General features: G+C 38.0%; 1 pseudogene; it reads left to right on the forward strand.

Moving 5' to 3' along the window:
* The first annotated feature begins 15,473 nt into the window (after positions 1-15,473).
* Positions 15,474-39,597, forward strand: LOC149239164 (uncharacterized; annotated as a pseudogene).
* The last annotated feature ends 32,492 nt before the right edge of the window (positions 39,598-72,089 follow it).

Raw genomic sequence — 72,089 nt, forward strand, 5'->3', positions numbered from 1 at the left:
CGTCTTTGCATGCTCTAGTGTGTTCATATTTCTTTTGGGAAGGTTCTTTTTTGAAAGCATATTCATTTGCATGCATAGGAACAACATCCATTGTGTTAGTTTTCTTTCACGAATTTGAATGCACCAAAAGTAATAGCTGAAGGGCTAGTTTCTTTTGATAAATTCTACATAATGCAACACATAAACATTTTAACTGATTTGATGCCTTCCCCTATAAGAATGTTTGGAAAGTTGTAGTCATTCACCTTGGAAAGAATGTGTGTTTTTGTGTGGTGAATAATAGTTAATGTGGTAATTATTTATCATAAAGGTGTGATAGTTATATGCTTGTAATTAATGCATCCGTAGTGTTGTGAAAGGAAGCATGTCAAGATAATTTTGTTTACATTTCATGAATGCACATGACTAGATGATGAAGCATAACTAGTCTAGGTTTATTATTGGTTTAATTAATAATTGATCTAATCATGATATCAAATGTTGCGAATATTAGTTGTTGCAGGAAAAGACTACGGCATATGAAAATATGGATTATGTTTCCCATTATGGCAGGAAATAAGCTAGTGGTTTATGAAAATTTAAGGAATGTTAGCTAGAAGATAATCCATTGATGGGAAGGACTAGACCCTAAAGGCACAATGCTAAAGTGTTTGTGGGTAAATGATATCATGATTATTCAAATAGCTTATAGCTAGTTATGCTGCATTTAAGATGATATTTATTTGTATAATTTTTTGACAATGGTCAAAGGATGGTCTCCCTTATAGCCATTGGGTGACGTGTTAGCACCCTCACATGTGTTTAAAAATAAAATTAGTTGTTTACTTGTTTTGACCCTATGAGGTTTCCAAGGTAGATGGGAGTTCAATGATGTGATTTTCTACTATTCCATTCTTATGATGTTGATTCCTTGCATGATGTAACATTTATATTACCGAGTATGTGATTAACTATATTGGTGTTGATGATGCTACACCCGCCAACCTGTCAAGGGGATCTCCCTGGTAAAAACTCCCAATTAGACCTCAGACCGTTTGGTGTAGGGGTACAATCAGTGGTTCGTAAGGTAATGCCTTGACTGTGATGATGCATAGAGGAAAGTAAGATAACTTTGTTAGTAGCAAGGGTGTGACTGATGAAATGAGTCAAGGAATGAGTATGAGAGGTTTCAATACATAAAAGGGAGAGGAAGGTGAAGATGAGTTCCAGGTTGAAAGGGATGAGTCCCGAATTGGCTAGGAAGACAAAAAAAAAAGGACATGCGCAACTTCCCACAGAGCAGTCGACATGGATGGTGACAACATTAACAACCTATGCAACACATTGATAACAAGATTAATATAATTTCATACAAATTAGTTCATATACAAGTACATAACTTAAACAACATATATCATTAAGGAAACTGAAGCAGTCCATCTACAATAACAACATATGTATGAAAATGTGTTGGGTTTTATTATATAAAGAAGTGTAACTGACAATTATACAATACACCATGTAAAACTGCTAGCCCCATCAGTGGAACATTATAACCACATTTGCATGCTCCTCCAAAGAGATATACTAGCTCCGTGCAGTGGAGAAGGCAAGGCCCGTTACAATACTGTCCAAGCGTTCTTCAAGATAGTCTTAGTAGAAGCTTGTTTGAGAAAATTCCCTTACAATGAGTTACAAGGGACTATTTATAGCAAAGGGTGTGGTGACCGTTAACATTCCCCTTTGTGACAGTTCAACTACCCTCATGACTCCTCACCTAAGTTACGATTGTTACAGCCATGTTTTGACACTCGAGTTACACTTGACATGACTCAACATTACAATGCACATGTACTCATGTGAGACAACATGGCTTGAGCAAGCCTCAAAAGAAATCACTAACACCTGGTCCGCTATGGTGAGGCCAAATCTTTGACATGTTTGTAATGATGAAGCTGGTGACTTGATGCCAAGCTTGGTCGTCTGTGATGGTGTTCATGCACCTCATGGTGACATCTTCCTGGAGCAATCTCTTGCCTATGTTGCAACCAGTGCATTGGTTCAACCTCTTCATCCATATCTTCTGCTAACATGCGCATGGTCTTCTTGGTTACGGTTGAACCAAAACACACTGATGCATAGTGTCTGTGTTGATCTTCAAGTGTGTGTTGGTGGTCATCCACATCAACTTGACGAAGTGCATGTTCACCCCCGGTTGGACTTGCTTCTTATCTTCGCCTTGGTGACTGTGTTGAATTGGTTGGATTACATGCGTGCACCCAATGACATGCATGTTGATGGATCCCTTGCATGCGATCAATAACACGTCTCATCATGTTTGCTTTGTTTCAGTTGCTGGGATGGATACTTAACTTGTATTGGCGTAGTTTCATTTGTGAGTTGATGTTGTGCGCATTGTTGCTCCTGTTCCTACTTCAACTCATTGGACTATCTGTGTAGCTTCATTCTCTTCTTGAGTTGCTTCTTCAGCACATGCAACGCCTTGTTTTTTCAATCTTCTGCCTTTGTGCGATCTACATGTTGCACTGTCACATCATGTTGTGAGTCTCCAAATTTTCTTTTATTATCAGTGAATCTGGTTGATCCTGAAACTTTTCTCTGCCTCTATGTTGTCAACAACCTTCCTCTTGCATTCATTGCATTTGCTTCATTTGTTGCATTTGGTATGCTACCTTCATCTGTTGTTCATGATGTTTCTTGATTTCCTTGTCCACAAACAACTTGATGTCTTTGTGAGTAGGTAAGCCCATGGACACTTGATGGATTGCATCCCCAAGCATGCTTTGAACAGTGTCTTCATCTCTACTCTATTGTAAACCATTATACCTACATTGTTGAGACGGATATGAACACCTGTGATACCTGGAGAAATGGAAACACTCATAGAAAGAAATTTTTCAATCAAAAACCAAAATGAACATGAGAACTAACTTGCAACATACCTAGGTGAATGATCATGAAGGTTACGCAATTTAGGCTGGGAGGTCAGGAGACCGACTACCAAGACTGAACAAGGCATAGTTTGGGTTACTGGGAGACTCAATAACTACTGGAACTGAAAAATGCACTATCCGTTTGGGTAGTTGGCTACTGGGATTACACAATGCACGATTCGAGCTGGGAAAGAATATTGGCCTAGAGATAGATTTGCACAAATTTTTTCTCCAAGTAGCCACTGACCTCCAAAAATGCACAATTCAGTCCAGGAGAGCAGCGTTGGGCTAGAATGCACAAATATGGAGTGGAAGGTGAGACTTCCTTCTCCAGATTGCCCAATGCAGCCTTAGTGAAGGTAGAGACCGAGCCAAGGTTGGCCGGACACACAAACGGGCAACTGAAAGCAAGTCAATGATATGCATTGCTACAATAAGTGATAGCAGAAGTTATAAACAGTGCATGAAAAACATGAATGAAAGATTTGACAAACATATAAACATGAATGTGGGTGAGGAAGTTCGTCGGTTGGGCGAACGTCTATGCAAAACAATTTCATGCATGCAAGAATAGTGAGATAGCAATGAAAAATGAAACATAGCTAGAACAAGTTAGTATATATGTACCGTTCAAATAAATCAAGCAAACATTACTCATACAAGCGAAAACTAAAAAAGTGATATAAATGCAACACAAAGCATGGGAAGTACGCTTACCCTAAAAAAATTGAACTGAATGTGCTGACTACTCCTAGATGTGATGTGGGATGTTAGAGCTGCAAGGTTGATTGGAGGAATGAGCTTTGTGGCATCTGATTAATGAGTTTTGATAACATCGAGGTTGTGACACGCATGCCACAACTCTAGGGGAAGCGACACTTTGTGGGAGGTTTCAGAATTACTCCTTGCATGTAACCTCCAACTGCTAAACATAGATCCCTGAAACAAGGGATGCCTTTCCATGCTACCTTGGGAGAAGCAACCTATAAATGCAAATCTGTTTTGCTCGGTCCCAAAGGGAACTGGTAAACTCAGCTGCACATGCAAGTGACTGCTCCACTGCTGGTGAAAAATGTGCATTTCTTACTGTAAGCTAAGCTGACTGCCAAAGGGGATTGCAAAATTTTTTGGTAGAGTAGCTAATTACAACCTAGATTTGTGGAAATCCCAAGCTAAACAACCTGTTAACAGAAAAACGCACAAATCCTATTGGGAGGGTTGGATGGCTGGATTGTGCAATCCTAGAGCCCAGCAGGCTGTCAGAGGGAATTACGCAATTCTTGGAGGGAAGGTTGGTTTCCCACCAAAAATGCACAAATTTCACTGGGAAGCTGCTTAGCCTACAACTGGACCAAGTCTGAGAGAGCTTCCTATGAAGGGAAAGGAGAAAACTGTGATCGATAGGCTGCCTTTGAGCAAGAAAGACACTAAAGCTTGAGGACTTGATGAAGAAAGGTAAGTGGATGTTAAGGTTGGTAGGGAGGCTCCAAAACAAGCTGAGGAAAAATTTAAGAGGGTAGTTGTAGTCACTGCAACACTTGGCGACACACTGTTATAACTGCAGCTCTCTAAGTGGAACTTGTTCATGAAAATCAAGTTTAACACCTCCGGAAGTATCGTTCAAGTCTAAGCTCATCTTAGATTCACAATAGCTTGATTGTAATATGTAGCATCTTCCAGAATCTTTGTCGATTCACACACATTCCAAGCCAAGGCAACGCAGTAGTTTCGATTGGGGTTGAGGGGTATATAAGTGCACAAGCATTATAGTTGTCAGAGTCTAAGTTTCCTCTCTGGTGTTGCTCCACTGCGAGAAGTCTTTGGCAACACCTCGGTGGCATCACATAGGAACACAAGCATGGCTCTGCTACCAGTGAGCTAAGTCAGTACCCTGGTGGGGTTACTTGCATCACTCCCTGCACTGGAAGCCTTTCTCCCCTTTTTCCTTGTTAATTTTTCATTTGAATTTCTTGAATTTTCATTTCTTTTATTTTTCTTTCACTATCCATAGCACTTATTCATTTCAGAGGTGAAAGCGTGATACCGAATTATTGAGAGAAGAGGAGGTTGTTGCAACAGAGAATTATTTTATTATATCTCTAACATGCTTGTTAAGGTTTTCCCCCTCACCTTACTCTACATGACTGAGCTGACAAGGGTTAACTCAAAAACAACCAACTAGAGTAGGTGACACTAGTTAGTGTGCAAGGGCTATGTTTTCACCAAGGTTCACTTTGAAGAATACATATTTTCCCTAGACATATCATGGAATAAGAGTAACAAGCTCATCATACAGAGGCAAGATGAGAGATTACCAACTATTCATAGCTATACAAGCCCTCTTGTAGTTTATGCATCTTGTTTCATGTGTCACATATGGTTTCATGCAAACTAACCTATGAATGAAACAAGTGAATGAGCTAGCAATCAAAAAATAAAATCAAGAGTAGAAGAAAAAATGAAATTGAAGTGAGTAAACAAATAAGTAAGAAAAGAAACAAGAAAATAAAGCATGTAAGAAAACAAACATGCATGAAAAAAACTAAAAGAAAACACTATTCCTACTCCTACACTGATGTTGCGTGGGCTTAATCGCATGAAGTGATATTTCCAATGCATCCATCGGCACATTGGTAGACCCATGTTGGTGAGGGCTTGGTCCACGAGTAACCCAGTCATGCGGATTAGCATACAATAAAGATATAACATTGAAGATAGCCACACTTCATGTTTCAAATTTCCCATGGGACATAAGTGAGTGCATGTGCATGACGGACAGTCCGTGGAATTATCATGGTGTTGTGTGACACTACGTACAACTTTGAAGCATAAGCACACTTTTGACTGTGACATGCAAGAAAACAAAAGAAACAAAGATAACTTGTGTCACGCATGAGTGCTTGCAATATAAGCTTCCTCCAATGCATGATAAATGTGATCGTGTAGTTTGAGTGGAGGAAGTGTGATCTGAGCGTTAGATTGATGTTGAGTGAATATAGATGAGTGATTAGGAGCCTTGAGTGTTTGAGGAATTTCTTGATCGGAAGCGAAACCAACCTCGGGATAGCGAGGGCCTGACATAACCATCAGCTCGGGCTAAAGTGCCTCGACGGTCTGTGGGGTTTCGACTCCGTTGATAGATGGATCTTTGTAGATTAGTGGCTTAGACGGATTAACATCGATTGAATTAACATCGTGATCAAATGATCAGGTGAAGAGATCATGACAACCAAGATCCTAAAATTTAGGATGTTGGTCGGCATCCTCATGATTTGATGAATCACACAGAGGGGTAAATGAGAAGGAAGGATGTTCACCCTCTGCATTTCCAGAAAGAATACATGAGAGATCAAGTGTATTTTTAATGAATCATTGGTCCTCTATGTTGTTTGATGATGGGCTAAAATACGGTGTGTCCTGTGAAAGATCAATAATGGGTGCATCCATAGATGAAGACATACATGCAAAATCATGGATGGAAAATTCACCAACGATGTTAGGAAGGAATGGATGGAGCCCAGAGGGAAGGGAGTCATCCTTCGGCAAGTGTTGATGCTCAAGCCCCCACTCGTACTCTTCATGAATGACAGCGCATGTTGGTTGTGCAACATGAAATCCATCAGTGGGTGGTTTGTCATTCATAGCAAGTGGAGATTTCGAAATGGAAAATCACAAGAAAACATCATCCATAGGAACAACTCGGTGTGAAAATGGAGGTCGAAAAAAGGAATGCATATGAGAACTCAAAGGATTCATAACCAAATCTGCGGGAAAATTGGTTAGAGTGCTATTGGGAGGGTGTGAAGGATGAACAGGTGGGTGAACATGATCCTCAACATCATAGGTTGATGGTGGAACTGTGAATGAGAGGGAGGCAGATAGTCAATTGAGACAGTGCCTTCTCCCACATGAGATTGCACAATTCCAACTATGAAGAATATTGAGCGAGGCTTCATCTCAAGCTTCCTCTTGGGATGGGAAGATTTCTTAAGGAAATACTCCAGGCAGTCCTAGAGACAAGTGAACATGATCCTCAACATCACAAGGCGATGGTGGAACTGTGAATGAGAGGGAGGTAGATAGTCCATTGAGATAGTGCCTTCTCCCACATGAGATTGCTCAATTCCAACTATGAAGGATGTTCACCCTCTGCATTTCCAGAAAGAATACATGAGAGATCAAGTGTATTTTTAATGAATCATTGGTCCTCTATGTTGTTTGATGATGGGCTAAAATACGGTGTGTCCTGTGAAAGATCAATAATGGGTGCATCCATAGATGAAGACATACATGCAAAATCATGGATGGAAAATTCACCAACGATGTTAGGAAGGAATGGATGGAGCCCAGAGGGAAGGGAGTCATCCTTCGGCAAGTGTTGATGCTCAAGCCCCCACTCGTACTCTTCATGAATGACAGCGCATGTTGGTTGTGAAACATGAAATCCATCAGTGGGTGGTTTGTCATTCATAGCAAGTGGAGATTTTGAAATGGAAAATCACAAGAAAACATCATCCATAGGAACAACTCGGTGTGAAAATGGAGGTCGAAAAAAGGAATGCATATGAGAACTCAAAGGATTCATAACCAAATCTACGGGAAAATTGGTTAGAGTGCTATTGGGAGGGTGTGAAGGATGAACAGGTGGGTGAACATGATCCTCAACATCATAGGGTGATGGTGGAACTGTGAATGAGAGGGAGGCAGATAGTCAATTGAGACAGTGCCTTCTCCCACATGAGATTGCACAATTCCAACTATGAAGAATATTGAGCGAGGCTTCATCTCAAGCTTCCTCTTGGGATGGGAAGATTTCTTAAGGAAATACTCTAGGCAGTCCTAGAGACAAGTGAACATGATCCTCAACATCACAAGGCGATGGTGGAACTGTGAATGAGAGGGAGGTAGATAGTCCATTGAGATAGTGCCTTCTCCCACATGAGATTGCTCAATTCCAACTATGAAGAATATTGAGCGAGGCTTGATCTCAAGCTTTCTCCTGGGATGGGAAGATTTCTTAAGGCAATACTCAAGTCGGTCCCAGAGACAAGTAAACTTCAGTTGGCTCCTAGGAGCTTGAAACTGTAAGTCCCGGAAGTGCTGCCAAAAATCAATAATGGATTCATGCGGAGCCCTACATTGTTGTAACAATTTCTAGTCAAGATCGTCTGGATCAAAATGATAGAATGTGTCTCCAAAATATCATGGAAATGCTCAAATGAGTGCACGGTGTCAGCCAGTAGGCTGAGCACCCAACGAAATGGAGATTCGCAAAGTGTGAATGCAAGCAATAGACCAACCTATTCGCTAGTAAACTCATCTTCCTCATAAATCATCGAAATAAATTTATGTAAGTGCTCACGCCAGGCCACTTTGCCTTCACCATCATATGTGTTAGTGTACAAGATATTGAAAAGCTTCCCCAAGATGGGGACATCTTCAAGATTCTAAAAACACCTCGAGGGAAGAAGAATGCAACACTCCATGAAAGATATGCAAAGGTTCAAAACTAGATGAGAGGACACTGCTCGCCATCAAGCCCTCCTTCTAGCACCAGAAATGTGGACAGTGATGGACCCACCAACATATCAAGGGTATCTCCCTCCTAAGAAGTCCCAATTAGACCTCATAAAGTTTGGTGTAGGATTCCGAGCAGTGGGTTGTAAGGTAATTCCTTGACCATGATGTTGCACAGAGGCAAGTAAGATAACTCTGTTACTAGCAAGGGTGTGAGTGATGTAGTGAGTCAAGGAATGAGTATGAGAGGTTCCAACACTTCAAAGGGAGAGGAAGGTGAATGTGAGTTCAAGTTTGAAAGGGATCAGTCCCAACTCCGCTAGGAACACACAACACAAAGGACATGCATAGCTTCCGGCACAACAGTCGACATGGATGCAACAATTACAACATACAAGGTAAGATAACACGAACAACACTCACGGATCAGTCCGAGACGAGTGCGACAGTTGATGTAACAAGGTTCAAAGGAAGGTCTATCTGGTGTTTAGCAGAGCAGTCGACACAGACAGTGACAATATTAACAACATATGCAACACATTAACAATAAGATTCATATAATTGCATGCAAATAGTTTCATATACAAGTACTTATGTTAAACAACATATATCATTAAGGAAACTAGAGTAGTCCAACTACAATAAGAACATATGCATGAAAATGTCTTCGCTTTTATTATATAAAGAAGTGTAAGTCCCAATCATAGAATACACCATGTAAACCTACTAGCCCCATTAGTGGAACATTACAGCCACATCCGCCTACTCCTCTAAAGAGATATACTAGCTCCGTGCAGTGGAGGAGCCAAGGCACGTTACAATACTATCCAAGCCTTCTTCAACATAGTATCAGTAGAAGCTTGGTTGACCAAAAGCCCTTGCAATGAGTTATGAGGTACAATTTATAGCAAAGGGTGGGGTGAACCTTAACATTCCCCTTTGTCATCATGTCCTTAAGCTTCAGTGTCTTTCTTGCTCAAAGGGATCCTATCTTTCTTTCCCAAAGAAAGAATTGCAATGCACATTGAAAAGGTCAAGGAAATCCTTTATAATCATACACATGAAATATGTAGTGGACATCAGATCTTATAGGATTACAAACTAGTATTGTTTATTGATTGAAAGTTTCACTAACTGAAATATTTTATAACATTTTTAATAAAGAAAAGAGTTAAGTTACCTGGAACAAAAAATAGACAAAACATTTTGGTTAATTCAAATGGTTGTTTGATTTGAGTTGATGTAGCAAGACATACATGAAGGATGTTAATTAGATTCCTGCAATGACACAGGAAACTAGAAAATTTTATAGTTGGGTGTTGCATCCATAGCTATGTAGGGAAATATCTTAACCCAAATCTTGCTAGTTGATGTATTTTCTTTAAAACTATTGAGAAAATTCCATAAACTATTGAACGAAAGTATGGGTAGGATAAAAAAAGTGTAAATCATAAAATAGTTGATGGATGCATGTTCACTAAACCAATATTAGTAAATTAGATGCTAAGTGCATACAATAATGAATATGCATGCATAAGACTCTGAGTCTATTTTGTCAACCTGATCTAGTTATGTAGAAAAAGGGTGTATGGTATAAGGTAATGAATTCCAGTAATGTTTGGGGAAATTCTATTTTCATGGCTTCTATAGAGTAGATTTTAGTAAAAGAATAAGTATTGTATGCATTAAAAAGTTAAAGAAGTTGTGTTACTTTCTTAATAAATAACATAGGCTTACATGCATTCACATTAGGTATTATATTACCTTTCTTTTGAAAAAATTATGTAGTTGCATGCATGAGTAGTATTTATTTCTTAGACTTCTTTTGGGAAATATTCTTTTGCAAAAACATATGAATTTGTGTGCAGAGGAATCCTTGCCTAAAATATTAGGTAGCCATGTTCATTCTAAGTCATTTTGTGCAATGATTGCATGGAATTTTGTACGCAAATATATTATTGAATGCTTAGTATTGAATTAGTTTCTTGGAAAGGAATAGGTGCACATAAATAATAATTATCGCAATGGTTCTTGAAGAAAATAATATGTATTTCATTTAATATAATAGCTTCTATTTCTTAGATTTCTTAAATAGAAATATGAGTTAACCTTCATGAAATAAAAGTTACTTGGAAAAGAAAAATATGCACTTGCATGAACTTAAAGGACAACCATCATATTGGAGTAATTGGAAATTAAAATTGCATTGGCATGCACAAAACAATAGCCATCGTATTAATTTTATCTTAAAAATATGTTGTGTTTGTTTTTCTATCATTTTGAAAAAGAAAAAAATGTGTTTGAAAGATTGAATACTATACACTTGATCCCCTTAAAAATAAATGTGTTTTTTGCATGGAAGGTTTAGTTATCTTCATTTGGAAAGAAATATGTGCTTTCATGCAAGAAAAATAGTTATCACATTAATCTATTTTGGAAGTAACAAGTAGTTCCATGTTAGCTTTATCTTCGAATAGAACATGTATTTTCATGGCTATTGTGAATAACTCTCCTTTGCCAAAATGTGTTGTTGGAAAGAAATTGCATTTTCATGCATAGAACATTTCGCATTGTGTAAGCTTCCTTTGACATATTTCCATGCACCAAAAGTAATATTTGAGGGGCCTACTTTTTGTTGATAAATTTAATGTAATTGCACACATAAATATCAAAACTATTATGCTAGGAAAATATATAATTACATGCACTAACTATGGTACTAGTTTCCCATTAAAAGGTGTATTCTTTTACATTCCCTAGGATAATAGGCATTGGGCTAGTTGTCTTGAAATATTGTTATGCAATTTGCATGCACATGAATAATATCTTTTATGTTAGCTTTAATTTGGAAATATTACGCATTTTCATGCAAGATTATATTAACTTTTTTTTGATGAAAGATTATGTATCCATAGGAAATTGTGAAAGGTTTATGTACCCGCATCAAAAACCATAGGTAATGTGTTATTTTTATTTAAATGAATAAATATATTTGTAATGGTTTTATTTGGAAAAGAATGCAGACTCGTGTTTGAGGTGAATAATAATTAGAGCGGAATTTATCTATAGACATGCTTGATAGTTATATGATTACAGACATGCATGTGAAATGACATTAAAGAAGACATGGCATGGTATTTTGTTTATGGTTTATGTATGAACATAAATATATGTTGAAGCATCAATGATAAATATTAATTATTTGTTGATTAATACTTTAACTAATCATCATATCAAAGTTTGTTGATGACAACAATGCCAGGGAAGGTTGGTGACATATGAAAAGGAAAGATTATGTTTATCATTTTGATTAATAAAAGATTCATGTAGATTGAGGAATGGCAGCTGCATGATGATCCATTCATGGGAGCATTCAGGCTTCAAAGACATAATGTGTAAGCCTTTGTGGATAATATATATCATAATCATTGTAATAACCTATAGCTACTTATGTTGCATTTAAGATGATATTTATTTGTAGTATTTTATGACAATGGCCAAGGGATAGTCTCCCTTCTAACCACTAAGTGAGGGGTAAGCACCATCACAAGCATTCAATAATAAAATTAAATGTTTGATGGCTTTCATCCTACATAGTTTCTAGGGTATATCAGTGCTAAATGATGTGATTGGATTTTGTGCCACTCTTATGATGTTAAATCCTTACATGAAATGAAGCTCACATTATCACAAATGTGATTAACTAATTAAGTTAATATAATCATGGAATCGATGCAAGGCTACAACAAGAAGTTTTTGTTAATGTGTTATTGGTGGATGCTACACTATGTAATTTATTATTCCAAGTTTGAAAAAGTTACCCCATGTAATAATGAAGATTTACCTAATGGTCAATGAAGGTATATGTAATAGTAATTTCGAAAGTTACTTGTTGGTAGTTCAGTGAAAATTTTCGGTCCTTGATAGATGCTTCCTTGGCATTCTGAGCTCTACAACATGGTTGCCGCCTAGATGCCACCCCTGCTAGGGTTTATGAACTTCTCATCCATTCTTCTCCTCTGCGGCCTTGGTTACTCAGTCCATCGATGCCGTTGATCACGTAACAATGGCCCTGCCATTAGGAGGGGTGGGCTCTGTCCCCCCTCCCTCATCAGATCCCGCCTCTGACAAGCCAACAAATGTAGAAATTCTAGTCTATCAAGGTCCTGACCAAATGGATAGATCTCACACAGATCCAGTCAAAGACAACATTGGAGATGCTGCTGTAAGTCAGGAAGCAACCAAAGATAAAGGAACAAACCAGTACAACTCGATGTCACGGCCAAAAGCGTTCTCTGCTACATGCATTCCCAAATCTGCAGAGCGAATAAAAATAGATCTTCCTAGTGCTTGAATCATTTCCCAAATCCAATACATGAGTGATCATGCACTCATAGGCAAGTTCCTTAGTTTCTGGCCAACTAAAAACGCCCTGTATCGATGGATAGCCTCCAAATGGAAGCCTAAGGGTCAAGTCTCGCTGCAGCTGGGTCCCAAAGTTTTTTTCACTACTATCTTCTACTGCCTGGAAGACAAAACTTACATCTTCGAAGGAGGTCCGTATTTCTTCAACTCTGCAGGCCTATATATTCAATATTGGAAAGCACGGTTCGAGCTAGACAAAGAGGATTTCACTTGGGCTCTGGTATGGATACGATTGTATTCTCTACCTGTGGAATATTGGAACGAGGAGACTCTATAGGAAATTGGCAACAGACTAGGAGTCTTCATCAAAGTTGTTGAGGAAACCAAATACCGAGGATACACCTCCTATGCCAGGATCTGTGTCCACATGCATCTGAACAAAGAACTCACAGAGTCGGTAAGTTTATTTCATGACGATTATGAATGGGTTCAAACTTTAGACTATGAGCATATTCCCTTTCGTTGCAGAAAGTGCCATGAGCACGGCCATCATTTCAGGGGCTGCCCTTTGAATCCTCAACCGAAAAATTCTGCTTCTGAGACAAATAATGACGCTGAAGGATTCACGAATGTTCCTAGACATAGGAAGAAGACGAGGAAACCTCCAATTGCTCCAGCAAATCCTAAGAAACCTAAAACTCGGAACAACTTTGGAATTTTGTCCTCCTCAATATTGGAGGATCACACTCTCAATCCTCTTTCAGATCCTTCCACTTCCACTCAGGTGCCTCCCCCATATCCCTCATCTCTGCCCTCCAAGCCGGCTCCAATCCTTACCCCCGCCTCAGCCTCCATTGAAAAAAATCAAGCTCTAGATATTGCCATCCAATCTTCCACTACGGAGATTGATGCTTCTCTCGCCCACATTATCATTCAAAGAACACATGAGGAGGACCATGACATACCAACTCACATAGAGAGGAACCAGAAAGTGAAGATCTAGGAGGTTTGGATCTACTCAAACTGGAAGCAGCGTGTCAACAAAAAGATTTTGGTGATATCCCTCCAAGGGAGATCGACAAACTTGAAGGAGTTCTAATCAAAGCACAACAAAACAAATATCTAGGCATTCAGGTAGGTAGTCCTTGGGATGGTAAAAAAATTCTGAAAGACTCGAAAAAACGAGGGCGCAAAACAGATTTCCAAAGGACTATCATTATTGGAGAAATGCTGGTGGATTCTAGAAGTTTACCCAAGCTGACCAAGTTCTTTAAGGCTCTACCGCACGGTTCCTTATGAAGCTAATCTCATGGAATATGCGAGGGCTTAACAGCCCTGCAAAACATCGAATGTTAAAAAATATGATTCAGCAAGAAAGGGCTACATTAGTCTTTCTACAAGAAAGAAAAAGCAATAGCACTATATTGGAGAAAATTTAATAAAAAGTATGGACAGGTTGCCGCTCAGTCTCCGTGGATGCATCAGGCGCCTCTGGAGGGCTGGCAATTTTATGGAACCCTCAAACTCTCACCCTTCAATATTTCCATGCCTCTCACTTCTTCATTCAAAACCACATTCCACCTTATCAGTATCAATATACATGGTCTTTTCACTAACGTGTATTTCCCTCAAGATCATCAAAAAAAGATGGATTTGTTGAACACTCTCACAACACTTAACTCAGCCAGAAACCACCCCCTCTGGATACGTGGTGGTGACTTCAATACTATTACAGCGCTGGATGAAAAATTTGGAGGCCGAGCAAGATTGGAAGGGGACAACACGGGCTTTAAAGAATTCATATCAAGTAATCATCTCATGGATCTTCAATCCTCGAATGGTATGTTTACATGGACCAACAAACGCAGAGGATCTCAACACATAGCTTCCAGACTTGATCGTTTCCTCTTGTCAGATAACGCCATTCATCTGGGTGGAGATTTCCATGCATCCATTTTTCCTCTAGCCGGCTCAGATCACTAGCCCATAATGCTTCAGTTGTCACGACCAGAGTCAAAGAACAACAGACCTTTCCGCTTCGAATCCTTCTGGTTCTCTCACCCTAACTTCAGAGAAGTGGTCATAGCAACCTGTAATTCCTTCATCCCCCCTACAGGAGCCAAGCTGTTTCAATTTCAACAAAAACTAAAACATCTTAAACAAGTGCTAAAAACCTGGAATCGCACACACTCTGGCAACATATTCTATCAAAGGAAAGAGCTGGAGCAGCAAATCAACTTTCTGCAGTAAAGTATCATATCGGAGCGCAGAACAAAGGACAATTCACTTCAAGAGTAGGCCCTCCTAAACCTGATTGAAACGCACAGGCAGCAAGAAGAGACTCTTTGGCGACAAAAATCCAGAATCAGATGGCTTAAGGATGGGGAGAAAAATACTAAGTTCTTTCATAGATCAACCATTCAAAGGAGAATGCACAACAACATTGCCTTCATCAACAATCAACAAGGTGAGCGCCTGGAAGTGCATGAAGACATAGTATAGAAATTCCAAGAGTACTTTCAGGAGACACTAAGAGAACCGCTAGGTAGCAAAAATCAAGCCATACAAACTATAGTGCAGCACATTCCCAAAATCATTAATGAGAACCACAATAATAGGCTTCTCTAGCCTATATCCATGCAGGAAGTGGAGGACGCAATGGCTCAACTCAAAGATGGCAAGGCACCTGGTTCTGACGGATTCACAGCCAACTTCTTTCATTCTTTTTGGGAGCATATCAAAAACGAGGTATGGGCGCTCATGGATGAATCACAATCGATGCACTGGGTTCTCCCTTCCCTAAATACGACCTTCATAGTGCTCATTCCTAAGGTGGAAGATTCCAAGACTCCTGATAAATATAGGCCAATTGCATTATGCAATGTCATCTATAAGCTTATATCTAAAGTAGTGGCGAACAGACTAAAATGTCTTCTCCCGCTCCTTATCTCGCCAGAGGAGACAGGATATGTAGAAGGGTGCTAGATCTTGGATGGTATCATACTCTCCCACGAAGTGATCCACTCCCTCAAAATTTTCAAAAAACCAGGTATGATCCTCAAACTAGATCTCTCCAAAGCTTTCTAAAAACTCAGCTAGACCTACATTAAACACATCTTACTAGCATTTGACTTCAATGCCACCTGGACTCGATGGATCATGAATCTCATCTCCTCCCCCTACTTTTCCATTCTTCTGAATGGATCCCCTCCCCTCGTTTTCATCCTTCTCGGGGTATTCGTCAAGGAGATCCTCTCTCCCCATTCATTTTTGTTCTTATGGCTGAAGGATTAAGCTGTCTTCTTCACTCTACTTCTAACTCTCACTCTTTGAAAGGAATTTCATTGCATGGCCAATCTCCCATAACACACCAACAATTCGTTGACGACAACATGCTTTTTGGCCATCTGTCAGTACAAGGAGCCTCTCCTTTCAAACTCCCGCTCAATATTTTCTTAGAAGCCTCTAGTACCTCCATCAATGCCTCCAAATCCCAACTATTTTTCTTCCATACTACCATCCAAACTCAAAGAAATATAGCCCGGATTTTGGGCTTTACAATAGCTAAGCTTCCTTCGAAACATCTAGGGGCTCCCATGTTTGACTCTGCCATCAAACATGCCACTTGGAGGACCCTCCTTGATAAATTAGAAACTAGGCTTTCCTCCTGGACCTATAATTCTCTCAACATTGCAAGCAGAATCATCCTCATCAAATCAGTTCTCCAATCCATGCCTCTGTACCTGTTTTCAATCTTGGCTACCCCAAAATGGGTTCTCAATAATATCCGTAATTTTCAAAGAAATTTCTGGTGGGGCTCCTCAAGCCTTAACAGAAAATGGGCCCTGGTTAAGTGGTTGGAGGTCTATTTCCTGAAATCAGCCTGGGGATTAGGCTTGAGGTATCCCCTCCACAGCAACACCATCAGGGGGGCATGAATATGGTGGAATTAGCTTTCCAAACCGATTACTCCCTGGGGTCTTTTATGGCAGGCCAAATATGCCCCAAGAAGTTCTGTAGAGGAGCTAATTCGATTTAGCTCAACTACTCATGGATCGCTAATATGGAATGCTTCCAAAATTCATAGCACTTTCATTCAAGCGCATATTTTTTGGGAAATCCATTCAGGCAAAACTGCAAGATTTTGGGAAGATTTGTGGCAACAACTTCCCAAACTTGCTTCTCTTTTTCACAAACCAAAGTGGCAAACAATTATGCAACAAAATGAGCAAATCCATGTAAATCAATTCTGGCAACAACATTCTTCCCAAGGTTTTCAACTTTGTAGCCTGGCGAATACTCGGAAAGCCAACTGGTAGGAGGAAACCTATGATGAGATTGACACTGAGCTCAAACTCAGAAAAATCAAACTATCAGATCAGAAAGATCGATTGAGATGGGGATACACTACCAAGGGCCTATTCACCACCAAGGAGGCTTATCAAATCCTTTATCACCCTTTGTAGATTATAAAAGATCCTCTTTGGGACCAAATCTGGAAACCAACCATTTGGCCTAAAGTCTCCACCTTCCTTTGGCTACTAAGTAAAAAACGGATCCTCACATGGGATAATTTGCAAAAGCGTGGACTTTTAGGGCCTTCCAGATGCCCCAATTGCAATCTTCATTCAGAAAACATTATACATCTCTTGGATACTTTTCCATTAGCAGCTCAAATGTGGGAAAGAGCAGCTCAGTGCAATAGAAGATCAGGTATAAAGGACGGAGATATAGCAAATACCATCAGAAATTGGCCTCATAACCCCTTTCAAAGTCCTCTTCTAAATGATCTCTGGCACCTCCTTCTAGGTTTCATCTACAGGATCATCTGGAAGGAACGAAACTACAGGATCTTCAAAAATAATAAGTCACCTCTTGATACCCTCTGGCTTCTCCTCAAGCAGAATCTACAAGAGACTTTGGCTCTCAAAAGCTGGCAAGATTCAAATTTGCCAGTCCAACCCCAGGAGTGTCTCATTCTCGCTAATTGGAACCTTGATCTCACCTTGGTAGATCATATCTTCCAGCACCTCAATTCACTCAGAGTCTGCTCACTCTTGGACACCTCCTTCCATCCATCCCTACAAGCTGAATTTTAATTGTGAGGCCAAAGGCAATCCTGGGCCGGCTGGCTATAGGGGAATCTTTAGAAACACGAAAGGCTCAATTTTATACATCTATCATGGATCATTAGACAGAGACACCAACAACACTATTGAGCTGGAAAGCTTATGGAGAGGTTTACATATAGCTGAAACTGAACATTTGCTCCTCTAGAGGTTGAAGGCGATTTACAAATCCTAATAGAGGTTGCAAACAGGATAAAATCAGGATCCCTAGCTGTGAAAATTGCTTCAAGTTGGAGGCTTCTATGCAGATTGGAACAAATTTAAGACTGGCTCAAAATTCCTCGCAGCATATCCTTCAAGCACATCAGGTGCACAACTAACAAGGCAGCAGATAGACTGGCCAACCAAGGGGCCGCTCAACAGCTCCCATTTTTCTTTGGTTTGTTGAACAATTCCAATGACTCACAACTCAAGCATGACTGTACTCTCCTGGTGCAACAAGATCTATCCCACCCGGATGCGGGTGTATAAGGTGGAATGCAGCTCAACGGCGGCGAGGAAGGACGGTGCGTGGCTCTTCATTTACGCCAACCGACCTTGCCTGAGCATTGTTTTAATGATGCAGGACCTCAAATTAAATGATCCATTAACGCATCTTCCCTCGATCCCTCAACCCATCAGTTTATCTATAATGGCGCTCGGTTGGATCTCCATTCTAGCTCCTCCCCTGTGCTTAAGTGGTTCTAGCGAGATTCATGCTTCTGGCACTTGTAACAGGGTATTAATCTGTCATGCTTGGGTTCCTTATGCTGCCCTTCATCATAGCTTCCATCCTCCTGTGATTCAATCCAGCTCCATCTCCGGTTATTCCCTCTCTGTCTCCTCTACCATTGTCTGTTCCGTCCCTCCTGCGTTCCTCATCATGCCTAGAGTTCGCCCTAGGATGTGCAGCAGGAGAGGCAGCTCTCATGGGCAAGTCTCTCGCCAGCCATCATCCACGACTTAAAAGAGATTGATAGAACCCCTTTAGATGTTAAGAATGAATAATGAGTCATTGTAAAATTTGATTGTAATGGCTAATTGATAATTGAGTCATGTTATTATTGAATTTAATATGGTTGGTAGCATCCATTAGTTAGTATTGCATGACAAACTATTAAAATCTATAAGCGTGAAACATTTTTTATTAAATCTTATTGAAACTTGTAAACAAGTTATTGTGGTAGTTTACTTCATATTGATGGTTTGTTGATAACATTACACTATGGAAATTAGGAATGGTTATATTCTTAACCTAATACTTATTGACACTAACACACTAATGATAAATTATTTTCTCTGAATGAAAATAGTTCTATAAAATATCTTATACAAATGTAAGAAAAATACAATGATTACAAAAGTGAATCTAGTTTAACCCTACATACCTATGACTGCAAGTTCTTGAAGGTGTTAAAGAACTTGAATTATGACACAACAATGTCATTAAAGTGGTTGATTTGACATTTTCATAAACTTAATGATAGTAGTAATGAGATGATCTTTATTACCAACTCTATTAATTGACGATTCAATGCTTATGTTAGCTAGTATGCACAAATGGTCACTAATTAGATGCATATGCATAAATTAAATGACATGTTGCATGAGTTAGAAACTATGCGAATGTTAATGATTATTGTATTGTTTGCTTAACTGTTATGTTGGAAAAAAAGACTTATGGAAACTTGTTTTAACATGTAGAGGATGTATCCCTACTTGTTATATTACTTTTTCATAGAAGGATGTTACAAAATGTTGTTGTAGAGTGTTTTTTATGGTGTTGTGGAGTGTTTTTTACATGTTGAAATATTGACAAAAATGGATACATGTGAAAGTGAAATGCATTATGAGTATAATTGAATCTTTTTTTGTGTGTAATAGTATTTTTGTAGAAGGTATGGTTTTATTAAAAATTGTTGTGACTAATATTAATGATGTGATTAGGAAGGGGTGGCTTAATGGCGGAATAATAACTCTTAAAAGGAAATTTGTTGCAATGTGAATTGAAACTGCATATGTGAAGGTATAATGTTTAATGTTATTATATGTAAGATTGGTATTGTTTTATTAAAACTACATGTTCATAACTATGTGAGAATTGGAATGTATACCACCTTGTATGGTGTGTGATGAATTCCAGTTAATTTACTTTTACAGATTATGAGACCCGTGTTGAGAGTAAAGTATGAATGCATGATGTAGGTAAATCTTTCTTTTGCTTTGATGATAATGTACTCATTGTCAGTTATATATATTACAATGGAAAAAGGGGATAGAGGTAATTTTCACATGCAAGACATTTATGGACAGTTGTGAATAGCCAAGGAGACCTAAAGAGTGAGTTGTTGAGATTTAAATTCCTCAGCAACCAGAGAAAAATGGTTGGAGATGAATTTCATGAGTCTGGATTTGGTTGGAATTATCGTGGGAGAGAAATATGGTAATTTAAAAACAATAACTGTGGGAGATAAAAATTGGTGAAACCCTTAAATAAAAGACTCACAATGTTGAGGGAATAAGCAAGACACAGCCAAGAGGAACCCTGTATTAGACCAACTGTGGTCGCTGTCAGAGAACTATATTGGGTGTGAATATCACTCCATCTGGTTGTGGAAACTAATTCCAAATGTTTGGGAGGAATATTATTTTTCCATTGTGGTTGTCATAGCAGAAGAAATTAGCTAATGAGTTATGTGTTGTGTTAAAATGAATTTTTCTATATGACTGTATAAGAATATTATTTATGTCTTGATAGGAAAGTAGCCTAGTTCTTAGAAGGGAATTACTAGAAGTGAAAGTTCCTTTACTATATTACCCATATTACTAGTAGAGACTCTTATAGTATGCAGTTGATACAATTATTGATGATTTTGATGATTAGAGATCTATGTGCTCTCTGCGTACTTGTAAAATAAATGTGTGGATGTATTTATCGAGGTCTAATACAATGTGAATTTGGTGCAATTATTTATCATTTTGAAGATTAGAGAGCTAGGTTCTCTCTAATTACTTATGTAAGTATTGAAATAAAATATCACATGATATTGCATGAATGATCGATAGTTAAAAGTATTTTATTTGATTGAAAGTGTTGTGAACAAGAGCAATGTAATTGTGATTAATGTGATCATGTTGGATTTGCTAATTACACATTGTAGGGTGCTTGCGAGGAAGGCTATGAAAACTCCCCTAGGTGATTTTCTTTGGGTTGTCAAACCACTCTCAGAGTGTTTTCCACAACTGAGAAACCAACTATTGTTAAATTTTTATGCCTAAGGTGACCATGATTTTAAAATTAATTTCCAAGTAATGGTAAGCTGATATAGAGTTTCTATTTTGTTTATATGAATTGAATAATTGCTAAGTGATGGAGATAGAACTTGCATATTTTTGCACTTGTAAATGCTGATGACTATTCGAAAAAGTCGTTTTCCTCCTATGACTATTTCCTAGAAACACAATTCCTTATTTTGAAGGGAAGGAGTCCCTTTTTTGTTGTTTTGAGATGCATGTCTAGAGTAAAAATTATGAACACCAAGGATGGTGTTCCCTTTAAGGAGGGAGTATGTAATATCATTGTTATAAAACTTTTGTAAAACTCATTTATTAAAAGTAAAAATACTATCATAATAATATGTTTTTCGTGCGATAATAAAACCCATTCTAAATTATTTGATGACTAATTCAAGAGAGAGTATGAAATAATTATTATTAAAACATTTTTTGTCTCGTTTCTTATGGGGTTTTTGAGAAAGGAATAAAACTCCATTATGAGATATCATCCTTTTTCTATAGGATGTTTTTGGCTCTCAGTTGTCAGTATCATTCCACCTCTCGGCTCTATGCATATTATGGGCATTGTTCCTCATTATTCTCTTCTTTAAAGAAGATGCAATCAAACCATGAAACTTTCTCCAAACACAGTGGCATAGCTATACGAATCTCTCTCGCTCTCTATGTGCTTGGAATGAGTTAGGAAAATCTCAATCTTATTTCAGTTACATGAATCACTAGTGCACAACAGCTATTGAGTGTTTTATTTTTGAAACAGATTTCAGCCATGTCTGGTACGTAAACATTAGATGACTTTTTTGGGATAAGATTTTATAAAATTTTGGTAAGTAATGTCTCTTTCACATCCATTGAAATGATTCCATCAATTTTCGGTCCTTAGAGACTAGATAATGAAATTCTTATGCACAAAGACTAGTTATTGCTTCTCTAAAATATTTCGTGAATTTATGATTAGTAAAGACTGAATAATGCCTTTGCGAAAATACTTTCTTGAGTTCTTCGGGGGCATATGCATGTAGGTGAACTAAATTTACCTTATTGAAATTTTTTATAAATCCTCATGGCATCTATTTACATATCTTGAAATATTTTCCACGAACCCTCTAAACAAGTTGTGGTAGTTTCCTTTTTAGTCCTTGCCATTTACAAGATGGCATGGACTATAGTAATCGGAATCCATTGATGTAACATTAATTCTTGTTAGTCTTTACTCTATTTTTACTTCATTCCACACTATGTGATTTGAAAACTATATTCTTCTTTTCTTGTGGTCTTATTTGGCCTCTTCCTGAGGCAAGAGGCTATAAGCATATAGTACCTTCGCTTGATGTCATTCATATTTCAGAACTATTAGGAATTGGTTTAAACTAATGCTAGCATTAGTCTAGCAGTATGAAATGCTAGCAGAGTTTGGAAGTGTCAAAAAATTGAACTAATTTATAGGTGCCTAAAGTTGCCACTCGTGCATGTTGCTTAGGTGTTTGTTGTTCTGTGTCCCATTACCTTGTGTTGTCAAACTGTGCGGTTGCGTGTCATATGATAGTCCTTCATAGATAAGGAAGGAGGAGCAGGTCCTTAAAGACTTCAAACGCAACACTAAACGACTAACTATCAACGCACCTGGCAGTAGAAGCTTTGGAAGTGAACAACCAATCTTTGAATGAGACCCTGGTCCTCCGACACTTAAGCTCAAGCTGCAAAAGCTAATGGAGAATTGTATGCTAATAAGTGACCAATAGGTACAACTTTGATTAGTGTAAGAATTATTGTGATTTCCTTGTTATTTTTAAACTACCCTATCTCACCTTAGGAAGGTCAGCCCTAGCTAAATTTGTTCTAGTGCTCAAAGGACTATAAATACCCTTCATCGAGGCACACTTTGATCACAATATGGGTGTGCTCTAAAATTTCACTATGCTCTATAATTCAGCCTGCAAGAGTATTATGCTTCAGGTTTGTTGGTGTGGTCGCAACTCATGTCTATCCCATATGATGCCTATGTAATTAGGCTGTTTTTTATTCCTTTAGAAAGTCTAAGGGTTGATTGGATTTCACTTCCTTGTTATTTTTAGAGTCAGGAAGTGAAATACTGCCTCTTTAGTTGTAGTGGCCACATTCCTCTTTGCCACACAAGGGCTAGTTGGCTCTCCGGTTAGGTTTGTGGCTTTGTGAGTGTATCTAAATTGAATCCCTGCCCTTGAGTACTCGTTTATCAGAAGAGAACTAAGAAAATTTATGCTATAAAATTTTGTACAGAGCTAGACAACAAGGAATACATAAAGACTGCTTGAATGATTTTCAAAGTAAGTTGGCCAGTCCACATATGCCAAAAAAAAGTTTTATAGATCTCCACAATTATAGTATTTCAAAATTCCTTGCAGGTATAGAGTCTTAGGAAAACACCTATAATTCATATTAATTTACAAAACATAAAGGTTAACGAGAAACACGATTGTTGGCTTCTTCTTGCCCATTGTTGGAAGGATAAGAGTCTTGGTTGTCTAGGTCAATATCTTTAATTAATTGGTAGACAATATCTTCCTCTTTGAAGTATTGTTGCAGTGAATTCACTGACATCCTATGGTTGGAAGCAACAGAGTGAGATCCTTTGTTGAGATTGCTAACCATATTTATTAACCTAGATTATTTTGCCTAAAACATCAATTTGTTGCTTCTGTTGGACTAGAGTGTTCATAATCATTGCATTCTGAGAAGTGCAGTAGTGCTCATTTTCATGGACTAGTCACTGAGAACAGTAAGGTTTTGTTGCTTAGGGTGGATTCTTCATGTGTTTCAAGAGTTCTACGAAATTATTCAGCTTCATGGTAATCCATGGATAATTCACATAGAGAATGATACATTTAAAATCTTAATCAAATTCTTCAGATTGATTGACAGAATAAGATTACTACTCCTGACCTGTTGAACCTTTCTAGTGAAGTAGTCAAACTTTCAGTTCTGTTCCTGGATGCTCTGTAAATCTTAATAGAAAGCCGTCTACACATTTTTCAGCTAATCTTGGATATCTATGGCTTGCTAAATAAAGTCCTGGACTGATTCAACCAAATTTTTCTAGAGGTCCCCCTTGTCCTTAGAATCAATAATGGGATAATGAGTCCAAAACATTTTCTCCTAACAAACATCATATTTCCAGATCATGTTGATTTAACATTTTTCTCTACAAGATCTTCTGTTGAGCATAACATAACAAAGTAGGAGACCATTATAGTCAATGCCTATGGGAAACTCTAATCCGCTCCAATCCCATATGGGCAAAATCCTGGGGCATCATCATAAGTCTGCCAATAGTAAGTAAGTGCCCAGGAGGTCATAGCTAGCTGGTCATCCAACAATAGTCGCCAGTGTATCAAAACAAGAGATCAACATGGCCTCAGGTTCTTTGGTCGGGGCAGGAACAAAGCAGGAATGAGGTGGTGATCCTACGAGAAAAAGGAGAAAACAGGCCCTCACAACTTTCATTCCCCTACTGGGAAGGGTAAAAGAGTTAGACCCCTACCTTTCATTATAATTACCATTAGTAGTAATGGCCATTAAGATCCATAGATAGTTATTTACATTCATAGGATAGGATCCGCAAGGAGATCCCTTGGATAGGTAGTGCCTAGGTTACCTCGTTACTGCCTAAGATTAGTTTCAAAACCTAATTCTTTAGGTTAGCTAGGTTAGCTTCTAATGAAAGGATCAGTAGTACAAGTAGGAGTGAGGTAATACCTTTTGTTACCCTACCAGAAGTTGGAAATTAGTATTCTTAATGACTAGATTTATTGACCATCCCTAATAAAGAGCTTAGTAAGGAAAGGAGGAGCAGTTGACCAGGAAGGGCAGTAGTGACCCTTTCAATCAATCTTAGCAGGCATGCAAGGTCAGTCCTTACACAATAATAGGACTAAAAAAACCAACACTTAGATGAATAAGTTGATTCATAAGTAGATTATAATCAATCTCATTCAATGGATTGATGGGGACTTATCCTCTCAGCCACTGATGTGGGACAACCATTGATGTGGTCCTTCTCATCATCTATTGGGAACTATGCTTAACCTCAGGCTATTCTCAACTTGGCTATAACTAAGGTGCTTTAAATAACAGTGCTCTTGTCATCAGATTCCCCTTTGAAAAAAGTAAGTTCTTCTCTATTGTTTTCATCGTCATCATCCATAAATATTTAGAGAAGGCCCTTCCACTCATTGGGATAGCATACTTGATTTGTTGTGTCAAGGAGTGGTTGCTCCTCTTCTTCATTAGCAGGCTCATCATCAATAGTAAATTATGTGGCATTATCTTCTTCTTTGCAGCCATTAGGGACTTCACACTCGTAACCAATATCCCAATCTACAACCCATAAATCCTCCATAGCTTCATCATTTTCTTGGCAATCTACAACCCATGAGTCCCATTAGTAAATCCACATTAGCAAGAAGGGAACTAATAGAAATTTTCATTGAGATATTGAGGATAACATAACAAAGGATTAGATAGATGGATGCACATACATTGAGCTCAGGATACCACGAGAAGCATTTGGTTGCCAAGCTTGAGTACTTGTTTATAAGAAGAGAACTAAGAAAATTTATGCTATAAAAGTTTTTGCAGAGCTAGATAGCAGGGAATACATCAAGACTACTTGCATGATTTTCAAAGTAGGTTGGTCAGTCCAAATATGCCAAAACAAAGTTTTATAGATGCCCACAGCTATAGTATTTCAAAATTCCTTGCAGGTATAAAGTCTTAGGTTGCCCATGAATATGGTACTTCCAAAGACGTTGTAAGTTCAAATTGCTTGAAACTCATATGCGATTCGAGGTAGGAATGAAGAAAGCCATCATTCTATATTGATAATTATGCTAGTTAATTAATTATTGTCGTTTTTAGTTTCTTGAACTTCTAGTATGCCATTGAGATCTAAAAGAAGATGATATATGTCCTGTCAGTTCAACTAAAATCACTTGTATGCTAGAAAACTAATTTCGTATACTCAATTTTTTTTACATTTCGAAATTTCTTTTCATGAGCATATGGGGTACAAAGGAGTTTGATTTCTAGGCTATCAACACTGGCTGCACAAAGTGAATTGTTTGACCATTCTTGGTCATTTTGACAAGCATTGAAATCCAGCATGTTGATTTATGCATATGGAACTGTAAATATTGGTGAACTGTCCATATTCTGCACTACATGTGCAAGTGAAATGAATTATGGCCTATGAATGGTATGTCCTTATGTCTGAACCATTTTATCACTCAAATTCCTTTCGCTGTTATCCTCATCTCCCAAAGGAGTAGTGATGCAATATGTCACATGAAGGCTATTAATAAATGCCTCATCATCAAAGTTTAGAGACAAATCAAGTTCCTTCTTTAAACCTAGTGCTTCTTCTTTAATGAGGATAGGATCAAAATTGTCCTCTGCCCCAAACATGATGATATCTCCTCTACTATAAACATCTTGTATGGCACTATCATCATTGGTGAACCATGTTATATCTTCCAACCCTGAATGTAGTTCTTTGCCACAATATTGCTCCAATTGAATAGAAAAATTGGCACTTCTAACACTGTTGGTCATCAGATTCATGGCTGATGGTTTCCTTTTTTCATATTGTGTCGAATTCCCTTTCAGGCATGTTGCAGAATCATTACTAGGTTCCTCCTTGGTAAACATAGGTTTATAGACTAAAGCTTTGATACCACCATCATATTTTACAAAGAAACATAATCCTCCCATTGGGTCTGAAATTCCATTGTCTTTAATCGGCTTAGATGGGCCCTTTGCTATATCATATTTATGGCTATCTTGGTCAAACTTACAGAAGAAACCCTTATCAGAAAACTTACAGGGCTGATGAGGGTACTCATCATCTGTCCCTTGCTTCTCATGGCAATTACTGCAACTTAAGGTGCTTTGAATAACAGTGCTCTTGTTATCAACTTCCCATTTGGCAGAAGTAAGTTCTTCTCTATTGTTTTCATCATAATCATCTATAGTTATTTAGAGAAGGCCCTTCCACTCATTGGTCTAGAATGCTTGATTTGTTGTGTCAAGGAGTTGTTTCCCCTCTTCTTCATTAGCAGGCTCATCATCAACAATAAATTATGTGGTATTATCTTCCTCTTTGCGGCCTTTAGGGACTTCACACTCGTAACCAATATCCCAATCTACAACCCCTAAATCCTCCATAGCTTCATCATTTGGTTGGAAATCTACAACCCATGAGTGTAATTAGTAAATCCACATTAGCAAGAAGGGAAATAATATAAATTTTCATTGAGATCTTAAGGATAACATAAAAAAGGATTCGATAGATGGTTGAACGTACATTGAGCTCATGATACCATGAGAAGCATTTGGTTGCTGGGCTTAACTACTCCTTTATCAGAAGATAACAAAGAAAATTTATGCTATAAATGTTTGTACAGAGCTAGACAACAAGGAATACATAAAGACTCCTTGCACTTCAAGGTAAGTTGGTCAGTCCAAATATGACAAAACAAAGTTTTATAGATTCCCACAGTTATAGTATTTCAAAATTCCTTGTATGTATAAAGTCTAAAGTTTCCCATGAATATGGTACTTCAAAATACATGTTAAGTTCAAATTGGTCGAAACTCATATGCCATTTGAGGTAGGAATGAAGAAAGGCACCATTCTGTATTCATAATTCTACTAGTTAATGAATTATTGTTGTGTTTAGTTTCTTGAACTGTTAGTATTCCACTGAGCTCTCAAAGAAGATTATCTATGTCCTGGCAGATCAACTCAAATCACCTGTATGCTAGGAAACTAATTTCATATCCTCAAATTTTGTTAGATTTCCAATTTTTTTCTCATGAGCATTTAGGGTACAAAGGAGTTGGATTTCTAGGGTATCAACATTGGCTACACGGAGTGAATGCTTGAAGCATTCCTGGTCATTTTCAGAAGCATTGAAATCCAACATGCTCCTTTATGCATATGGAACTGTAAATATTGATGAACTATCCATATTTTGCACTGCATGTGTAAGTGAAATGAATTATGGCATGTGAATGGTATCCCTGTAAATCTAAACCATTTTATCATTCAAATTCCTTGCCCTTTTATCTCATCTCCCAAAGGAGAAGCAATACAATATGTCACATGAAGGCTATCAATAAATGCCTCAACATCAAATTTTAGAGAGAACTCAAGGTCCTTGTTTAAACCGAGTTCTTCCTCTTTAATGAGGATACGATCAAAACTGTCCTCTACCCCAAACATGATGATATCTCCTATACTATAAACATCTTGTATAGAACTGTCATCATTGGTGAACCATGTTATATATTCCAACCTTGAATGTTGTTATTTGTCATAGTATTGCTCCAATTTAATAGAAAAATTAGCATTGCTAACACTGTTGGTCATCTGATCTATGGCTGATGTTTTCCCTTTTGCATATTGTGTCCAATTCCCTTTCAACCATGTACTTTCTTCTTTTAATTCATTTATTTTTTTACAGTAGAGTTGGACAAATGCAACCTTTAGTATTTTATCTTGTGATCATATATTTCTTGTCATGGGTGTCCACTTTGTGGTCCTTTACAGGTCACAATCATGACCCTCTAATTGTAGAAAATATCGTGTGAGTTGCAATCATATAGGTTGGGCTTTGTGGCTTAAAAAATTTCAAACAAATTACTTATTATACTGATCAAATCATAAATCAAAGTGCTAGCTCTTACAACCCATTGAAGAACTTATCCTTCTTTCTACATAGGTAACCGACGAGGCTAAAAATTACTCACAGTGCACTCTAGAATTTGATCACTTATCCTCCTTTCTACAAAGGTAACATGTTTCGAAATCACGGGTTGGTGTTGTTAACAAAAATTCTCTCTCTCCGAAAGATTCTCATTTATCCCAGCAAAAATTATCTGTGGTCTCAACTTCAGTGAATGGCTCTTCAACAACAACATCAGAAAATATTGTATCAACCTTGGGCTCATGTCCATCAACAACAACTCTATAAGGACAACTAAAACAAAATCATTACAATATAAAGTAACATCAATTATGACAACTGCAACAATGTCAACTAGAGAAATAATTACACCTTGCCCTGATTCCAAATGTTCCACTAACCATCTCTTACATTTTTAGAAGGGAATTTTGAAACACATACATGGCATCAACATAATATACATTTATAGTACATTCACATGACCTTTTGTTTCTTATTTCAAGGTCTCTTGGACTTCGTTAGACTATTCAGCTTCCACACCAACCCTTAGAGGATTAGGTGTCCAACATTCTCCCCCTTAATCCAAAGGGGTATGTATGAGTCCAAGAAGAGAGTTATAATACAAAATGTGCATGGCAGCACTAGGCTGAATGTGATCTCTGAAATGTTGGTATAAGGTGGGTGGTTTAAGGATTACCACTGACACTAGAACACTTAGTGTAGTTCCTAGAACTCTTCCAAGGCTGGCGTGAACCTCAGTTCTTCTGCTAGTGGAAGTGCTCCTGTTGTTTTGAAGAGGGAAACCTTCAACCAATAAAGGAAGGTCTCAACCTTTGATGGTTTAAGGATGACCAACAACTCTGGAATGTTCAATGTAATTCTTGGAACTCTTCCAAAACTAGCAAGAAGCTGAAGTCTTTTCATAGAGGAAGTGTCCCCAATTCCTTGAAGGGGTGACACTCACTAACAACATGTTCACGGGAATCTTTTTCTTTGGCTACAACTTTGAATCTGGTATGGCAGGTTGTGGCTCAAGCTCACTTGATGTGGCTTTGAAGCTTGTAGATAACCATCATTCCCCCCTGTCAAATACAAGGTGAGATAATGGAGAAAATTCAACTGCAAGATTGTTCAATACTTTAGCACAAGTTCTGACATATGACTGGAATATATTCTTGGCTGGTGATGCCCATTGCCAAGCAGCAATCCACCCAAGATGAATCTTTGTTCTTGTAGGAGCTTTGTTTTTGAGGCATTTGTTTGAAGAATGATTGGTTTTATGATAGTGCTTACATGGATTAAGATCAAAAAAATGATATTTCATATGGCCAACTTGGTCACAGTGTTGGCATTTCATAGTCTGTTGTTGTTGTTGTGGAAGAGGAGCAAAACCTAGAACAACCAAAGGTGAATTGTTGTGAAGGAATCCAACACTCTAAAACTGAATGGGCTTTGAGTAGTCTGTAAAATTAAAGGACACATGTCATATCCTAGACCATTTTTGTGCTTGTTATGGACAAGATTTTCCTAATGTTTCATGATGGGCTTGGGAAGAGCAAGATGAACTTCTGCTTGTGCATGCAGTTCTATTGCTTAATTGGGAAATGGATCTGAATCAACTATAACATTATTGATTGGCTACTTAAGCGTGTTTGTTTCAGTGTTCTGAACAGAGGAAAGTTCATAATGATGACTCTACTGCTATAATTCTACTCGCTGAAGCTGAGATTCAAGCTCCAAAAAGTCTATGTTTTCTTGTGTATTCTGTAGACATGTTTTAATATCACAAAGAGTGTTCTTTCCGATTTTAAATGTGGCTTTGACAGTAGATTGTATCAGAGTTTTGAGAAACTCTAATACACCACCAATTACAGGCATAACAAGTGCACCACTATTAAAATCAAAGTGTAATCGTTCTAATGGCAGGAAATTATTGAACTCTCCTGCAAAAAATATCGCTTTTAATTTTCAACTTTCTACCTTCATGATTAGATAAAAAACTAACTAAAAAACTTCAATACCAACTTCAATATACTATGTCGATACTTCAATTTGAGCATATAAGCCAATGGTAGTGAAATCTAAGGGACTGCAAAGGTTGCTCAAACTAATTAGTGAAAATTTTGAATTTCTTTAGAGAAGGTCCTAAACAAGAAGATTTCAATGACTTTGCTTCTAACAATCCAACTACAACTAGAATTGCAGAAAATATTCAGAATTACTCATCAAAACAAAGATCCCTACAAATCACGTATTTGATCTCTAAATTTCGAGGAAAAGCTTAAATGCCGAGAATTATGAACTTCCGATAGCTCTAAAGCTTTACAAACACAAATTTCACTCAAAATAAACAACTGAGACTCAATTTCTTGTAAAGAATCCACTCAGCAAACAAGATTTTCATCGGATCTCTTCCTTCCACCATGATTAGTTGCAATATATTTCCTCAAGAAGAATAATTGCGTGCTTTCTACTTCCTCTTGTTCTGGAAAGCCTGAGAATCAAAGTACACCATAATAACCCTACAACATAAAATTTTGTTGACAAATGAAAACCTCAGGAATTTGGTTTCTTCAAATTCCAACGTGTTTTGTAGGTTCACATTTTTAGTCCCGATTTTACGTAAATGGAAAGGACACAACCTCTATCCATAAATCAGAGGTGGGTAGTCACAAACTTTGAGGTGGTTCAAACATCATTCTATCCTGATGACTACCACCCTTCATGTAAAATAAAATATACACGGGCAATAATAATACACGCAGGTTACTAGAGCAACCTATATAAGGTTATCCTCCTCAACCTCAACTTTCAAAGTGTTCTCAAAATTCAATGCGGTTCTTTGAAGATCCGAATCAAGGTCACAGGCTCTAGAAAATTGTCCTCAGTAAAAAAATTATGTCACCAAATTCGAACCACAAAGCACTTTAACTCAAATGAATAAATTGAGATATGTCTTTTGTGGTTTTTAAATTATACTCTCAACTAAAGCCCTTTCACTAAGCTCCTTTGATGAAGGAGCATCTAGACTTAGCTAGAAATGTGATGGTGTGGTCACATGTTGTGGCTAATGAAAGTTTGGAGGAAGACTTGGCTGTTTAGTTATATTAATCTCAAATTATGTAAGTGGTTAATTTGTTGCCTAATTCTGAACAGAATTGGGAATAAAATGGCAAGTGATCCTCCCTGCGTGGAGATCAAGCCAATTAGCTATGGTGATCAGTTAGTGTAGGATTTGATTTCTTAGAATATAGTGAATTCCTTCATTTGTGGAAGGAAACTGTTAGATGAAACATATATGTAATTTCCTTTCTTTTCTGGAAGGGGGAGTCGAGAGAGAAGGGAAAGAGAGAGAGGATTCACGAGGAAATTGTAAGCCTATGGGAAGGTTAGGAATAGAGGCCATTAATTTGTAGAATCAGTCCAAAGAGGAAAGATTTAGGAGAGTAGAATAGTGTGTGGATTGTAATTGAAATAGAGGTCTTTTAATTCGTGTAATCGTTAAAGTCAAGACTCTGTGATCATTTTATATTGAATGAATGAAATTAATTTGTTATGATTGATTATTGGGTCTACGAAACACTTGTATGCTTTCAGATTCTTTGCATTCAGGTCGGGTGATTATTCCTTAGTTTTGCTGTGTTTAAACACCTAAACATATGTTTGATAGAAGCCGGGGCCTTTCTTTTAAGGATCATTGTTTCAGGCATGTCGCCGATTCTTTTTACATAGTTTTGGTCTCGCAAGAGAAAAACCAATTGTACACTAAAAATGAGCGCAAAACATAGTCGGATTTGGAATCCGGACTTGAACCATTCATAGATGAGGAACTATACTTTATGGGGTTTGAAAGACTGATTGGGTCGTCGCTTCAGAGTGGACAGAGGATAGCTCTGAGGAATGCGACTATGCGATATGCGATTAAATCGTAGTCGTTAGATCATGATCAACCGTGGCCATTGGATTGTGGAAGTTGTTTCAAAAAAGTGCATGGTATTTTGGGTGGTGGAAGGACTATGAGTGGTATTGAATGGTGAGCGCCAGATTCCATTCACCCTTCGACACATAGCACGAGGGGAATAGGGAAACAACTTTATCAGGTGTTTAATCTCCGTATAAATTATCTGCCAGAAATAGGATGTCGGTCGTCGGATCCACTGTGCACATATCAATGGTGGAGAATGGGCGACAGTTTAAATATTCGGGTCTATGCTGACCATTAGATCGGAGATGTATTGAACGGTCGATATCAACTAATCAGGGATCGGTGATCAGAGCACGCAATAGGAAGGTGATAATATAAAGGATGGACCCACCGATATATATAGAAGCGACCGTATAAATATTTGGGTTCCGGATATAGGTGTGGAGCGTGGTTTTCCCGTGTATTTCCCGCATTCCTGTGTATTCATATATTTCTGATAAAAAGTGTTGATCAGGGTTTTAAGGCTAAAAGTGGAATAAGACACTTCCAATAGTGTTGTGGAGTCCCGATAGTTTAAGTGGTTATGATATTAAGGGAAAATCACCTAATTACGCTTCTGATATGCATATGTGGGTATGAAACTTTGAAGATTTATCGGGGTGAATTGATCCCGATAAGGTGTGAGGGTGTAGTACCCTTATGGTTGCATCATTTTTGGCATCAGAGTAAGAAAGGGAAAGAAATTTCCAGCGAGAAGGATGTCTTGCTTATGAGGATTTATGAAAGTTGTTGTAGCTGAATGAATGACAATGTTGGGCATAGGACTACAGCAGTATGACTATCGAAGAACTTTTGGAAGTTCTTAGAGATTGTAGCAGAACTTCATTCTAGCTAAGGCTTGGAATAGACAGGGACAGAGGAGTCCTTAAGAGAAGTGAATGGAGCAACCAGAGGGAGAGAGCAAGATTGCTTAGTGAAAATTCTAAGGAAAGAGGACTTGGAGACCAGGCAGAGGAGAAGCTTGGTGAAAAAATCAACTTAGAAGGAAGTTGATTGGTTGCGGGTGTAGAGCTCACATAGAAGAGAAGATGGCTATGGAAAGTCATATGGAAGATTCAGAAGTAGGCTACAAGATCGAGGAGAAGGGTGCCCAAACAATACATAGGGAATGGATGAGTCAAGCAGAGTTTGACAAGGAAATAGCTTACATAAGATAAGAACTCGATGTGTTAGTAATGCTGCTAGCGGAGAACCAAAGGTAGGGTTGGGTCTTGAAGAGGAAGCCAATGAAGTGGCTTAAGATGCAGAGGAAGTTGCAATAAGAACAAGTAAAGTGGTTGATGAAGAACCTCAGAGAAGCAGAATCATAAATTGAAGTTTCCATTTGTAGACCACAACGAGGTGAAATGTTGGGTGAAGAGGATAATGGGATATCAGCTGAAGATCTCATGGACTATTGGCATAGTTTAGAAAAATAAGAAGATATAATGACTAGAGAAGTAGATGAGGCAATGAAGCCTTGTGACTTTTATTCTCATAGTTTGTATATGTTTGTAAGATATGCAGAGGATGATGGACAGTCTAGTAAAACTGTCACAAGTAGGAATGAAGCTCTTGAGGTGAAGTATAATGGAGAATTCCTTTTAGTGGAAGAAGATGTTGATTTATTGAAGTAGAAAGAGTTCATAGATGAAATTCTGTTTGGTGTGAAATAGTCAGAGAGGTTGATATAGACCAGAAGTCTAGTGAAAATGCCATAGTAGTATTCCAGGAAGGTAAGCAAATGAATTTGTCTAATGAAATTGATGAAGGAACTTTGAAATATGACAATACAGAAAATATGATAACTTAGAAGGATTGCTAGGAAAAGAATGAAGTTGTGACGAACTACTGGAGAGCTTCATATGGAAATAGAATTCTTGGAAAGACTGATCAAGGAACCTGAAGGAGAAATGAAGCTTTTAGAACCTAATAAAGAAAAGGAAATGGTTACTATGAATCATAAGGATGAAATGTATCTAACATTTATAGAGTTAAGTGAATGTTTAGACTCCTTAGTTAATGATGTGACTGTAGGTATGGGGGACATCGTTAATAAATATGGTGTTGAAATCAGAGAAATTGAGCAGAGATTATTTCAAGGTGAGATGATAGACCAAAAACAATAAGGAAGTTATGTCCTAAGAGACATGAAGGAGACAGAAGTATTAATTCAGCAAGATGAAGATGGAAGGAACCAAGAATTTAAAAGAGATGATCAGCAACATGAGAATGAATTTGAGGAAGGGATTAGATTGCAGAAGTATAGCAACTAGCAACAAAATGAAGAACAAGAGATTAGTCTGGTAGTGCAAAGAAAGACAAGTGAAGATCGAAGATACAGATGGAGAATGAAGAAAATGGTCAAGTGGAAGCTATTGCAACAGAGGTGGAAGGGCAAGCTGATGAACGAGTTCAGGAAAGTTGAACAAATTCATATTGATTTGTTATAGAAGGAGAGGCTCAAAGGAATGGAGTCACAACAATAAGGATCTGTTTAAATCCAAAAATCCTATGATAGAAGATTGGTGCTTGAAGCATAGAAAGAGGATGGAAGGTATTGTGTTTTTAAAATTGATGGTTGTTGTATATTTGCAGGTCATGTAAACTTGAGGGAAGACAAGTAGTTATTGGAAACTGTTATATTAACAGGTGAAGAGATGACTACTGATAGTCATATGAGGAATAAAGAGAAAAGTTATAGTGAAGTGAAGGAAGATGTTTAGTCGGATGACATCCAAAGGATAAGTCAAAAGGAGGATGGAAAAGGAATTATTTAGATCAAAGGAACGTCTGGAACGAAAGAGATCCATTCAAATGAATATGGAACACAGAGTTTTCTTAGGAAAATTGATGATGCTAATACAAAACAAATGGATAATTTTATGAAGATCTTGGTGTCTCATAGTTTTCAAACTGATATTTTGTGTGTAAATGTAGGATAGACTGAAGTAAGGCAATTGTTTAAGGTTGTCATAAGGGAAAGGAAAAGAAAAGATATGATTTTTAGAAGTTAGAAGAAGGAAATTCCCATATTCTTGTGATGCAGGGGAAAGAGCAGTTGTTAAACGTAGTTGTAGTGAATTATGCAGATATTAAACAATTATTGAAGATTATTGAGCTTCAAGAAAGCTAGAGTAAAGAAGGGCTAAAGGCAGATGTTGCAGACAATGAAGTTAGTAAATATTATGCAGAGCTTTTGGGAGAAATTCCGAATGACATGGCAGATTTGTGGCATGAGTAAAGTCGTTTAGATAAAAGGCAAGGAAACCAAAGGATAAGTGATCAAATTGTACAACCAGAAATGAATGAGAATGAAGTTGTCATGAATTAAAAATATGGGAAAGAAGATGTCAGAAATGTTGGCATAATGAGGAAACAGAGTAAAGCCTTTGTGTTTAATGAATTGATTCATTTTGGTGAAGATTTATATGGAGGAACAAGGCAATGTTAAGTGACTTTGAAATAAGGAATTGATTTTGAAGGTCAGATCGAAGTAAGGAAGGATGAGATCAAAATGTCTTAGAAAGGTGGAATGATGTTGAAACTACAATGTGGAACTGTTGAAATAGAGATGAGTTCCAAGGATGATAATAACGAGATTACTATTGTGCTACAAGGAGTTATTGATGAAGAAGAGGCTGAAGATGACATTTCATAAGCAGACAAGTATGATGCCATAATCCTTAAGGGTGCAGAAATTGAGTTACTAGAAGAAGAGGTATTCCAAGTATCTAAGCAAGCAGGAAGAATTCTTAGTTTTCAAGGAATTTGTGGAGTTGCAGGTATACTAAGAATTGAAGTAAGAAGACGTGAAGCCATGAATGAGAAACTAGAAGAATGAACTGGAATTATTGTAGGGGATCAATGAAGAAGGTATTTGTACATTTCAAAAATGTATATGGAAAAATATTGGCACAGGGATTATGATGTTGTTATGCAAGAACACATCCAGTTGCAGGAGAATAGTATTCATCATCTAAGAAGTGAAGTGGACAAAGAAATTGATGAGTTGTGGAGTAGAACAACATTCTAATAAACTAAACAGAGGACAAGAGAAGGAAGGGAGATTGGCTCGAAAGATTGATACAGGTGAAGGAAATGGTAAATTGCAAATTAAAGCGTGGAAGTCTGCCATAAATTGTGATGATAAGAAAAAAGCAGTAAGATATATGGAAAAGACAACATTAGACAATGAGAGCATAGCTAATGGGGCACTACAACATAAAGGATGGAGACATGGGGAACAACAAACAACAACAATAACCAAGGATAGACTACCAAAAAAAGTATGGGATCTAGGAGGGCGCAGATCAGAAGCACATGATCAAGAGATCATGATTATTTTAACCTTGGGAGTTTGATGTGGGAGCATCTAGACCTAGCCAGCAATGTGATGGTTTGGTCACATGTTGTGGCTAATGAAAGGTTGGAGGAAGACTTGGTTGTTTAATTGTATTAATTTCAAATTATGTAAGTGGTTAATTTGTTGCCTAATTATGAACAGAATTGGGAATAAAATGGCAAGTGATCCTCCTTTCGTGGAGATCAAGCCAATCATATATGGTGATCAGTTAGAGTAGGATTTGATTTCTTGAAATATAGTGAATTCCTTCATTTGTGGAAGGAAATTGTTAGATGGAGCATATACATAATTTCCTTTCTTTTCTGGAAGGGGGAGTTGAGAGAGAAGAGATAGAGAGAGAGAGGATTCACAAGGAAATTGTAAGCCTACGGGCAGGTAAGGAACATAGGCCAATAATTTCTAGAACCAGACCAAAAAGTAAATATTCAGGAGAGTATAGTAGCGTGTGGATTGTAATTGAAACAGAGATATTTTAATTCGTGTGATCGGCCAAGGCGAGACTCTGTGATCATTTTATATTGAATGAATGAAATTGTTGTGTTTATGATTGATTATCAGGTCTACAGAAACCCTTGTATGCTTTTAGATTCTTTGCATTTAGGCCGGGTGACTATTCCTTAGTTTTGTTGTGTTTAAATGCCTAAATGTATGTTTGATAGAAGTCAGGGCCTTTATTTTAAATATCATTGTTTGAGGCGTGTCGCAAGTCTTTTTACATAGTTTTCGTCTTGCAAGAGAAAAACCCATTTTACACTAAAAATGAGCGCAAAATATAGTCGGATTTGGAATCTGGACATGAACCATTTATAGATGAGGAACTATACTTTATCGGGTCAGAAAGACTGATGAGGTCATTGCTTTAGGGAGGACAGATCCTGGCTCAAAGGAATGCGACTATGCGATATGCGATTAAATTGTAGCCATTAGATCGCGATCAACCATGGCCATTGGATTGCGGAAGCAGTTTCAAAACAGTGCATGGTATTTCGGGTGGCAAAAGGACTGCAAGTGGTATTGAATGGTGATCACTCGATCCCATTCACCCTTCAACACGTAGCACGAGGGTAACAGGGAAACTGCTTTAGCTGGCAGTTAATCCCCGTGTAAATTTTCCACCTGAAATAAGATGTGGGCCGTTAGATCCGCTACGCACATATTGACGAAGGAGAATGGGAAACAACTTAAATATTCGGGTTTGTGGTGACTGTTGGATCGGAGATGTATTGAATGATCGAGATCAGCCAATCGGGGATCAGTGATCAGAGCATGCAATAGGAAGGTGACAGTATAAAGGACATACCAGCTGATACATATAGAAGCAGGAGTATAAATATTTAAGTTTTTGATATAGGTGTGGAGCGGGGTTTTCCCATGTATTTCCCATATTCCTCTGTATTCATATATTTTTGATAAAAAGTGTTGATCATGGTTTTAAGGATAAAAGTGGAATCAGACACTTTCGATAGTGTTGTGGAGTCCCGATAGTTCATGTCGTTTCGATTTTAAGGGGAAATGACCTAATTATGCTTCTGGTATGCATATGTGCGTATGAAGCTTTGAAGGTTTATCAGGGTGAATTGATCTCGATAAGGTGTGTGGGTGTAGAAGCCTTATGGTTGCATCATCCTTGATCCTACCAATACATTGTCGCCCAATTCTCTTGACCTCGAGCTGGAATGATTTCAAGCCGCTACAGAGTATCAATTTTTCTTGTTTAGCTTCGTAGCTCGCTTAAGGCTCTCACTACTTGTCAGTCATCGAATATCCTAACATTCCATAGTAATAAGAACAAACTGGACATGCCTTATACTAGCGCAAGGCCTAAACCTGTTGTCATCAAACAATAGAAGTCCGGAGGCAGCCCCTCTATTTTTCCTTCCACATCTTCGAGCAACAATAATTTGCAAAAGAATGTTGTTGATGAAGGTGGAGAGTGTACTACTGAACAAGAGAAGCAATGATCAAGCAGGTCTTTGCAACGGGGCTTTCAAGAAACCTAGAATAGAAGCTTCTGCAAGCGCTCTGATGAAGGTGTGCAAAGAGAAGCTAGGCGAATGCATTAAGGCATTGAAACATCTCATCTCTCCGTTTGGAAATATCTATACGGCATTTGTTCCTCTTAAAGCTATTGAGCTCACATTAAATTGATACAATACCAGGTTCATTTATTGAGCTCACCTTACCTAAAAGCTATTCTCACCAGACAAAAGAATAGGTGAGGAGACCAGGTGAAATATGACCTTTGCAGCAGAGGCTTATGCCTAGTTCTTATGTTGTGTACTCTCGATATAGTCAACAATAATGCTTTTGGACAAAGATTAAAATAGGTATCGCTCTCACTCCACATCAATGTTCTTGAATTTCACAGACTTGACCTCAATAGACAGGATGTTGCTCCTTCAACACATAAGACGTATAGAATAACTACATTTTATGTACAGAGAATACATAGCTACCTCAACGCATAGCTCTAGCCATAAGCTTAACAATACAATTCAAATTCCAACCAACAATCACAACATTCATTGAATTTTAAGACAGAGCTTTAATCGTATTTTAGCACGAAAAACAAATATACGCCATCCATATCCAACGCACAGACTACGGCATTCAATGCGCATAGTAGGTCACAATCTTCCGAAAGGTGACAGAGAGACGTTATGTCAGATTTGACCGGCTCGTCAGAAAAAAAAATATAAAAAATAAAAAATAAAAAATAAAAAATAAAACATTCTTGAATTTACCAAATTCCTCCAACATATTTTTGGCAATGGGGTACCAAAGTTTTTAGGCAGATTTCAGAGCATCAGAGTAGGTGCATAGTGAGGAGGAGGGTTTTTCATGGCAGGCTAAAAATGGCAGCAAAATAATAGATGGAAAAGCTGAAATGCGCACAACTGCCACAAAACTAGTGGCTCACACAAGCAGGTTAGGAATGTACCCCCTCTCATACCATGTAAAACACATACATGGCAACAACAGAATATGAAAGATAAGCATGAGAGTGTATCTATTATTAACAAACGATATACATTTATAGTACATTCACATGACCTTTTGTTTCGTATTCCAAGGTCTCTTGGACTTCCTTAGACTATTCAACTTCCACGCCAACCCTTAGAGGATTAGGTGTCCAATAGGAACAAGATAGTCCAACTTCTACACTTTTTAACACTAATGATCTTCGTTAGTCCAACTTCTGCACTTTTTAACGTTGTTGGTCTTCGTTGTCTCTAAATAAACCTGTGAGGTCAAAATAATTTCTTCATATCATATGCTTATATGTGTTCCCTTGATAATAAAATTCCTAAATTACTACTCGGCGGGGACTTTCTACCTATGTAGCACTCCATGTTATAACTATAACTCACACAAAATGTGCAAAATTACAAAAGTCGACATCGATTAACAATTATCTCACTAATGCGTTCATGGAAAATATACATTCCCCTCGATAAACACTTTCTTCAAGAAATTATATTGAGGTCCATATGTTGGTAGAATATTCCCGAGATTTCATCTATGCATATTTCATTCTTCATATTATTTTGGTCTTGGTAATACATGTGTTCAGTTTATTATTATTGTAATCGGTATCTATTTTGAATAAAATTTTTGAGCCCGTATATAATAACTAAGATGATAATTTCTTCGAGAAAATAACAAGTGTTTTTTTGCACTAAAGAAGGGCTATTATGATATATTTATTTAGAAATTTTATGCATGTTCCTGACTTAAAAGAGAAATACATATTTCATGTGGGAAAAATATAATCTATGTGTTATATTTTTAGGAAGAGAAATATATAATTTTGTGTAGAACGAAAAATAATTATCGTTTTAGCTCTTACAAAATAAATATCTATTGCATGTAAAAAAAGAAAATCATGATATATATATATATATATATATCTTCGCATAGAAATTTTATTATATAGCCTTCATGTGTACATTGTATTTTGTATTTTGAATAAATGGATACAAAACAGAAAACAATGATGTTTTGATTTTTGATGCGTTCATAAAGAACACATTGGCCATGTTTACCTCATACTTGAAGTAGGAACAAAATATAAGCTTTACGCAATTATTTAAGGATTAGATAATATTTTATATTATGCAGGGATTTGATGCATGAGAAATATTCATAGATAACACAAAATAAAACTATTTTTCTGGATTACGCGAAAAATAAATAACTATATAAATGCTTTAAACAATGCATGGTATAAGGTAATCAATTGTACTAATCTTTGGGAAAAGTATATCTATTTGCGTGGCTTATATATAATAGATTCTCGAAAGAGAATAAGTACTTATATCCATTAAAAAGTTAAAGGAGGTGTTAGTTTCCTAATAAAGAACATAGGTTCACATGCATCAACATTACCTATTGTGATTAGCTTTCTCTTTCGAATAAGTACTTATATCCATTAAAAAGTTAAAAGGATGTGTTAGTTTCCTAATAAAGAACATAGGTTCACATGCATCAACATTAGCTATTGTGATAAGCTTTCTTTTGGAAAAATTATGTAATTAAATGCATGAGTGGTATCTATTCGGTTAACTTTCATTTCCAAAATATTATTTTGGAAAAACATATGAATGTGTGTGCATATGAATCTTATATTATTGCATAGTTACTATTCAATTAATTTATTGAAAAGGAATAGGTGCACACAAATAATAATTATCATAATAGATTTGGAATAAAAGAATATGTATTGTATGAAAAAGAATAGTTACTATGTTTTAGATGGCTTAAAAATAAATATGAGTTGACATGCATGAAAGAAATTTTATTTGGAAAAGAAAATTGTCACTTCGATGCACGAAAAAAAAAATTGTATTTGAGTTCTGGAAAGAAAAGGTGCATCGGCATGTGCAAAACGATAGTTGTCCTAATGATTTCATCTTTGAAATAAGTTGTGTTTGTTGTTGTGTTTGTTTTTCTAACATTTTGGAAAAGAAAAAAGTGTGTTTGAAAGAGTGACTACTATGCATTTGATCCCTTCAAAAAGAAATATCATTTTTGAATTGAAATTCTACTTAGCTTACTTGGAAAGAAAGATGTGCTTGTATGTAAGACAAATAGTTATCATGTTAATTTTCTTTGGAAATAACAAGTAGTTGCATGTTAGGTTTATCTTGGAATAAAGCATGTATTTCCATATCTATTGTGAATAGATCTCCTTTGGGGAAATATATTGTTCGAAAGAACATGCATTTTCATGCATAGGAACATTTTCCATTGTGTTATCTTCCTTTTACGTATTTTCATGTACTAAAAGTAATATTTGAGGGGATAGTTTCTGTTGACAAAGTTTATGTAATTTCACCATAAATATCAAAAATATTGTGCTAGAAAAATATATAATTCCATGAACTAACTATGGTTTTGAAAGGAGTATTTGTTTACATGGCCTACATTGATGGACCCTGGGATAGTCCTCTTGAAATATTGTTATGCAATTGCATGCGCAGGAATAATATATTTTATTTAACATTTTATTTCGAAACAATATGAATTTATGTACAAGATTATGTTAGATTTCTTTTGAATAAATATTATGTACTTGGATGCAGTTTTGAAAGGCTTATATATTCAAATAAAAAAACCTAGCTAATGTGCTAGTTTCCTTCAAAAGAATAAGGACAATTTTGATGGTTTTCTTTGTAAAAGAATGCGGACTCATGTTTGAGGGGGATAACAATTAAAGTGGCATTTATCTAAAACATTGTTGATAGTTATATGTTTTTTGGTAACACGTGTGCAATGATGTTAAAGAAGGCATGACATGATATTTTGTTTATGTCTTATGTATGCACACGCGTAGATGTTGAAGGATCAATGATAAAGATTAATTATTTGTTGATTAATACTTTAATTGATAATGATATTGAAGTTTGTTGATGACAATAATGGAAGTGAAGGATGGCGACATATGCAAAGGAAAGATTATGTTTAACATTTTGACTCATAAAAGATCCATGCATATTAAGGAATTTCAGCTACACGATGATTCATTCATGGAAACATCTAGGCCATGGAGACCTAATGTTTAATGCTTTGTTAGTAAACGATATCATGATGATTGTAATAGCTTATAAATAGTTATGTTTCATTTAAGATGATATTTATTTGTAATATTTTATGACAATTCTCAAGGGATTCTCTCCCTTATAAGAATTTAGTGAGGGTTTAACACCCTCATGAGAATTTAATAATGAAACTAATTTTTTGTTCATTTTCACCCTACATGGTTTCCAGGGTATATGAGTGTTCAATGATGTAATTAGCTATTTTTCAAACCTTATGATGTTAAATCCTTGGATGACATGATGTTTACATTAATAACAATGTGATTAGCTAACTGATTTAAAAGAATCATGGAATTGATGTAGGGTTACAACAAGAAGTTTATGTTAATGTGATATCAGTGGTTGTTATACTATGTAATTTACTATTTCTTTATTAAAGTTACTCCATGTAATAATTAATATTTATATAAACGTCAATTAATGTATGTTGAATAGTGATTCTAAAATTTTCTTGTTGGTAATTCAATAATTGTTTTCTAACTATAAATACTTTTCATGAGGTTTACGAGGAGGTGTTACATTGAATGTTACTAACTCTCTAACAAAGGAAGATAAATAAATTTAGAATTTTACCTTGCATATATATGTATTTTCTTGAAGTGGCTTGTAAATGTTTTTCTTCATTATATATATTTTGATACTCTTTGCCTACTCAATATAGTAACAATCATAGAGTAGTGTTCACTAGTTATAGTAGGTGCTACTACTCAGACAATTAATCAAGAAACATCCAACAACCCTAGTTTTGAAACATATTTATTCCTATATGTAGGGTTGTTCTAACAACATATCACTTTCTCACAATAAAATACTCTATTGCTAATTGAAATATTTTAGCTAAGCACAACATTGTATGCATTTACTTATCTCCTCCCTTGTTGTGTAATGCATCACAAATTTACTTTGTTATTTACGATGTAAGAAAGCATTTACTTAGCTCAAAAATTTATTATTAGTTTTCAAACTAAATTCCAGCTATAAATTGGTCCATATGCCTTGACCTTTTAGCATCTAGCTTTGATACCACATGTAATGTACCACAATTTCACTCGTAAAAAGACAAATCTCCTGATATTAATGTACATTACTTTCTCTATAATGGTGAATGAAGACTCATACATCCAATCCTTAACATTACTATTCTTACATATCATATTTGTTTGATCTTACATTCGAAAGGTTTGTCTCTAGTTTATGTGTATCAAAAGATGATTTCATATGGTTCTCATATTAGTCAACTTTGTTTTCATATGGTCCTCTTGTAATTATCCTAGGTCATAACTTATGTATCCAATTTGATTCCATATATTTATTATTAACATACAATAACCACACATGGCGCTATACATAATAGCTCAAGCTATGTAACCGAACCATTTTATCATTGGATATTTGGCTCTTTTACCTATATACCCCAACCACATCAAGTTTGGGACTTCTATTTTTTTTCTATATTTTGAATTAATAGTTTATATATTTGATTTATACCTTACATTTGTGTGTGGGTTCACAAGCCTTCACATATCTAGCTCCCCTTCTCCCCCTAGCACCCTTTTGAATTGAGACATGTGATACTATAACCAGGTTATGCCTTACCAAATTCATGTCATGTTCAACTTTCGACAGTGGGGATCCTTAGAAAATGTAAAATGGTCTCCTCCTTCCTGCAAATTTACAAATGTAACTACCCCTATGATAAATCATTTTCATTAACTATTTGCATTTGACAAACTTGTCATAGTGGGGAAGGATTTAGACCTTTTCTATATCTTTTGTTTTTGTTACTCAAAGTGCTAATAATGTTACTCGATTTCTTATACATAGATCAACATATCTAGCCATTATAATTTGATTTTAGTTGAGCCCTTCTGATGGTAAGTAACAAACAATTTTTTTCAGAGTTTTGTTATTTTTTTTCATTCTCCCTTTTATATTTATAAATATGTAAGGTAGCTATTTTACTAACCCATTTTTCTTGTAACCTTTGCAATTTGTAAGGCCTAAGTCATTGGGTCGAGACAGTGATGGTTCCAAGGTTCAATTCCTCTAAAAACATCTAAATTCATTGCAACCTACATTCGGTGTGGTAGGAAAAATTCACCTAATATTTTTGTATCAAGTAACCTGACCATGAAGGGTTTTACCAGTCCCTTCCTTTTTATTTTTTCTTTCACCTTTAGCATTATCTTATATGATTTTTTTCTTTTTAACTCTCTCCTATTTTTCTTGTGTAGATTTGGAGTGTTATTTATACTGTGATAATGATCCCTACTAAGTATTATGACTCTCAGGGTTATTATACCTATAGGTAATTTCTTGTTTTCCATTATGCCGTCATTCATTCTGATCGGGTTCTTGTCACTCTTTATAAATTATTTACTTCTAGTTTCTAACTTCTATGATATGATTTTTCAAGGGCTTATGACAAGGTTCCTTTGCTTATTTTTTTACATGGGAAACATCAATTGGTTTCATCCTTCAGTGGAATCCTACAAACTTCACCATGAATTGGTGCTCCCAATAGAAGGTAAAGGATTCATAGGTACCTTATTGTTTGCATGTGGATGAATTCTCAAGATCACAATTCTTTCCTTCCCTTAGTTTAATTTCTACAATTGTATCAACTTACAATTCCCATTCCCCTTTTATAGGTGATACCAAGCTCTCTCACTCCTTGGAAAACTATTCAAGTTTCTTTGTTTATCCATTCCTTAGCTCCTATTTTTTTAGTTAATAAAAACGTGTTTAGCTTTTATTTTATTTTCAATTTTACTAAAAAATAGTTCTATCTAGATTTAATAGGTGTGCCACTAATTCCAACTCTTAGGCTTCTCAACATTTGTTGTCATTTTCTCAACTTGTTCAAGTCAGAGTTCCTCAACTCTTGTTTGAACTTTATCCACTTACAGGATGAACATAAAGCAAAGTTCCGAGTGACATGTCATGACAAGAATGGTCATCTTGTATTCTTATAACGAAGGATTTTCTTAGTCATTGTGAGTACCTTTCAGATACTTTAAAGTTAAGTTGTTGTAGGATTTTCTTCTTAGCACAATTTTGATAATTGTAACTCATGAGTATGCTTGTGCTACTTATTTATTATTTGAATAATGATACATTATAATTTCTCCCAATATTGACATAGCAAATTGATGGAAACACCATCAAATTTTCATTATTCAATGATTTTAAATTATATATATCTAAAATGTAATTGTAAATTCTCTAACACACTAAGAGTCCCACTAATTTTACATGCCTAATATATATTTTCACTCTTTCTTAGTTTTAACCATAATGGTTTAGCTCACTATTTTTTAGCTCAAACTAGAACACAACCAAACCGATAAAATATATTACTTACATTTTTCCATTTCTTATTCATTCAATCCCCAACTTCCTATATTTTCACATGCCATGAAATTAGTACATATCATTCATGAGTTTTATTCTTGATTGGATTTGCATTGTACCTACTAATAAAAAATGTTTTTCCTTTGTCAATTCTTATACTTGTATCGTTTGTTTACTTATTATGCAACATTTGTATTCCAGCGTATATGTAAATTTCCTCATAAGCCATAAAATTTCTCACTAAAGTTTCTAACTCTGAACTTGAGCATGGTTTAAACTCTATTCTAATTCAATACACCTTAATTTGAGGACAAACATAAGTCCTTTGAAAATCAAATCTTCACAATATAGCATGATACAAGGGCTTAGGTTTATGGTTATTGTGAACTTTTCTAGTGGAGAATCTTAGAAAATTTTGGTCCATTGACACTGATTATATACATAGGTGAATTTTTCGTAGAATTTATAATAACACTTTTATACTACTCGGCTTGCTATTTTTTTATTCCACGTTCCCTCTTGCTACCTACATATCATATTATGTGTGTAAATGTAGATACATTTTCTATTTTATCTCTATAAGCTAATCACACTTTTAGTTTACGTTTGTTACTCAATATTTTTAATTGTCTAGGAGTCCCTCCCATTTCATTTATGATAAACCCTTTTCCATGAAATTGTGTAATTTACTATTCATATACAACTCAAAATTGTGAAATTATTACCTTTTTGAAAGTTATGGTATACTTATCATATTACTTAGAATTTCAACAAATAAGAAACGATTTCCTATGCTATGTTGGTTTCAACCTATAATGACCTCTCAAGCCATACATGTTCTTTCTCTCTTTCCTATCTTTGCTTGGACCCTAGGTCCTATTTAACCATACCTTAATGGGTCAATAAAATAGTGGTTACTATGAACCTTTTCTTAAAAATGAATACTTAAAGCCTTCCAATCTATTACACCTAAATGTATTTCCGTATGATTTATCCTTTCCCGAGTTGCATAATAAATAAATTTACAGGACCAAGTAAACGTATTTCCTTATGATTTATCCTTTCCCGAAGTGCATGATAAATAAATTTACAGGACCATAGAAAACATGTTTAATTTTTTTCTTTAACATTAATATCATACTCAACGTTTATCCAAAATTGTTAAGATTGTATTTCCCGGAATCCGATGTTATAATTCGTGTTCAGCGTAAGCACAATATATGACGTAAAAATACGATATAAATATTTCACTATAACGTAGTCTGAATAATATCCTCATAACAGGTAAATTATTGTGACATTGCCTTACCTTCCTTCCTCAACTGTAAAACTAAATCACTAACTAATACAAGCATATATTATTAAAAGCATTTAATTTCCATGTCTCGTTCCTAGTCTTTCATCACACACAACTCACTGTACCTTTTTCCATAAACAATATTGGAAATAATTATCTCGTGTCAACACATATGCGTTTACATAGATATCCAATCATTTGTTGAAACCGAACCAGTACACTACCTCAAAATAAATTTAATTCTGCTATTAAATATAGGTAATGAATTTACTTAAATAGCAAGAATTCGTTTGAGAATACTATGGCAATTGACATTTTCCTCCCCACCAACGAGTTTCATTACCAACAATACTTATCCCTATGAAGCGATTTAATATTTGGATTAATAGAATAGAGAGTCTAAATTTATTGTCCCACGATGTGTACCAAAACTACTATATTATATTTCCTTATGCAAATGCATTAAATGTCGTCTTATTTATGGGAGGATATCCTTTATAGTATAGGTTGTGCAAAAAAATTATAAATGTGAGTATTCGTCTTATTTATTATAGTATAGGTTGTGCAAAAAAATTATAAATGTGAGTATATGTACTGCAATTCACCTTGTTAGGATAAAATATACCATATTTGACAATGTGAGAGTTTTGTTAGAGAAATCATCCAAAACTACTCATGCAAACTTGGAAATCAGATTCACAAAATGGAAATAAGATGTTGTATATCCCCATCTAGATGGTAAATAAAGTATTTGAGTTGTAATGATATTATTTAAGTACATAGTTTAGTAGAAGGCTTGAAATTCTTTCTTTGTAATTTTCGTCAAATTTCACTACTTAGTCCAATTGACATGATGTCGTCATACTATAACAGGCTATTCCATCAAATTATGATTTTGTTAATTTAATAACTAAAATATTAGGTGGTTCAAAACATGAAGAGACTCACTAGAGCTAGGAATTACTTAAAAACATAGGTTGATGCCCACAAAAGAAAAGGAATCGTTAATGTAGGAGATAAGCTCCTCATAGGAGTGAAATAAAATTTGTTAAGGACATCTATGTGGTTCAAATAGACCATTTGAAATCCTGGGAGAATATGGATAGTTTCACACTAACTTGAATTAACATAGTTAGAAATTGTTTCATTGAGATAAATAATATTTTTTCAATGAGATAAACATAACTACTTATATTAATTTGACTAGACCTTCCCTCCTTGATCCTAATATATCTCAACTCAAATATTTTCAGTGAATAAAACAACAGTGGACAATGGACAACCACATCTAACCTATCTTCTAGGACTAAAGAATTTCATAACTGAGTTGTTGATTAGAACAAAAAATGATAGAGAGGAGATACATCCCATTATCCATTTTACTACTTATAACTTGCATTCAATTTGTATTATCATGAGTGTTACATATAACGAAATTCCTATATAATATGACCTGAATATATTTAATTGATTACCAATGTCGTAATGTTCTTTGTTCTAAAATTGTTTATTCCCTCTAGGGATACTTCGATGGAATCATGGCTCTATATTTTGTTGAGGAATAGAATTTTTCCATGTGATCTTGTCTTATAGAATAGCGTTTTGTCCCTTAAACATATCACTTTTACAATCACTTTGTAGAAATAGTGACACAATGCTATGGGTATAAAGTCTTATTGTAGCAGATACAACGACCCTCCAAAACTTTGCCTATGCTTCCATTTTGGAGCCTTCCTATCCACAATAACTCATCTCTCACTGATCCAGGTATTCGTGCTTTGATTGAGACATATATTTTCTTTTCCACTTTTGTTTGTTAACCTAGCTTATTATTTTAATTCACAAGTTGATCTCCCAACTTGGTCTTACAATAGTTGCGACCTCGCCTCTAGAAACCGCGTAATCCTTAACGACAAGTAGCCTTGATGATGGGAATTGTGCAGTCTTCACTCCTAGTGAGCCTTGAGTTCAGAAATTGCACAGTCATGGGACGTAGCCCAGCACTGAGCCTAGAAATTGTGAAACTCTCACTAAACTTAGAAACTCTACAATGCACTAAGTCAGAAAGTTGCCCAGTTCCCTAGAACTACATAGTCATTCCCAGTAGTGTGCATGTCAAGTTTCCTTGGAAAAAGAAAAAAGTCAAAAAAGCACCCCTAAAAGTTAGGGGTCTATTTTTAGTATCTTGAAGGAAGCACTTGTGCTATTTTTAGAAACTTCTGTCAAGTGTCACTTTTTCCTTGGTTTTAGGCATGCACATAATAAACCCTAATTTGTCCAAATATATTCAATCGACACTTCTATAGCTCATTTACACATTAAATCTTGGATATCTAGCATTTCTGAGGAGCTCAAGGAACCTTCAGTGCAATCGTCAGTGCTTTTCCAGGGGAGTTTTGTTGTTGTTGTCTTTTGCTGCGTTTTCTATCACTTTTTGTTCTTTGGCTTGTGTGAGTGTTGCTTCACTTGTTTGTCTTCATGGTTGTTAGATTTTTAACTTTTTTTAACTTTTAGAAGTGTTTTTTTAAGTTTTAGATTTCCTTTCCCAAGTGTCGCATTAGTTTTCTTGTTTTTGAACCAATGGTTCTCGTTGTGGAGACCCTCCTCAAATACTTCGTTTTCCTTCTGTTTGATTAATTTTTTATTGATTCACATGAATTTATCTACACTTGTCAGATCTACACTTATCTTCACATGATCTCTTAGGTATTCTTGTTTTCATACTCCCCTTGAGTATATATGGGTTTCCCTTGGTCGGTTTTAACTTCTCGCAGCTGACACTGCACAATCGTGAGGCTCAATCATAAGTTTGGCCTTTGGAATTGTGCAACGTGCAGTCCAAGATGGCTCCAACTATGCACTGTGGAACTCCTGGAGTGAGCTTGCGAGTCGTGGCCAATAAGACTGCGGAATGCCCAATCTCTCTCAATTTTCTCCCCAAGCCAAAATGTATATTGCATAATTTCAAGCTTCCACCTTGGGTGTTGGGATTGCAGAGTGCACAGTTCCCATAGGCAACCAGTCCCTCTTGCTAGATAAAATTGCATAAACTTCCCCATCTAGTGCTTGGTTTGCTGCTTGAACTTGCCTCGTAGGTTATTTTTCAAAAAAATGGCATTTTATTGCCATGAATGTCCTCTCTTTCTGATAGGTTCATCACTTATTGAACACCCCTCCAGCAGTCACTGTTACCATGCCATATAAGAGAGATGCATCAAAGGAAACCATTGAGATCACCACTAGGGATGTAGTTGAGAAAGCATCAGGTGATTTGTGATTGTATGAAGATAATCAATTGTTTATAGATAAAGGATCATCATTGACATGGCATTAGATTAAAGATTCTTTTGTAAAGGATTTTGAGGTAGACTTAGAGGACTGACGTTTTTATCTAAGCATTTAGAAGCCAGGGCTATACAACGTTACATGCAAGTATCCTACCTTCCCGTGTGGAGATATCATCAGCTGGATTGTCTCACACATGGATAAGAAGGCCATTACATTGAGCAGTACTATCAAGCATAAGATTGCCATATTTTGGGCACAAGACTTTCAACAAATGTATCACTTGCACGAGTCAGTAGACTACATGGACTCACTCTTCTATGCCACCCATATCTATGTGAACACAAGGTACATTATCAAATGGTAGGTGAAAGAGACATAAAAGTTTCGATAGACACCCACTCATGTGTAGAAGACAAAGTCCCTGGGGAAGGCTTACCAACTTATGGTTATCTTTTCTTGCAGAATACATGGTCAAGAGAGCACTAAAACCTTTCCTAAATCGTGGGTAGTCTTGTTGGACAAGTTGGTGAATGATGGGAGGTTTTTCAACTGGTCAGATCTGTTGGCTCAACAATTGAGGGGCCATGTATCACAGGACCAGAATTATCCCAAGCATGAGAGAGTAAGATTCTATATCTTTGCATACCTACTGGATGAAATTTGTGCCCAATAGAAGTTCCTTTACATGAAGTGAACATGGACACAACAAGAACCCGTGGTCCACATCTACTTCAAGTTGCTTTCAGAATGCAGTTATCGAGGAGTAATTGTGTGACTAGTTGACCACTTCATCATCCTGTTATTCAAGCTTATCATTGAAGAAGATCCACTTTGCGTGTCACAAGAAGCAATGGAGGCGATAATAGACATCACAGATTGGTATGCCTAATCTGGTGGCACCTTCATTAGAGTGTTTGACAGAGTGAAGCCTCTGCATGTTTTACCAAGGTATGTCACTGACAAACTGATCATGTAAGAAGCATCATACCATCTCACTACAGGGTGTTCCATAGCACTACACATGAATAAGCAAGTCCCATAGCCCACTATTCCTTTGTAGATTGGAATATGCGAGATAAAGTTATTGAATGTTGCAGATGCTGAAGCTAAGGAGATAGTGAAATTTGAATTCGCAACTAAGGACTTTTATGCATATGATCCCCACAACATTTGCAAGGACCATTGTACAAGAGTTTACTTTTCATGGATTGGCATGGAATCTAATTGGGTTGGAGGAGGATCCTTGGAGGTACTACTACAATGTCTCCGGACTCAATGAGTAGGTCAGTATAGCTAAGACTTCACAGGTTTCTCCATAAAGAGTAGTAGCTCTGGAAGAAACAACAATAGAAGGCAACAATCCCATGTAGGAAAAGGGAAAGAGGAAGATTTTTTATATCCTAGATGGAGAAAAAAGCTGAAAAATGAAAGTAGATCCTCTTGTCACAAAACAATCTTTGGCAGCAGAAGAAAAGAGGAAGCGGAGTGAGGAACAGAGAAAAGCATAGGTTGTAGGAAGAAGAACTGAAGTTGTAGGAGACAAAGAAGAAGATGAAAGAAGAACATGATTTGAGAACGAAAAAACAAGAAGAGAAATAGAAGCAATAAAAAGAAGGGAGGAAAGGCACAATGATAGCGAAAATATCGTCAATACAGTTTGAAGAACAGGGAAAACTAGTAGTCGAGGAGCATGGTGAACAAATGGAGGATCAAGTGCTTTCCCACCATATTGAGCAACTGATCGAAGTAATAGACATGGATTTGGAATAAGAGTTGTAGCATGAATATGTTCAGCTCATTCTGAGAGCACCACAGGTCATCCCTCAGTCTCTACCACCTCCAACAGCAGTGCCAACCCCGAGCAAGCAAGGAGACGTTATTCTCCTTGATGATGATCTAGTCATGGATGTGTACAATCTAGCATTCGATAAGTTCCAAAATAGGATTGTACAAGTGTAGAGGAAGCACTTTCCAAATGATTGTCGATCGCCTACATTCATTAAATAAAGGGTGATAGTATTAGACTCTAGGAAGAATTCAAATGCCATTTCCGAAGCCAACTTGGCATATGCAGGAGAGGCAAGAGAAAATGTTCAGTATTTGATGGCCAGGAATGAGCAACTAGCACAAAACTTGTAGGTTGCTAGGCAAGAGGCAGGACAACTCCAAGCAATGGTGAAAAATACAGTTTTCGCATTGGAGTAAATGAGAGTAGCGATACTTGATGAAGTATCAACACTTGGAGAAACCATGTGGAAGCTCTATGATCGGTTTGCCATCCTACATAAAGTAGTTTTCCATTTTCATGGCTTAGAAAAAAAAGAAAAGAGTTTTTTAAATCTCTACAAAGCATACAAGCTTCCATTGTCTGTGTGGAATCATGGAAAATGTGGTATGAAGGGTCACCGCTTGACTTAGTGAAGAAAAACAAACCATAGGCAGAGCTGGAGAAAGAAAAGGCTCGAAAATTGATTTAAAATAATAATCATATCACCTCATTCATTAGCAACATTTGGATCTCATATGTACAATTGTATAGTAGCTTGGATGCCTTAGTGAGAACACACCATATCCTATCAGCTGGTTACCTCACCAAAGCTAAACCCATGAACCAAGTCCAGAAGGATGTCAAACAATACTTGGAACAACTGAGATGGAATTCCAAGAAGAATACTTAAATCTGAATGCATAGAACATGCAAAAGCTCATTGGTGGTCTTTTCGAAGTCATAAAATTGCTTCTCATCGTTCAGAACGGGTTGGATATTAGTTCGAAGATAGTGTACGTGGATTGCATGGAGGCTAGGGTTTGCTTCGAGCAAGACACTGTTAAGCAGTTTGGGGACACCATCACACTATACCAAGCTTGGCACCAATATGTGATCGAGAAGCAGCAAGTGGAGGTTGTTGATCTAGACTTCTCCCAAAATCCAACATCATATTGTTGTTTCTTGTTAAGTTTTCAAGTTGTCTCTACCCTATTTTGTCTTATATGGGTGCAAGTGTAAAATACAATATTGTTTGTAATTCTGTTGTAAGTGAAATTGCAAATGCTAACATTAGAATATGAAAAGTCACCATGTAATCTAATGTGTTATTATACAAAGACATTGAAGAGTCATGAGGGTAGTCCAAATGTCACAATGGGGAGTTGAAGAGTCACCCCCTCTTATTATAAATAGAACCTCATAACACATGTAACGAGCTTTTTAGAGCCAAGATTTTGGCTAGGCTTAGGCTTAGAAGGAGCTTGGGAGTACTCTAAAGACCCTTGGCTTCTCTATAGTCACTACAACAAAACCAGCGATTAGCGTCCCTTTTTACTTCTTTTTTTGCATCTAGAGCCCATTTTTGGTGCTATTTGCATCCATTTATCAAATATGGTGCAAAACTTGACACAAAATTTGCATCAAGTTTTGCACCAAATCTTACACCAAGTTTAGCACCAAGTATTGCAATAGGTTTTGCACCACGCGCCAAATTTTATGCCAAGTTTTGTGTCATCCTTTGCACCAAGTTTTGTTCCAGGTTTTGCATCAATTTTGGCATCTATTTTTGTTTGACATACTTTTGCATCCTCATTTGCATCCACTTTTTGCACCTACACTTGCATCAACTTTTGCATCGACTTTTGCATCCTTTTTTACATCCTTTTTTAAATCATTTTTTGCATCCATTTTTTCATCCATTTGTGCATCACTTTTGCGCCACGTTTTACATCGAGTTTTATGTCTAGTTTTGCATATAATTTTGCATCTACTTTTGTTGCATCCACTTTTCCATCTTGTTTGGCATCCATATTTACATCCTCTTTTGCATCTATTATTGTACCCACTATTGCATCTAATATTTTTGTGCCACAATTGGCGCCTAGTTTGGCACCTCCTTTTGCACCCACTTTTGATTATAATTTTGCATCCACGTTTGCATCCTCATTTGCATCTAGGTTTTCATCAACTACTACATCTATTTTTGCATCCCTTTTTGTATCCAATTTTGGACCAGGATTTGTGTTACACAGTAATTTGTCACCATCCCTGTTACTCCTCTTGTCGTACCTTGGAGGACACATCCCGGGAGTTATAAGAAGTGACAAAGGCTAAAAACACTTTCATTATGTGCCCCTGAGTATGTACTCCATGTTCCCTAAAGACACCTTCTGCAGATCATCCCTAAAAAGTGCTATTTTTCCATTAGCGCAAGTCCACAGTATTCTACCCGTGCCAATGGTGGAGATCCTCAAAAGAGGGCGCGACCATTGGCGCTCTGTCTTAGAGCAACAGTCGCGCCAACCAAATTTAGTCGTGCTTTTTGCCTTAATGCACGTCTGGCTATTGTTTCCTTCATTACATGGAGCTTTTCTGAGGATAAAAAATTAGTCTTTTGTCGAGCTTTATCCATCTTTATGGCTTTTGCTAAATCCACGAAAGGTGTCCCGGTTCACCGCATCCTCCTCCCTTCTTCATCTATATAAGCTTGTCATTATGCATTGGACAAGCTAGATTTGGTGTTAGTGTTATGCTAGTGATTTGGTGATTGAGTGATAGTAGTGATGATTATTGGTCATGGAGTGTTAGATGTTGAGTTCTTGGAGGAATGCTAGTGGGTGCTAGAGAGGTTATGCTGCCGGAGAGGAGATGCATGTCAAGGCACATATAGTTACTCGCCCAGCCAGGAGAAGGGTCGACGTCAGAACAATGGTTGTAACTTTTCCTGTTTATTAATTGATGAGCGACTGCTATTATAGTTCCAATCTCATTATCTATCATGGTGATATGTTGATTTATTTCCTTTGTGACTGAAATATAGTTGTGCCTTGGTAGTTTTTATGTTGGTATCTGTCTCTTCCTTTACATGTGCAGGTATTCGTTATGATCTGTTGGAGCAAGGGAGCCAGGATATCAACTCTACTTCAATCATAGCGTTGGACTCCAGGTTAGTCTTCTTGATTCACCTGTGATGCATAACTAGGAACTTGCATAGCAGCGTGGTTTGTTTGTGGATAGTTCTGTGATAGGCTAGTGGGATCGCCTCTGTCCGCAGAGGGGATTTACCTTACCAACAAATTGGCGACTCCACTGGGGAGGAACTATTTGATTTTTGTCTTGCATGTTAATTTTCTTCTGCTTGCTTGAGTGCATGAGCTTCCTAAGTCAGTTTTGAGTTGATTCTTTACTGTTTGACCCATCTGAGCACTGTCAACCCGACCTGAGGTCGTATCTTTTATCTTTTTAGTTGGCAAGCTTAATTGGCGCGGTTATTTCTCTGACAGTCGCGCCAGTTGGCGCACGTTGCTCAAAAGCAACTCGCGCCAATTCTGTGGTAGCGCAAGTTGCAGGCTGACAGTCGCGCCAGCTCTGTAAATTTTGCCTGTGTGTTGGTGGAAAGCTCATTCAGTCTCTTTATATATCTCTTTCAGCCTCTGGAACTGTGTTGAACCTCTGCTTGACTGGTCTTAGCCTGTATCCCTCAGCTGTTTGCTTATTTCCAGTGACTTTGCATGTCTAGCCTTCTGTGGGAAGTTTCGGTCTCTTGATCATCCAGTCAGCTTGTTGATTGTTCTACACTTATCCAGTGATTTGTTAAAGCTTGATCTTCTATACTCTGAATACTTCACTTCTAGCCTCTTTGAAGTTCACTAGTTTTTGTGTTTTTCCTTGCTTTCATGGTTCATTTTGTGTTTTAGAATTGGTTCTATTTCATTGACTGAACTTGGATTGTGCATATCTCTTAGAATTTGTTTACATGCATCATGCCATCTTAAAGGAAAGAAAAACAAAAAATCTCTTGCATCATAGTAGTTAGCATTTATTGTTATTTGTTACTATTAAAAAGAAAAAGACAAAATTTCGTTTCTTGTTATTAGCTGCATTAGGATCTTTGTTGAAGTGATCATTTCATTTGTGAAAAATATCTCAACCCTCCTGTAGATAGAATTCATCGAATCAAATGATTTAATTTCGACATATAGTTTGCATGTAAGAAGGTTTCGAGATATCACATACGGTAGGACCAAAAAATGGAAACATAATCAAAGATAAACTTTAAAATGAACCAAATGAACATAACAACGCATTGGAACATAACGCAAACACTCTAGAGGTCTAGGTTAGAGACGTGTTCCGGCGTCTTTAAAGCTGGTAGTTTATCGTCGAGTGGTTGGGTGATTCCTCCACGGTGAAACGATAGGTGCCAATACGGACTGTGCTCCCACGTACCGTCGAGTATATATTGGGAGACCCCTATAGGAATAAAGCCTTTATCCATAGGAAGCCGTGTCAGCCGCCCTACAATTCGCAATGCAGTGAACACAGCATTCAGGAAGATCGACCACCCGTACCCTAAAAAGTATTCTGTGGTTTTGGGAAAAGTTTGGCACACCCTCTACCTAGAATTCCAGAGCAGTCACTTTTGATCCTTTTCGAACTCCCTAAACGAAAAGGTGCCTGTGAGCGTCTTGTCACTTCGTGCTCATTAAATATTCGAAGGAGACTAGAGTCATCTTTTACCCTTTTCTCGACTCTTAAAAAATGAAAAGGTTAAGTTCAGTGTCTTAAAATTATTGGCCACGATAACATCTACCCAATTAGCTTTCGTTTGTGTCAGTCCGAAGTAGGAGTTATCTCGATAAACTTCTCAAGTTTCATCCTGGGAGAATTACCAGTTTCGTCTTCTACCGAAACACTGGTGGTGAGTCTTCCTGTGGTTTTAAGTATACAACCACTTAGTTCTCGTGCCCCGGGTGACGAGACTTACCAGTTTCATTGGAACCCTACGTGGGAACCTTTTGAGGACGGTATCCCTTTTTGGGACCATCCTTCCCCTCGTGGGTCAGTCCCACAAGTTTCATCCGACATGGATGATTTATCCCCTACTACAACCGATGAGTCCGTTGCAACGAGCGGTGAAATTTCCACCTCAACGGACCCTATATATGTTAGTAGTACACCTACTACTACAAATTTACCACTGGGTTATAAAGCTTTGAGAGATGCTTAGCCTTCTGGAACTCCGTTCACAGGTCCCATTTGGTCATCACACACTTTTCCTACTACGAAGCCTTTTACTCCACCAAGTCGCAGTCTATCTGTTACCTCCATCACAACCGCTCCAACGGTATGTGCAGCCCCCTTGACTTCTATTTCTAGTCGTCCCTCAGCTTCTTTGTTTGGAGTCTTTGACCCCATGACAAATGTCCCAATGCAGGAGCCATATGATCCATATTTGTCATCTCAACCGGTTGTTGAGGTATCGGTCCCATTGTCAATTGATTGGACCTCCACCTCTTTCCATGGTGGTCAAGTTTTATCTGCGCAATCTCCAATACAACCCCCTCAAGACCAACTAGGGCAATCCATTTATGGAAACCCTTTCGTTACTGCTGCTCCTTTTTCCTCTTTGCAACCTTATGGTAACTCAGGTCAGTCGTCTTTTCAACAAGTCCAACCTGGTATCCATCAAGGCTATCCCGCTGGACAAAGTTGTCAACAAACTATTAACCCGAACCAATCCAATGTCCAGTATAGTCCAATGTCTGGACAAGGTACTCAACCACTCGGTCAACCTACTGTCCAGTATTCACAACCCTCTGGGCAGATCGGTCAGCCTTAAACACAGTTGGGCCAACCAACTGCCCAATCTCCTCAACCATCTAGTCTGCTAGGACAACCTTCAATTGCGCAACAACAGTTCCAGCAGGTAGGCCAACCTCAGTATCAGCAGGTCCAACCTTCTGGCCAGATGGCCCAACCTATAGGACAGTTCATTGGTACTGCTCAGTCCGGTCCATGGCCCCAAATGGGACCCCAACACCCATCTGGCCTTCAAATGCAGGTTGGGTCTCAATCACAAACTTTTCATCCAACCCAGCCAGGTCCTTCAACTCAATTCGGAGCCCCACCAATGTATGGCTACCAACAACCTCAAGGGCAATTTCCGTTTGCCCCGTACCAGAATTACCAACAACAGCAATACGGCACGCCTGCAGCATCATTTGGTAATCCTTATGCTGGGGGGCACTATACAAATCCTTACGGCCAATCCACTATGGGGCCAAATCCTTCCGGACAAACTCTATGGGGCAACCACCACCTGGGTGGAACCCTGGTGCTCCACCCTATCAACAGCCCCAGATGCCTTTCAATCCTCAATTACCATTCTTAGCGACTTTAGAATTACCAGATGTATCCAAATTAACCAATGATCGTATCCTTCATAATCCTTATTGGCCTCCAGTTCCAAGTAAAATACCTGGTGACTGTCCAAAATTCGATGGTAAAGCCATTGAAGACCCACAAGCCCATATTATGACCTATCATTTGTGGTGTTCGTCTAATTCATGGCTTGAAAATTCAATTCGGCTTCGCCTTTTTCAAAGGACTCTCACTGGCTCTGCCGCTAAGTGGTATATCGAACTTCATCGCGGGTCCTTTCAAGATTTCAATTCCTTGGCTATGGCATTTCTCACTCACTTCCAGTTGCCCATTCGATACGAAACGGGTACGCACCTCCTCACTTCCTTAAGACAAACGACAGCTACGGATATCTCTCATCATATTCATGAATGGAGACGGCATAGACGTATGATCAAATTTTGGATTCCCGACCAGCTTCTTACCGATTGGTTTACGACTTCGTTCGTGCCTCCAATAGCTTGGGATATCGCCATGGGGGTGTGTGTCACTGAAGAGTAAGCTATTGCTCGAGCTCAGTACCTTGACTTGGTTTATTCTCAGTCAGGTACGTTATATGATTATCTGCCTGATGTCCCAAGACAAGGAATATCTAAAGCCCCGCCAACACCCACTGTTGACGGTATCATCGGTTCGGTTAATTCATCCTCTAAGAAAAATACGAACCCTGCAAAGCAAAAAACATCTGCTTCGAATGGACAACCTTCCTAGGCATCGTCTGGTTCGAATGTTACTTCTGAGGTTAATGCCGTCCAATCTAATACGGCAACAAAGGCTTCGAAAGAGAAGAAAAGAGGGAAAGCAAAAAATAAGACGGAGCAACCTAAGCAGGGAATCCCAAAACCTCAACCTGAGGACGGCACTAAACGCAAACCCAGATATCCTTGTCTTATTTGCGATGAAAATCACTTTACCAAAGATTGCCCGAGGCGGTCCGGAGTTAGTCGTTTATTAAAAGGCACCTCTGGGACTCCTGCGGTGCTCAAGGAGCCCTTTCCCACCCAACACACTCAAAAAACTCAAATGGTGGCTGACCTTACTCAGCCTCCCTCTTCCTTTGGTTCTCAAGTGTTTATGACTGGTACAATATCCGGGAAGGAGCCTGAGGTTCCCCCAAGTGCTCCCCCGTTCAGTTCCGGTCCACTCCACATTGAGAGACCTACCACCGAAACGCCTCTTCGACCCCCTCCAAAAGGAGTACTCCGGAAATCCTCGTATAATCCGAATGCTCGTGCTGCACAGCACTACAACATCGTTGAGGACTTAGCACAGACTCCGTCGGCTATGTCCGCTTTAGAGGTTCTCCAGAGCTGCCCTTCTCAGAGGAAGTCCATGCTTTCTGCCATTGGTGGCATAGATCCGGCCGATTCAGATTTAATAACTTTTGACTTAGAACGCCACACTCTAAGACTACCTCCTCAAATCGCCTTCCTCATACAGGTAATTATTGATTCCAAGACGATTCATCGTACGGTTATTGATGAAGGTGCCTCAACTTGCATCATGTCCGTTGCCTGTTGGAAAGCGATTGGATCTCTGACGTTGAGCCAATCTCCCACCACCTTGGAAGCTTTTGATGGAAGAGCGTCCCGTCCTTACGGTATACTCCAATGTTTACCAATCTCTTTGGAAGGGAAGACGGTCGAGATGGAAGTTGAAGTTGTTGATGCTACTCTAACCTACAACCTCCTTCTCGGACGTAGCTGGATATACGCAATGCAAGTTGTTGCTTCATCTTTCTTCCGAATCATCCGTTTTCCTCATCAAGGGAAGATCGTTACCATTGACCAGCTCTCCTTTTTTGCTTCTTCTTCCGAAGGCACCATCCCGTTCATGGACCATACTTCCAAATTACCTAAGACTCTGGGAGCTGGACTTTTCAAAGATCCTGATCTTATGGATGTTTTTCCACTCCCTCCTATAAATGTTGCCTCTGTCAATATGATCGCTACTGGCTCTGATCCGTGGCTCGTACCCCCCACAGACCAAGTAGATTCCTGGGGCGGCCGGATGCCGTTGAGTCCTGCCAAGTTTAATTATGTTGAAATCATTGCTGCCTCAGCTCCCTCTTCTGCACTTACTCCATCCTCAGGACTTCTAGATGAGGCTTCTTCGGATTCTTTAAGAAAAATATTCCTCTCCGACGAAGCTATTATTGAGACCATGTCTCCAGAGGAACCTCCCTGGTACAGTTCTCACCATCGTTCCTCATTTCTCCCTGCCTCGCAGCATTTCCTGACATGCCTCGAGCGTTTTGCTCCTTGTCTACCATCACAAATCCTTCAAACGCCTATTCAAATTGATCAGGTTTTTTCTGAAGGAAATATGGCAAACATTACACAAACCCAACCACTCGACATCTTTGTTAAACCCGGAATAGTTGAACATCTTCATATTGGAGTCACTTGTACTCCAGCGGAGATTCAACTTTATTTTGAACTTTTTCGCGAATTTCGTGATGTTTTCGCATGGTCCTATGAAGAAATGCCTGGCATTGATTCTAGTATAGTGATGCATGAAATAATCACGTACCCAGATGCTAAGCCTGTTCGTCAACGTCTATGCCCTGTACACCCTCGGAAGGCTGCGGCGATTAAGGCCGAGGTCGAAAAGCTTCTTAACGCCGGTTTTATTTACCCTATTCCTCTTACGGATTAGGTATCTAACATTGTCCCTGTAACTAAAAAACAAGGTACAATCCGGGTTTGTGTTGATTACCGTGATATAAAGAAAGCCTGTCCTAAAGATAATTTTCCCACACCATTCATTGATCAGATCATTGACGAGTGTGCCGACAGTGAAATGTATTCTTTTATGGACGGTTTCTCCGGTTATAACCAGATCAATATTGCTCCTGTTGATCAACACAAAACGGCCTTTATTTGCCCATGGGGGACTTTTGCCTATAAAAAGCTCCCTTTCGGTCTTAAAAATGCCGGTGCTTCCTTCCAGCGCGCAATGTCGTATGCATTTCATGACATTCGGCATATTTTGCAACCTTATCTGGATGATCTTCCTGCTCATTCAGCTAAACGTCAGGACCACCCTAAACACCTTCGCGAAATCTTTCTTCACTGTCGGTACTACCGAATCCGGCTAAATCCCCACAAATGTGTCTTCTACGTTGAATCTGGCAGACTTCTCGGTTTTATCGTTTCTAAAGAAGGCATCCGTTTGGATCACCTTAAAGTCGAAGCTATCATCAATCTCCCTCCCCCGAATTCTTTGCATCAGGTGCAAAGTTTGCAGGGGAAAGCCAATTTTTTACGCAGTTTTATTCCCAACTATGCCGAGGTAGCTAAAGGTTTTACGCGATTACTGAAGCGTGATATCCCTTTCCATTGGGATGCCACAGCTCAGGAATCTTTTGAACATCTCAAGCGTTTACTTGTTTCTGCTCCATTGCTTCGTCCTCCCAATTATTATCGCGACTACACCTTGTATTTGGCTGCCGCCGATACCACTATCGGCATGGTTCTTGTCCAAACCGATGATGATAACACTGAACATGTTATTTACTATCTCAGTCGCAACTTGTCAGAGACGGAAACTCGATATGCTTATATCGAAAAGTTGGCACTGGCCGCAGTTTGTGCTGTACAACGCTTCCGTCATTATATTCTTCTGCGTACTACTACTGTGATTTCTGATTGCAACCCCATGACGTATATATTGTCACGCCAGTTACTAGGGGGCAAATACTCAAAGTGGATTGTTATCCTCCAAGAGTTTGACTTGGAATTTACCACTGCCAAGTCTAAGAAATCTCTTGTGTTCGCTGAGTTAATTTGTTCTTTGCCATCGTCTTCCTCGACCTCGCCAGCAGAAGACCAAATACCAGATGAAACCCTGTTCCTAATTAGCACTCTTGATCCATGGTACGGAGATATAATCACATATCTGCAAACGTCCTCCTTCCGCCCGGGTGTGTCTAAAGACGCTCGGCGGAGGATTCGTCATCAATCTCAACCCTACCGTATCATCGGAGATACATTATATCGTCTTGGTGCAGACTCCGTTCTCCGCCATTGTCTTACTCTAGAGGAAGCTGAATGGGTTCTAAATGACTACCACTCTGGCGCTTGTGGCGGACATATGTCCGGATATGCTACAGCCCAAAAAATCCTTCACACTGGCTATTTTTGGCCCTCTATTTTCAAGGATTGCATCCTTGCCGTCCGGTCTTGTCATGAGTGCCAGATATACCAGCGGAAAATGCGAGCGCCTTCTGCTCCGTTGCACCCTGTGGTTTCCGTCGGCACTTTTGCAAAATGGGGAATTGATTATATGACCTGTAACCCTCGCTCAGCTGGGGGGCATGGGTTTATCATCGTTGCCGTCAATTACTTTACTAAATGGGCCGAGGCGATGCCTACATTAACTGAAGACGGTCACACTGCGGCGCAATTTTTATTCAATCATGTTATTTCACGATTTAGTGTCCCTCAAGCCATTGTCACTGATCACGAAAAGCATTTCCGTAATCATATGATGTCGGAGTTAACAACCCAGCTAGGCTTGCAACACGATAGTTCAACTCCATACTACCCTCAGTCCAATGGTCAAGTTGAAGCTGTCAATAAAATCTTGGTCACAATGCTTCAACGTATCGTTGGTGTGCATAAATCTAACTGGCATTTGATGTTATTCCCTGCCTTATGGGCTTACCGAACCGCCGTGAAGGATGCCACTGGTTTCACTCCATTTCAACTAGTTTATGGACTAGAGGCTACCCTTCCAATTGAATGTGAAATCCCTTCATTGAAATTAGCCATCGAACTGCTTCCCAACACTACCCCGTTAGAAGAACGCCTTCTTTACCTAGAACGGTTAGATGAGACTCGTCGCCTGGCCTCTTTGGCCATCGAAACACAAAAGAAGCGAGTCAAGACTCACTTCGATCAGACCGTCCATCCACGTTCTTTCGTTGAGGGAGACTTGGTCCTACTCTATGATCAAGCGAAAGATAAGCTAGGCGCAAGAAAACTCGAGTCTATGTGGCTAGGCCCTTATATTGTCAAGAGAGTACTGCAGAAAGGGGCCTACGAGCTGATTGATTATGAAGGAAACCCTCTTGGGAAGCCCCGAAATGGGCTTTACTTGAAAAAGTACTATGCGTGATGCTGGTACATTTTATTATGTACATACATGTACTTTGGTGTCTTGTGTGTCGGTTTTCGAGACATAGCCGCCACTTATTGTGTTTTTCGCTTCTTGTGCAGATGCCGGATGCACCTTATGTTGGTTTCGCTGATGGTGCCTACCGCAGTACCCGCAGTTTGTCTTCTGCGGCATGGGTAATCTACGATCCTCATAACGAGCTAATAGATTGCCAAGGTGCGTGTTTAGGCCATACTACTAACAATGTTGTCGAATATTGTGCTGTAATCGAGTTACTTGCTAGAGAAATTAATTTCAGTATTCATGCGTTGATAGTAAACCTGGACGCTCAACTTGTTGTCCACCAGCTCAACGGGCAATATTCCGTCAGAAACCATCATATACTAAGGTTGTATTTACGTGTAAGGTTGTTAGAAATGCATTTTGATTTTATTACATATCAACATGTTCCGAGACAATTAAACACATTATCTGATGCATTGGCCAATCATGTATTAGATAGACATCTGCATAAATTGTAATTAAAACATTATGTAAGCAAGCACATGAAAACACAATAATGAACCATGAACATATGTATATATATATATATATATACGTGAGTGTCAAAATGTTTGCGCCCCGCGCATTACATAATCCAAAAAATAATACATGTCCAAAACTCATACAGCCGTCGACAACATGTCTCTCAAAAAACGTGCAAAAATGAAACCTAGGCGTCTAATCGCGGTGATGCTCATGATGGCATGTCACCGCCCGCACCACACGTCTCAACAGATGATGGACGCGAGTAGACACTCCCACCGTATGCGTCTGGTACACTCTAGGCACGTCCGCCAGTCTGCCATAATCTGGGATCCCTCTAGTAAGTGCCTCGAGGTTCTATACTAGGTCATCATCGTCACCCTCTGCCTGAGGGTCCGCTGCAGGTTGTACTCTCCGTACGTTGTGAGGCAAGTCGGCTGGTCATTCTACACCAACATCAGCATACATATATAGATGCTGTAAGAAACAGACATGAATCATAAAAACTTGAATATGCTAAAGTATTGAAAACAAAAAAGGTCCTTACCTAGCTCCTCATCCCAGTCCTCTCCCTCAGGCAACGGGAGGTCTGGATCTCCAGTAAAATCAGTGCCCACATAGGGCCAGTCCTCCACGACGATCAACTGGTGTTGGAGCCAAACAAAGAACTCGGGCCTCCAGGACATCTGCTGGCCCCCACCTCCTCTGGGCATAAGTGGTGCCCATCGAGCCAATCTCGGCTCCCGTGGCACTGGATCTGCCACTATACCTCCTGGGATCCGGAATATCGGTAGCCGCTCCAGAAAAAATGATACTATGATGGATCCATATCCGAACTGTTTATTGCCATCACGCTTACATTTGGTAAGCTGCCTCTTTATATTTGTTGTTACTGCTGTGGCCCAATCAAATAATGTAGGGTGTAGGCACTCAGTTGCCAGCAGCAAGTGATTCTTGCTGGCCTCGTGGGGTGCCTGTACCCCAGCCGTCCGAGTGATAGTGAATAGTACCACTCGTAGCACCAAATCTGGGATAGTGACAATGTCCACTTTGGCACTATTGGATCCAAAATGGGCCCCAAGACAAACTCTGGCCATTACCTCCCCCATCTTTTCCCCAGAAGGTCTACTACCGGTCAAGATGGGCCGTGTGCCCCGCCGAGATAGTACAGTAATAAAATAAACATCAGAGACATCCAACTCCAATGTCTGGTCCTTTAGGCGGAATACCTGATCCTCAATATCCCAGGCAACCACAATAAACCTTAGTAACTCGGGCTGTGCACGTAGATATGAGGTAAGGAAGAATTTTTTCAAACCACAATCTCGCAAAGCATCCATGCATGCGTCATCTTCCAATGCCAAAGCATCTATGGCCTCATGTTCCCTTTCTCTCCATTCTATAGCCATTTTGACCAATTCTTGCAACCAAAACACCAAAATTTCATCATAAGATCAATGGTGGAACCAAAAAGCAAAGAAAATTGCATTTTCAACGGTCAAAATTATGTGTAAATTGGTTCGCGCAATTGGCGCGACTGTTTTACAAACAGTCGCGAAAATGGCGCGACTCCTTTTAGAAAAATAGCCCATTGGCGCGAACCCGCGTGGGGAACTCGCGCCAATGGGCGCAACCCTATTTTTTGCAATACCCCTTACAGAGGATAATTCTGTGGATAGAAAACTGAAAGAATGGAATAAAAATGAAGCTAAGGATGAGGCCTCTTACCTGTTTCAAATGGCGGCTCGAATGGTCTCCTGGATTGGTCGCAATCAGCAGTTAAAATTTGCACCCAAAACCCTCCAACGGTAAACTCACAAGGTAAAAAGTGAAAAGTAATTTTATTTTTTACTATTTCACTATTTATAACTTCTTTTGGCTTAAAAAACACATTAAAATCATATTTTTCTGAATATTTTTATGTCAAAGTAGGATTTTACGCTGTTTTTGTGTGTTGACAGGGATTAGTGCCACTCGAGCAACATAATGAACTCTTTTTTTCGGTTTTTCGAGCTCGGTAAAACACGAGAAAAGGTTACTTCAAGGTCCGCTTCCAGCTCTTTTCTGACCATTTAAAGAGGAAAAGATTGCCGAGTCGCTCCTCTTGACTCGTTAAATGGTGATAAGGGGCGGTCGTTTTAAGTTCTTTTTGTTGACCGTTAAAACATAAAAAGATTACCGGGTTTTTGTCGTTTCAAACTCGTTTGTGGTTACGAAACGACGTGGTTTTGACCGCTTTTTTACTTTTTCAGGTCGAAGTCACTAATCATGAAAAGTACTCCTCGATCGTAATGATCAGGCGGTTCTTTTGGGTATTATTTTATAATTTTTCGGGCCCGAGAGACACAACTTTACGAAAAAGGACATCCATGGAGTTTCCTTTTCTGCTGTCTTTTCAAACTCTCTAAACAAGAAAAGACGCCGAGTTCTTCCTTTGTCACACTAGTTAAAACTTAATGACATCGGATTTTATTACAATACAAGCATATGCTATCCCCATCAAGCTTGTTAAAAATAACTGGGGTACTCGCCAGAAATGGTGGGGGGAAAAGAAAATTTTGAACCATAGTTATTACCGTAAAGGCAGTATGTCGCTCTTGAACATGGGACTTTTTGTTTTCGTGTCCGGGGTGGGGATATTTCATCTCATATCTTTCACTTGCTCCCATGGACATGGGTACCTTATTTGGCCTCTCATCCATTCATTGCCTCGTCATCATGACCTTTGATACCTTGATGTCAAATACTGCGAATTCCGTTAATGTGTCGCCGATATGTTCAAGAGAAGTTGACCTCTAAAAAAAACAACCTCCCTCTGATAGTTCATACAATCTTGATTCACGGCATTATCTCTCTGTCTCGTGTCGATGATGTGGGAAACATTATGGCCCACCTTCAATCAAGGTCACTCCCTGTCGACTTCAGCTCATTATCCAGGAAGTTGACCTAGAGACTCCCTTCCGGTGCCTTGGAGCCTACATGCCTCAATGGCAGGTTCTTCGTGTTCGACGTGAGGTTTTCATCATTGGCCTCCGATCAAATGATTCTATGGGTGTTCGACTTCAGCTCATTGATTCACACGCCGTAGATTGTACCTATAGTAACTTGAGGGCCATTGTCATTATTGGTGGTACCTCTCGCGTCTGTTAACAGTTCCCACCTTTGACTGGTAATCAGACGATGTTCATGCATGTTCGACTTCAGCTCATATATTCACATGCTTGAACTTGTACTCTTGTTCGGGTCGAGATGGAGCGCAAGACCCTGGATTGTGTCTGTTGTAATCCAGGCGTGATTCTTGGTACTTGACTCATTCACTGGATGGCTGCGACCATACCTGAGTTAGTTCATTGATCCTAACCGGATGGCTGCGTCCATACTATGGATCTAGATTATTTATGTACTCTCTTATGGATGGCTGCGACAATACCACGTACATCTTGTAATTGAACTATCAGTCATGTCTCTTAATACGGCTCCTCGGCGGCTGTAACTATATGTGCTCTTATATGTGCTCTTATGTGTGTTCTTGTAAAGCATTTCACCCCTCTCCACCTCTCGGACTTCATGCTTTAGGGGGCATCTGTTACACAGTAATTTGTCACCATCCCTGTTACTCCTCTTGTCATACCTTGGAGGACACATCCCGGGAGTTATAAGAAGTGACAAAGGCTAAAAACACTTGCATTATGTTCCCCTGAGTATGTACTCCATGTTCCCTAAAGACACCTTCTGCAGATCATCCCTAAAAAGTGCTATTTTTCCATTGGCGCAAGTCCACAGTATTCTACCCGCGCCAATGGTGGAGATCCTCAAAAGAGGGCGCGACCATTGGCGCTCTGTCTTAGAGCAACAGTCGCGCCAACCAAATTTAGTCGTGCTTTTTGCCTTAATGCACGTCCGGCTGTTGTTTCCTTCATTACATGGAGCTTTTCTGAGGATAAAAAATCAGTCTTTTGTCGAGCTTTATCCATCTTTATGGCTTTTGCTAAATCCACGAAAGGTGTCCCGGTTCATCGCATCCTCCTCCCTTCTTCATCTATATAAGCTTGTCATTATGCATTGGACAAGCTAGAGTTGGTGTTAGTGTTATGCTAGTGATTTGGTGATTGAGTGATAGTAGTGATGATTATTGGTCATGGAGTGTTAGATGTTGAGTTCTTGGAGGAATGCTAGTGGGTGCTAGAGAGGTTATGCTACCGGAGACGAGATGCATGTCAAGACACATATAGTTACTCGCCCAGCCAGGAGAAGGGTCGACGTCAGAACAATGGTTGTAACTTTCCCTGTTTATTAATTGATGAGCGACTGCTATTATAGTTCCAATCTCATTATCTATCATGGTGATATGTTGATTTATTTCCTTTCTGACTGAAATATAGTTGTGCCTTGGTAGTTTTTATGTTGGTATCTGTCTCTTCCTTTGCATGTGCAGGTATTCGTTATGATCTGTTGGAGCAAGGGAGCCAGGATATCAACTCTGCTTCAATCATAGCGTTGGACTCAAGGTTAGTCTTCTTGATTCACCTGTGATGCATAACTAGGAACTTGCGTAGCAGCGTGGTTTGTTTGTGGCTAGTTCTGTGATAGGCTAGTGGGATCGCCTCTGTCCGCAGAGGGGATTTACCTTACCAACAATTTGCATCGGGTTTTGTGTCTCGTTTTGCATCTACTTTTGCATCGACTTCTATTGCATCCACTTTTGCATACAATTTTGCATCCACTGTTACACCCATTTTAAATTTCACTTTTTGCATCCCTTTTTACATCTTCATTTGCATCATACTTTGATTCTTCTTTTTCATCTATCATTACATCCACTTTTGTTATGCCATAATTTGCACCATGTTTTGCACTCACTATTGTATCCACGTTTGCTTCCAATTTTGCATCCATGTTCACATCCTCTTTTGCATCAAATATTGCATCTATTTTTGCATCCACTTTTGTGTCAGGTTTATGCATTGGGTTTTGCATCTTGTTTTCTATCTACTTTTGCATCTACTTCCATTGTATCCATTTTTTTCATCCAATTTTTTTTTGCCTATTGCATCAATGTTTGCTTCCACTTTTACATCCATTTTTGCATCTTATTTTGCATATTTTTTTTGTATTGTTACATCCACTTTTGTTGCACCATATCTTGCGCCTACCATTGCAACCACATTTGCTTCCACGTTTGCATCCACATTTGCATCCTCTTTTGTGTTCAAGTTTGCATCAGATATTGTGTATGTTTTTGCATCCCCTATTGTATCCACTTTTGTTTCATCGATTTTTGCATCTACTTTTGTGTCCGTTGTTGCATCCACATTTGTTTCACCACATTTTGTGCCAAGTTTTACACCTACCATTGGACCCATGTTTGCTTCCACTTTTGCCTTCATTTTTGCATCCAAGTTTGCATTGACAACTGCATCTACTTTTGCATCCACTTTTGTGTTAGGTTTTTCATGTTGTTGTGCATCTACTTATGTTGTATCCACTTTTCATCCAATTTTACTTCTATTTTTGCCCCCATTTCTATGTTTGCTTTTGCATCCCTTTTCCAACACTCATCATATTTTCTGCATTGATGATATTCCTTATGGCATTGACAATTATGAACAATTGATGACAATGTCAATAATATTGACAATGATGAAAATGAAGATGATGGCGATGACATGAATTTTGATTATGATGATAAAGACGATAGTGGTTACAATGACATTAATGATGATGATGACAATGATTATGATGATGACGACGCTAATGACCTTGGCGAATCTTCCCAATTTTAGATGTTGTCATTGTCATAATCATAAGCATTATCTTTGGTGTCATCATCATCATTTTCATCTAGGTCATCATCAAAAACAATAATGGCATGAATGATGATGATGATTACAACAATGTTGATAGAAATTACATTAATGATGATGACGGGGATGATAAAAATGACAGTGACGATGATAATGGTGATGATGATGATGATCATCGATCATCTCTCAAAAATAGAGTTGTTATTTCTCTTACGTATATCAATGTGTCCTAAACAACCCTTTTCTAGCATTGATCACATTTTTTGGGTTGATGATATTTCTTACAACGTCTATAATTATAAACAATTGCAAACAATGTCCATAATGATTATGATGATGGAGCTGATGATGATGGCATGAATGGTGATTATGATGATAATGTAATGATGGCAATAACGATGACAAGGATGATGGTGATGATGATGACAATGATTATGATAATGAGAATGAACAATTACTAGTTTCACTACCATCTTCTGGATACATATTACTATCATACTTTTTAAATTTTCTGTCTCTCTTGAGGTATCTTACTATAATGGTGTTGTCAACACTCGAAAGATATCTTGTTGTAATGGTGGTTCTAATGTTAGCACTAGCAAAGTTTTTGTTAAATTTTGGTTAAAAAAAATCGATTTATGCAATTATTTTGACAATCTATGTAAAAAAATAAATAACATCCAATTATTTTGACTGTAGTCCCATTGATTATCATGAATTCACCAGTCTGAAGACCATCTTCTACATACATATTATTATTAAACTTTTTGCATTATATCCCTCTTATATCTTGTTGTAATGGTAGTATTAGCACTAAAAAAATATCTTGTTGTAATGGTGATGTTAGTATTAGCACTAAAAAAATCTCTAAATTTTGGTAAAAAAAAGTTTATCATTTATTTATTTTTCTTTGGGAAATTTTTGTTTTTATTTTTTTTGTTTTTAATTCTATTTTTATGCAGTAATATTTTTTTTCGTTGAATTTTGGTAGTAACTAGTTTTTGGTCAAATCATATGTATTAACCATGTTCTTTATGCTACAAGTCTAGTTGTTGGGACAAAATTGCTCTTTCAAATAAGTTGCAAAAGCTATTTTACATCCATTGTTGCACCCATGTTTACACCCACTTTTACATCC

Source organism: Pinus tabuliformis, chromosome 8 (assembly GCF_031772625.1).
Source record: "Pinus tabuliformis cultivar Carrire ecotype Pingquan chromosome 8, CPIR1, whole genome shotgun sequence".
NCBI lineage: Eukaryota > Viridiplantae > Streptophyta > Pinopsida > Pinales > Pinaceae > Pinus > Pinus tabuliformis.